Below are 67,426 nucleotides of genomic sequence, written 5' to 3' on the forward strand. Positions count from 1 at the left end.
TGCAGTTACTATGAAGAAGGGATGGTGTTGAGAAATACACACATATGAATACAGACACCTAACAATCTACATGTATTCCTGATGTAGTCTCAATAAAACGATTCGAGTGTGTAAAATCCCTTGTTTCACTAAACAAATCTGGTTTTGTTGTTTCTTAAAGTAAAAGTAGTTTATGCACTTATGTCCCCTAACTTGACTCAACACAAAACATTGTGTAGACATGTATGTGTGACATTACCATCAAGCTCCAGTTTTAAAAAGACTTCTCTTAAGGGCGTTGGTCAAATTTCAAGTACATACTATAAAATTGGAGACTTTTTTTTTTTTTTAAATAGCTTTTGGAACTACCAGTCTATGTAAGTGAGTTGCTCCCTGCAAGTTTCCTTGGGAGTCGAGGCAAGTTCACTGTATCTCAGCAATAAAAAACACCCATCAGTTTCTCCATCCATTCAGCCTAATATGAAGCTGTGCTGATGTGGAAACCTCTGAAAAATAAATCGAAATTGTCCTAAAGCTCTCTTCCTGCTCTATTTTATCCCAGGGCCAGCTGTTACTTCTGGCAAAATGCAATACACAGTCCCCGTGGTCCAGACATTATATCCGCCAGCCAAAGTCCGTGGAAGAATGAGGAATCCAGCCCTAACTCCTCAGGGTCCTGCACCCGCTCTGCTTAGGGAAGGCCTCCAGTGGGTGCTCAATTGGATAAAGCCATGGCGGCTGAGGGTCATGGGAGGAGCTACGGCCGACCAGAAGTTTCGACCACGACTTCTCAGGTTCACAAAGCGAGCATTCGACTTCTCTCAGCAAGGGGCGAAGGCAGTTCCTGCACTTCCTTCCGCCGACTGGGTGGAGCCCTACCGCCTCAGACACCTGCAATTTCCGCCTTTGTCACCCCTCCTCCCGCCTCCCCCACTCCGAGCTCACAGCCTACCTCCTCTTCCTAGCCCAGCCTAGAGCCCCTCCTACTCCCTGCTGTGTCCACCAGGGCCCCCCCACCGCGCGCTAGAACTTTCCTTCGATGCTGCCCCCGAAGGCAAAATGGTTACAATCTTTACGTTCTATAGCAAAGTTTTATTTGAACCAGAAAAAAAAAAACCGCAGCCAGGGCGTTGAGGCCCGTATCTTCACCTTGTTTCCTGTGAAGGCGACCCTCCCCCCTCCCGCCTGGGTAACCGGCCGCTGCCCCCTCGGGAAAGCGAGGCTGTCTTTTGTGAAGGTGGCCGCGACTTTTCCAGGCTTTTCCTCTGGTCCGGCCGGCTGGCCATCTCGCCCCCGCTTCGGCGCCCACCCATTGTCCTCTCGCGGTTGTCCCTGCGCGAGGATCCCAAGCTCCCGATTGGAAAATGTCCCCATCACTCAGTCACATTAAGAGGGCTGGCCGCTTGGTCCTCTTTTCCAAGCCTTAAAAGGCCTAAGGCCGCTTCCCCCGCCCCCCTCCACCCTGAGCCCGCAGGTAAAGCCGCGGCGTCGGGGGCGACCGCGCCCCGGCCCCCTCCCTACACTCCGCTCACGATGCCCGGCCGCCCAGCCTCCCGCGTCCGCTCGCCCTCGGTCCGCCCCGGGGCAGCCATCACCCACGGAGCCCGGGGCGGGCCAGGCCGCAGGGAGGGGGTGAGAGTGAGTGGAGGGGAAAGGAGGCATGTGGAAGTTCCTGGATGCTGCTGAACCCCCTTTCTAGGGGGAGCGCTGGGCGCAGGACCGCATGCAGGCTGCAGGGGGTGGGGGCGGGGGCGCACTTTCTTCCCCGAGGATTAGCGGAAGAGGGAGCCAGCGGAGGCTGGGGGGCAGGGGGGCGTCCGAGAGGAAAGGCGAGGAAGTAGGGTGGTGGTGCTTTGAGGACGAAAATCAAGCAACTTCCTGCCCGGAAAAAAAAAAAAAGAGAAGGTGGAGGCCGAGAGCGGGGCGGGAAGAAGGCGCGCTCCTTCGCTCGCCCTCGAGCGCGGGCGGGCGCGCGCCGGGGAGCGGCGGTTGCGCTAGGCCCCCGGAGCTGTGGGCACCAATCACCGGTTGCCATAGCAGCGTTTGACGTCACCGTGCGTGTGGTGCCCCTGCTGCCGGAGCTGGTGATTGGAGGAAACCCCGTGTCTGCGGAGCGGCTGTAGCCTGTGAGCAGCGAGACTGAGGGACAGAGTCTCAGCCTCGCCGCCGCCGCCCAGAGTCTGGGAAGCCGCCGTCCGTCCGTCCGTCCGTCCGCCGCCGACTCCGGACACAGGTAAGGGGCCCGGCCGCAGCCGCCTCGCCCCGCTTGCTTCCTGGCCGCTCCTGGAGGAAGAGGAAGCCGAGCCGGCTTCGCAGGGCCCTCTCTCCGCCCGCCGGCCGTCGGGCGCTGGGCTGGCCGTGAGGCGGGGTCTCGTCCGGTGGACACGGGCGGCGGCCTCTCCTCCGCGGGGATTCGGGCGGCCACCTCCCGCCGCAGGTCTACGCGCTCCCACGCCGCGGTCCCCTCTCTCTGCCGACCTGCCCGAGGGCGGGGGAGGGGGCCCGGGGATGGGGAAGGCGCCCCAAGGCGCGATCCCCCCTGGGGATTCCCTCCCTCCCGCCGCCACCCCCCGCACCCCGGTCGCCGCTCCCCGGCCGTGGCCGCGCGGCGTGGCCGAGGCGCCCGGTCCCCACCCTTGCCGGCGCGTCCCCGCTTCCGCCCGAGATAATGAGCCGGCGGCGGGTGCGGGCACGGCCGTGGCGCAGGTGAGGCCGCCCCCTGCCCGCGCCCCGAGGCTCGCCCCCTCCCTCCGCTCCCTCCTCCCCTCCTTCCTCCTCCGCGCCCCGTGCTGCGGCGCCCGGACCCAGCCCGCCCTCCCCCACCCCGGCCGGGAGGGGCTGGGCCGGCGGGACCGGGCGGCGGGGCGAGGCCGTCGGGGGCGAGCGCGGGCCCGCGCCGCGTGGGAATCAGATTCGGGCGAGGGGCTTGGCCTGGGACCCAATGCTGAGTTCGCTGCTTCTCGGCGGCGCGGGAGACCGAGGACTTGAATTTTCCCGGTGGGGGTGGGGAACGGGGCCGGTTCTGTTCTACTCGGGGACGGGCTGCTGCCGGGGCGTGGAGGCGGGGGCGGGGGAGTGTGCTCCGAGCCCAGTTTTGGGGGGGATCGAGAGGGTGGTGATGGGAGAGACGGCGCCCGGAGGTTCTCCCGCTCTCCCAGTCTGCCCGGGCTGGAACCCCAGGGGCGCAGATCCTACTGTGCCGGCCCCCGGCGTAACAGCCGGTGGTGGCCCCGCCGGGCTGGGTGTGGCCCTGCACCCCTCCCCCGCCTTCTGCAGCTGTTAGGTCCTTGGAGACTCCGGATGGGCACCGGGAGCCCGGGAGCCGGGGACGCGGCCGGGTGGGAGAGCGGGGAGTGTCCAGGCTGGTGGTGGTTCCGCTTCTGCGGGCGGTGCTGGCGTCTCTATCCGCCCCCCCACACTCACACACCAGGGCGGGGGCGCGGGCCGCTCCGCCCTCCGGCTCCGGTTAGGGGAGGGTTAACCCTGGTAGGCTGGGCTCCTTGACACAGATCCGCCATGACAAAGAGCGAGAGTCGGCGACTGGTTCGGTGGAGGCACTAGCTTGGGCGGGGCCGAGGAGGCGGGAGGTGGCGGATTGCGGGACCGCGGATTTGCACTTGAAAGTCACGGTCTGCGGGTTTACGTTGCCCCACGTCCTACGTCTTCAGCCTCGCAAGGGTTAAATGGGTGCGGCAGGTCATCTCCGTGTAGGGGCGAGGCCTGTAGCTCTAATTTAACTCTGAGAAACCTGATCCACTCCCCCTTGTCCAAAAGGAATGGTTGAGAGACCTTTGTGTTGGTTTTATTTAAGCCATTTTTTCTTTAGACGCAGTTATTAACCAGGAAAGCCTTTTTTTTTCCTTTGAGTTTGTAAGGGAAGGGTTATTTTGAAGAATCGAGAGGAAATTCCATCACAAATGTTAAGTAGTTGGGCACTTCGAGGCAATCCTCTCATTTATTCTGATTACTTGTTTCAATAGTGGAGTCAGTTTCCATTTGAGTTTTTTTTTTTAAGTCTTGTGGGGTGTGCCTGGGAAGGTAAAAGGGGTAAGAAATTGTCATTTCAGTTCCTCTGGTTGGTGCTGGGGGCTCTTTCCTTTAATTGAATAGTTCAGTGCAGGCTGTGAGTGTGTGTGTGTGTGTCCTTTAATCCTTTGTTCTGTGTGGTATCACAGTATAGTGCTTTTCTCTGCTGTTCAACACCTTGTGAAAGGATATCTTTAAAAAATGTAGTGGAGGTGAACTGAAAAGGATGGGGAGCTTTAAGTGAGGGACTGAGATTAGTCCTGAGAAGTCGTGGGAGAGGGTAGCTGGAGTGCTAATGTTCCATGAAATTGTAAGTACTGGAACAATGCAGCAATTCTACGTCGAAACTAGAGCAGAGACATTGAAACACGGATGCTTCCCATGTGATGGGTTTCAGTGCTCACAGATAGAACTGAACTAAAAAGGACTCTTGGACCACCTTTTAAAGTGTGCATGCACATAAGAAGGTATAAATGAGGCCTTGGAGCCCTATAGTGATCCTTGGTGGTGGCTTTATATTCACAATATTTAAGAGCAAGCAATTTGTGCCTTGCAGAAAATTAAGCTGTGATCAGTTGGCAAATGTTACTACATTGGATGGGCGGAGGGGTGACACCAACTAAAATTTAATCACTGCTGAGCAGAGCTAAGTGTCAGGAATGAAAAAAGGGGAGGGTCACATCACACCACACTGACATGAACCGTGCAGTCTGGAGATGGTAATGGAAGTGATCTATGTCATAAAGGAAGAGAACTGTTTAATTTTGGATCACTTAGAAATAGTGGAAATTTGGGTCAAGTGAAATATCAGAGATGATTTTTTTTTTTAAAGGTGGCCTTTGAACAATTGTGGCTTGACCTTAACAGAGACATGGTAATACTTCAGCTTGGCTAAACCAGTGTTCCTGGGTGTAAATGGACCTCTCCATTGTGCTTGGTGGGGGCCATCCTTTTGTGAAGTACAACTGTACTTCAGTTCTTGCAGGGAATCGTCTTCCACAGGCATGATTTTTAATCTTTATTTTCACGGGGCAGGGGGAAATGTCTAACACATTGCTTTTTTTTCTTTCTTTCTTTTTTCTTTTTCTCCTGCAGACCATCCAGTCATGGATAAAAATGAGCTGGTGCAGAAGGCCAAACTGGCCGAGCAGGCGGAGCGATACGACGACATGGCAGCCTGCATGAAGTCTGTAACTGAGCAAGGAGCCGAGTTATCTAATGAGGAGAGGAACCTCCTCTCTGTTGCCTATAAAAATGTCGTAGGAGCCCGTAGATCATCATGGAGGGTCGTCTCAAGTATTGAGCAGAAGACCGAAGGTGCTGAGAAGAAGCAGCAGATGGCTCGTGAATACAGGGAGAAAATTGAGACCGAGCTCAGAGATATCTGCAACGATGTACTGGTGAGACTGGTCGTTCAGTCTAGCTTCTTTATGACAGAATTGCCGCGTGTGTGATTAGTTAGGCTACTGCCCACTTTCTTTGGTTTTACTTTCCTTTTTAACAAATTAAAAACAACTGTAGTGAATTCTATGTCAAATATGCAATAATGAAAAATTTTTAACTCGGTTTTACTACAAATGAATAAGCCTTAGGTAGTTCATTGAACTAATTAACACGGGCTGATAGTATTATTGCCTTTCCACTATGGTTGGGGAATCTGCAGTTCTAGAACTGATTATCTTAATACATACACATGGACACTGGAAGTTTTGCCTGTTTCATCTAAGAGCTGTAGCAGGGGACTCGATTCGCCATGGTGATGTTAATGTGATGAGTCATCTACACACTAGAGTAGGTTGCTTTTGTCTCTTCCTGCGTTTAGGTTTTAGGCATTGGAACATTGGTACCAGGAAGAAAGATTATGAACCACTCAGACTTTATTTTGTAAGTTCAAGTAGTGTTTTAGATGTTTAAAAAAAAAAAAAAGTTCAGCATCTGTATTGAAGACACTGCAGTTCTAAGCATGACCTTTTGTTTAATTTTATGGTTTACACATTTAATGTCTTACACATGGCTTTCTATTCAGATTTGCTTGGTTAAAACTAGAAGATTGAACCAGTTAGCCTAAGAATGCTTTTTACTAATCCAGAAGTGTTAGAAATACTTCAAGTTTAAATGACTGCACTTAGATTGAGTCTTAGTATGGTGGGGCATGGGTATATAGACAAAGGGACAATATCTGTGTCTCTGAACAGGTTATTGGATCTGCGACTTGTTATGGAAAGCTTAGTACAAGATTTTTTGAGCCTTATCTGCAGAGGAACTACTAAAATGAGCAATACAGGGTTTATTTCTGATATGGCCATAGTATATGATCTGGGTTGAAATTGTGATGACAGGATCCCTTTACAGAAGTCTTTACTAACAGTGTCAGTTCGTAAACTGAGTATTTTCAAATGGTATTTTTTCCAAATTGTCTTTCAAAAGAATAGCATAGCCTAATTAGTGTGAGCTCACAATCATGATGTTTCATGTGGTGTTTGTCTTGGGTGCATTTTTGTTTGCTTATTTGAAATTTCAATAATAACTGCTATCATTTTAATATGAAACAAATGACTTGCTTTTATTGAGACTAAATGGCATATATCTATTTTCCAATTTGCTTAGGTAATATGTGTAACTGCCACTTAATAATAAAAGTATTTTTTGCTTTTCTTAGTAGCTGCTGTCCTGTACTTGTTACTGAATCTTGTTTAGTCTGATGTTTTTCACTCATTTAACTCCACTTACAGAATTTATAGTAATTTTTGTTTTGGTTTCAAAGGGTGTATTACAAGTTCTAATTTGCTTTAAGAAAAGAGTAAATTTCAGGAATAGAGGGGGCTTGGTAGCATTCACCTTCTACCAACAAGCTTATTTGCAAATCCCAGGTAGGTATCTGCATGCTTTGCACACGGAAAATACTGATTGGGAGGTGCTCCCAGGGAAGCTGCTGCCTTTGTTTTCCCTACTAAGGCAAAAAACAAAACCAAAAAAAAGCAAAACTGCAGGGAGCCAGTGCACAGGAATGACTTACTGTAGTTGTTGAGGGGTTGATTGGTGCTCATGGCTGTCTGTGGGGCCTCTGTGCTTCAGGGTAACACTGGCTCCTTGCAGCCTACCTGAGACTTTCACTTTGGTGCTTTAGGTAGTGAGTTTTCCGTTGCTTTACCATAGATGGATTTGGAGAAAGAAGCTTCTGCTTCCGTCCTTGCTGCTTTTAGGGCCCTCTCCAGGATGTGTCTGTGTTTCAGAACATGCTAGATGCTCAAAGTATTTATTGAATGAGCACAGGGTCTTCCCGGGAAGAGGGTAGTAGATTCAAGTTAGCAGTGTTGCTAATTTTTCAAGATTTTTTTAGTTTGAATTTTCAAAAACTTAGTATTTATAGCAGCCTTGGTTCTTTGCCTGTGGGCTTTCTTAATAAGCCAAATTAAACAAGAAGCTTTTAAAGTTGAGTGTGACAGTGGGGGTGGAGAGGTGGGCAGAAAGTCCACCCATCATATTTTCAAAGGTTTCATTTAAAAATGTGAAAGCCACTTCTGTAAGACAGAGAATCTTATGTCTCTCTTTTTCTCTGCCTAGGTGACCAGTTATGTGCTTAAGATTTTATTCATTTGAAAAGCAGAGTTTTCATAGAGAGAGAGAGGTTCCATCCTCTGGTTTACTCCACAAATGATTGTAGCAGCCAGATTCTTTGCCAAGCAGAAGCCAGGAGCCTTGACTTTTCTCTAGGTCTCTACGTGAGTGTCGGCACCCAAGGACCTAGGCCATCTGGCTGCTTCTCCGCCTGCATTAGTGGGGAGCTGGACAGGACGTGGAGTGGCTGGCTGCCTGGGGAACTGGTGTCCATCGAGGATGTTAGCATTGCAGGCTTAACGCACTGCACACTGGCTCCCCATCTAGCATTTCTAACAGTTGGCAGCCCACCTGAGTGATCTGCGACTGTAATAGTGACTCAGTTAACCTAAGTTGCATTTTATTATGCTGCTCTGCATTTTATTTGCCTAGGGCGGTTTTAAGGTGTGGCTCCTTGGTACTGTTTTTTATCTCTTACTCACAAAACTGCCATTAAGCAAGAGCAAGAGAGGAAGCCAGGCAGCTTTGGGTCCTTCCTGACTTAAATATATTAATATACACTTTGGGCTTTTAAAAACTGCTACCTGAAATTTTTTAAAACTAAAAATCACTGGTTATTAGAACCAGGGCTTCTTAAGAATTTTGCAAGCTGAAAACCATTAATTTATTCTTCACTAATTTATTTTCATATTTACTTATGCTTATCAGATTTGGCTTTTTGTGTGTTTCCAAGTGTAAAGAACTTATTTGACATTGTGGGAAGGCATAAATTGGAGAGTGTCTTTATGACGTGTTGGCATCCACTGAGATATATAGTTACATGATAGAATACATGAAGTAGAAATGATTTTTTAAGACAAGGAAGATGAACAGAAATTTGCTTAAGATCAATGAGTTATTTACCCATTTTCTGTAAACAAGGCTTAAATATGGGGTCTTACCTATCAGAGATAAACATGATCTATAGCTTTGAGCTAAAAAAAATATGGAATTTGATTGACTTACAGAAACCAGAGAGAAATCTCAAACTAGCATATACATTTCATTTAGAAAGGGGGGAGTAAGTCACTTCAGGGTAATCACACCTTACAGTGACTACTTCTGTTTTAATTTTTTTGTCTTTTTGAGGAACAGCTAAGTTATCTTTGAAGCAACTGGTGACACCTCAAGTGGTTCAGTAGAAGTTTTGTTAATGGTTAATTTAAAAATAGTTTCACTTATGTGGTGGTATGATAAGTCTTCGAAAAGTTTATAGGAAATGCATATTCACGAGGAAACCATAAATTTCAACTTTTTATGCCATATTACATTTAATTTTAATTTCCATGGTCTTTTTGAAGTATCCTTGTACTTGGCCGTGTTTTAAGTTGAAGCATAAATGTGTCTGCTTAATTGCTGAATTTTTTGTGTGTAGCTGAGACACAGTTTTGAATAAGTATAGATTCATTGTTTGAAAATAATTGGCTGTTTTCTTGGAATCACTTAAGTTCTAGATCATAAGCTTTCCCTAGTTTTAGTTTGTCTTGATTATTCATTAATGTAACAAAGCTGAAATAAGGATAGTTTTGGAAATGTAGAATCTTGGTAAATACATATTTGCTGGTAGAAGGTGGAGGGCATTCTGATATTTAGTCGGTGTTAGGTGCCTGAGGAAGAAGAACATAATGTCCTCTTAGTGATTAAATGGAATCTGCTTCATTCAGCAGATTAAGGTTCTGTAATGGTTGTTACATTCTAGATCATTCTATCAGAACATGGGTTGGGACAGGAAGCATTGCTACATTGAAGAGCGATTTTTCAGTTCTTTGTAGCTAGGAAGGGATGGCATTGGGTCAGCTCACAGGTTCACTGTAATGTTACTGGCTGATTTAGGGGCGACATTTAAAGGTTACAGAAAACAAGCAAAGAAATGACATCAAATTTTGCCTCTTAAAAGGTAGGTTGGTAGCCTTACAAAAATAGTTCTGTTTTTATTTTTTAAAAATTTATAATTGGTTTTTTAGACTGATTCTTTTTGTTAGTGACAAATTCGTGGCATTCTGTTATTTCTTCCTAGTTCACGTGTCTTGCCTTACTTCACCATGACAGCCTTACATTTAGAATACACAGGAGTCAGATTTGGGGTGTCCTCGGCACTGCCAGCAAGAGCCACAGGAGTCCTCATGTTGAAATTGCCTATCTTAATTTCTTGTGGTCACAAACTTTTACTGTTGCATTGCCTGTTCGTTCTCATTCTTTTGTGGATTCGTATTGATCATTTTATGATATGCAATTTTGAAATCGTAAGTCATTTTCAAGAGTAGACAATTAGCTACATTCTTTAATCTCCTTGAGAATAGACCCATTAGTATCTGGTACTGTAAAGTGTACTGAAGGAATTTCTTATACTTAATATTTTGCATGAGAAGAACAACCTGCTTGTGAACCATGATGCAGGTATTGTATTATTAGGTGTATTTCTGTGTGCTTTGGTCAGTAATTCCCTGTGTCCTGTTGAACTTAATTTGTAGTAGTGTCCTTGTTTGCTGTATTGGATTTATGTTTGAGTTATCAGAGCAATTACCTGTTTGTACAGTCCCCACATTTCTTGAAATTTCACTGAGCAGGAATCTCCCAGAGGACATTGTCATTGGAGAAGCATTCCATAAATATATTAATTAAAGGACACCCCAAAGACCCTTCTCCCAAGGTATTGGTTGGGGAAGGGGGGAAATCAGTGAAGATTAATCCCAAACTTGTGAATTGATTTGGGAATCTTACATTTTTCAAAGGAGTTGTACTACTCATGAGTTAAGTAGTTTTTATTAATTGCAGATGCTTTTCGAAGAGAGATGTATTTATTGACCCAAGTACATGTTAGCTCATAGATTTTTTTGCTTCTCAAAACAAGCACCATTGTCCAGAGTTTATAATGATGTACTTGAGGCGCAGATTAAACTTCTGCCTGTAATGCCATGTAGTGCCAGTATCCCATATAGACTCCAGTTTGAGTTACTGCTGCTGTTCTGCTTCTCATCCTGCTCCCTGCTAATGTGCCTGGGAAAACAGCAGAGGATGACCCCTGCACCCACGTGGAAAACCCAGAAGAATCTCCTGGCTCCCAGCTTTGGGCCACATCACCTCTGGTCATTGCAGTCATTGGGGGAGTGAGACAGCGGATGGAAGATCTTGATTCTCTTTTTCTCCTTCTCTCTAAAACTTTCATTTGAAAAATCTTTCTTTAAAAAAAAAAAAAAAGACATACCTGTATCTCATTCATCCTGATAGTAGTGGAATTCCTACCTCCAAAATCTACTTAAAATTTGAATCTGCCTGTAGAATTGAAACTTGAGAACAGTATCTGATAGGAAGCAGCCAAGTTCCCAACGGAAAATTATGATGAATATTTATTGGTGGCCTGGGTAGAAGATGTTCAAAAATTGCATTCTAAGGTGATTACATTAAGATTGGCTTTTGCTTCCACCTTTCTTATTGTTTGTTCTGAACGGATAGAGGAGACTTGTCAAGAATGTCTAATTGGATTACAAGGATGTTCCTGTGTCATTTCTAAAAATAAGGGAAAAAAGGAAAGTGTGCTACCTTTAGGTAGATAGATTTCTTAGAGTTTGGATTTGGATCTCATTGCCTTTGGGCAGGTCGTATTACATTTCTCTGAATCTGTGTCTTTCAAAATGATAATAACTGCCTATTGGGTATTTGGGAAAATTGTTGCCATACCCCCACAGTGGTATTTAATGTCAGATGTTACTGCTTACCTTTTTGGTACCTCCACGACATTACCTCACTGTGGATTAATTTAAGACTTGGGTGTGTTTTGTTGTTGTTGTTGTTTGTTTTTAAAGATTATTTTTATTGTAAAGTCAGATATACAGAGAGGAGAGACAGAGAGGAAGATCTTCCATCCTCTGGGTCACTCCCCAAGTGGCTGCAACAGCCAGAGCTGAGCCAGTCTGAAGCCAGGAGCCAGAGGCTTCTCCTGGGTCTCCTGTGTGGCTGTAAGGTCCCAAAACTTTGGGCTGTCCTCGACTGCTTTCCCAGGCCACAAGCAGGGAGCTGGATGGGAAGTAAGGCTGCCAGGACCCCAGCTGTTCGGCCATCACACCGGGCCCTAAGACTTAAATAACAAACTGCAAAATGCTGTATGTGTTTATGGACTGCCTGCTATTTTATAAGCCCTCGCTATAAAAAAAAAATAAGTGTTGAAAGTTCCTACTTTTTTTTTCCTTCCAGTCATAACAACTTACTGATAGAAATAGGCCCAAATAATGGAAGAGAGTATGAGAGGTGGGGAAATCCCCTACGTTTTGGGTGGATGTGGAAGAGCTGTGTTCAGCCCTACTATACAACCCTATAGTAGGGCACTTACATACACAAGAACCATATACAAGTTATTTAAAAACTTCAGCCAAAGCCACAACTGGTGTCAACTTGTAAAATGAACGCTGTAGGAGGGAGGAAACAGGAGACTCCTCACAAGGTCAGGGTACCTATCCTTAGGGGCTACTTTTTTGCTCTTTTTTTTTTTAAGAATTTCCTGGATGACAGCTTTAATCTGATTTGACTCCCTAGATAACTTGAAACAGCTGGTCCTGGGCAGAGGTAGGGGGTGGGGAGAGGGAGTCAGGAGCTGGGAACCTGGTCCCAGCCTTCTGCATGGACAACAGGAACCCCACTCCTTGAGACATCATTGCTACCTCGGTGTCCACATTTACAAGAAAGTAGAGGGGATGGTGCTGTAGCACAGAGTGGGTTAAGCTACTGGCTGCTCTACCTACAGTCCAGCTCCCGGCTGACGTGCACAGGAAAGTAATGGAAGGTGGCCCAGGTGAATGGACTTGCCAACCACATGGTAGACATGATGGAATTCCAGTCTTGACCCATGTTTAGGGAGTGAACCAGCAGGTGAAGATCACTCTTTCACTAACTATCTTTCTGATAATAAATCTTCAGTTTAAAACATTTGGAATCTGGACCAGGAATTGAGCACACATCCTTCTACGGGATATAGGTGACCTATGAAACGTAGGTTTACCTGCTGAGTGTTTACGCTTACTCCATATTTGTAAATGTTTCTGATCTTTGATTGCCTGCTAAAATTTTTCTGGTACCATTAGTGAGCCAAACTCATATGATTCTGCAAACTAGATTTAATTCTGCTTTGTATTCGTTTCCTTGTTCAAGTTGATTTTTTCTTAAGATTGATTTATTTTGGGCGCGGCACGATAGTGTAATGGTTGAAGTCCTCACCTTGAACGCACCAGGATCCCATATGAGCGCCGGTTCTAATCCCAGTGGCCCTGCTTCCCATCCAGCTCCCCGCCTGTGGTCTGGAAATGCAGTAGAGGATGGCCCAAGACTTTGGGACCCTGCACCCACGTGGGAGACCTGGAAGAACTCCTGGCTTCTGGCTCCTGGCTTTGGATTGGCTCAGCTCCAGCCGTTGCAGTCACTTGAGGAGTGACCCAGAGGATGGAAGATCTTCCTCTCTGTCTCTCCTCTTCTCTGTATATCCGCCTTTCCAATTAAAAAAAATGAATCTTTAAAAAAAAAAAAGATTGATTTATTTTTGTTGGAAAGGCGGATTTGTAGAGATAGGGATTCTGTTGGTTCACTCCCCAAATGGTCACAGTGACCCTGGGCTGAGCCAATCCAGACCCGAGGCACCTTTTATACTTTTCATTTTTCTTCTTTCTCCATGTAGACTTTGTGTGCATATATTCTATCCATAGAAAAAAGAATCTAGGGGTTTTCGCTCTGTGTGGTTTCATCTTCCCTTTATGGTCCGTAATGGCAACTTAGGTGGTCAGTGCAGTGGCACCAGTCTGGTGGAATTGGAGCAAATTATTCTGCTGTTTGTCCAGAGCTTTCAGTTGCAAGTCGGACTGACTGCACGACGGCTTAGGGAGCTTCTTAGTTTTCCCAGCTCTGTGCTCATCACTGATGGGGTTTACAGGGGTAACCATGCCTTGTCGTCATATTTAGCAACCTGACAGTGTGATGATGAAAGGAACCTGGAGTTTGCCTTTTCTTTTCTGCATTGTCCGTGCTCTTGAGTGCATCAGCCAGCTCACCATTACGGTGACATGGGAAGGCGACAAAGCTTTAGGTTTTGCTTTATCATATTTTTTGGTTACGGGAGGTTGAATGGTGAAGATTCACCATCCACATCTGAAAAATTTATTCGGTTGAGTGATGGGTCCAATCCTAACATTGGTCTGTAATTCATTTACCTTTTTTTTTTTCCCAAGTACTTGGGGGTACTTTTTTTTTTTTTTAACATTTATTTGAAAGGCAGAGTCACACACACACACACACACACACACACACACACACACACACACACACACACACACACACACACACACACACACACACATCCTACTACTTTTCATCTGCTGCCTTGTTCTCCAAGTGGGTGTTTTGACTGGCTGAGCCTCGCCAAAACCAGGAGCCAGAAATTCCACTCTGGTCTCCCCTGTGGATGACCGGGACCTCACACTGTAGGACTGTAGACCCTTCTGGTACTTTTCCAGGTACAGTAGCAAGGAGCTGCCAGGAAATAGGCGGGACTGAGTGCTGACATCACAGAAAGCTGCCCCCACTTATCTGGGAAATGAGCTGTGTTTCTTTGTATTATGTGTTACCTTTCTCATATTTGCAGCTTAAAATTTTACTCTGGATCAAACACTGCATAGAAAGGTAAGGGTCTAAAGTCAATGTCAGTAAATACCTACTAAATTATTAGTTCACTTCTAGTTGATTGGATGAAAGCAACTCAAGAAGTTGAGATTCAGAAGGATGGGCTTGGAAACCTCTAGCCGCAAGGGGGCATGAGAGACTGTTCTCCATTTGATGAACTCTTACTGTAGCCCATAAATGTGGTAGGGATCTGGGAATGATAAAAAAGCTCAGTGGTTCTATAGAATAAAGTAGACACTCCAGGGAGGGGAATGACTTCTGGTTTTTAAAAGACTAGAAATCTTAACTATGTTGTGCTGGAGGATTACAATTACTTTAGGTTGAAAATTACTTCTGAATAATTAAGAGTTGCATTTTATGGCATCGTTAAATTGTCAGGGCTAAGGAACATTGAACCTCGCTAGCCTTCACTCCCCAGCTGCCTACAGTAGTCTATCTAGGTCTTCCAAATGGTTGCATGTCTTGTGTTGCACCTTAGGATACACACATGCAGGAAGCTGGAGTCGGAAGCGGCTGAGCACTGTGACCCTCTGAACTGCAGTGCCAAATGCCTACTGCTAGCCTTTTTATCAGAGAAAAACTCAGGTTCAGTGACTTACAGGTCATAGAACATACATTAATGTTTCTATTGCCTTATGTAATATCAGTCTGTTAGATTGAAAGCTAATTTAAAAAAATTTATTTATTTTTGAAAGGTAGAGTTAGATAAATTCTCCATTAACTGGTTCATATCCCAGATGGCCAGGACTGGGTCAAGCTGAAGCCAGGAGCCAAGAACTGTATTTGGGTCTCTCGTGGGTGACGGACCCAGACATCTTCTGGACCATCTTCCACTGCTTTTCCTGGGCCGTTGGCAGGGAGCTAGATGGGAAATGAAGCAGCCAGGGCCCATATGGGATAGCAGTGTTGCAGGCAGCTACTTAAACTTGCTGTACTGCAATGGCAGCCCCACAGCTAAGCTTTTAAATTTCAGTGTATAAATGTATCAAAGATGGATGGCTTTTGCTAACGTCACTTTATATACAGTTGTCTTCATGGACATAGATTTACCTGTGACCATTTGGTAAAATGCCTTACAAGACATGAGAATTGTTTCTCACCATCCATATTGTTTGCAAACATGGTAATTTTTGTCCCATTTCTCATAAATACAAAGTACTCCCAGTCTAGCAAGGGCGCTTCAAAAGCACATGAGCACAAAGTATGTTAGGGTGAACAGTAACTCCATCAGCAATTCTGTCTTCCAGAAATAGTCACTCTTTTGAAAGTTCTCTCATTTAGGTTTTAGATAATAATTGTAGTGTTAAAATTATCTTTTCTACATGCAATGATTCTTCTGACTATTTTTAAACTTTTCTTATTTTTAAACTTATTTTGAAATGATTTGAGATTTATAAAAAAGTTGGAAAGACTGTAAATTTTCCTATACAAAAGATCTTTTTTAGAAAGTTCTTGGAAGGCTCATTACAAAAAATTTCTGCATGGATTTCAGTTTTCCCCAGCAAAATAAACATTTGTAGACTCTGTTGAAGTGCTGTCATATATCCTTTGCCTAATACCCCAAATGTTTAGCATTTTACCCACAGTGTAATAGTTGAAATCAGGAAGCTCATCAAAGTTGATATATTACTTAACCTGTAGGTTTTATTTAACTATCACAAATTGTGCCATTAATGTCCTTTTGTTATGTGTCTGCTTTAATGTAGGTTGGTTTTGCAATGTTTTTGTTTTCAGGAGTACTGGTCAGTTATTTTCTAAATTGCTTATTTGTATATTTACTTATTTGAAAGGCAGAATAACAGAGCAAGGTCTCCATCCATCCACTGATTCACTCCCTGATTGACATAACAGAAGTTAAAAACTCTTAACTGGTTAGCCTGCTGGTGCCACTATGCCTGCCCCATTAGTTACTTTAATTTGGTAATGAGCTCTTAATGGTGAAAACTATCTGAAAAAAACCTTTAGGATGTCAAGATAATAAAATCAATTCTCTCTCATTTGTTTTATTTTAAATGAACTGTTTGGCTCTAACAGTGGCATAACAGACTAATCTGCCTATGGTGCCAGCATACAAGTTCAAACCCCAGCTGCTAAGCTTCCATTCCAACTTCTGTTTAGGGTCTGGGAAAGCAAAGGATGGCTCAAAGGAGACTGCGCCACCACCCAGAGGACTGGCAAGAAGCTCCTGGCTTAGGACTAGCCCAGCTCCGGCCATTGCAGCCGTTTGGGGAGTGAAATACGATTAGCTGTCCCCTGTATACCACAGCAGGCCCTCTGATAGGAATTCAGGGTATCCCAAATGGTGTCCACTGTAGCACCACAAACCTGTTCCATCCAATTCTGTGAATTTAAAAGAAAGCTTTTTTTTTTTTTTTTTTTTTTTCCCACCATCACTTCCTTGCTATACAAATTATAGGTTAAGGAGCCTAAAATGAAGTAGTAAAATTGTGAGTTAGAAGAGGATTAAAGCAGATTTTTTATTTCTCTGCCTTTTACGCATATACCCAAACAGTGAGTTTAATTGCTATTCTCTTAAGGGCTGTGGTTAGTATCTTCCTGCTTATTGTCTAACTTTGACTTCTAACCAGTCTTTTGAAGTAGATTTTTATTTAAATGAGAATACTAATGACTTTACTTGATTATTGATTTTATAGTATGAATGAATGTTTCCTCGGTCTTGGCCGTCGTTCAGGTTGGGGCTCCCTGTACTCCTACCTCATGTAATGCTTCACCTATTACCCTCTTCGCTTTCTGATTCACATTCTTAGTCTCAGTCATCAGTGCTCATTGCATTGCTGTAAATTAACCACATTCAGAATGTTGCATTATAGGTTTAGCAAAATAGTTTTAAATTTTTGGTACGTTTTGAAAGATTATTTTCATTTTCTCCAACCCCCCAAATTTTCTGTTTGGTAGCTTTTTCTTTTAAGATTTGTTTGTTTGTTTTGAAAGGAAGAGTTGCAGAAATGGAGAAAGAGACAGGGATCTTCCATCTGCTGATTTACTCCCCAAATAAGCACACTGGCCAGGGGTACACAGGGCTGAAGCCAGGAGCTTCTTCCAGGTCTTCCATGTGCGAGCAAGGGTCCAACTCCTTGGACCATTTTCTGTTGCTTTTTCTGAGGGCATTAGCAGGAGACTGGATCAGAAGTGGAGCAGCTGGGACTCAAACCCAGCGCCCATATGGGAAACCAGAGCCACAGTACTGGCTCTGACCCCATGTCTGTTTTTTGATGTTTGTATTTATTGTTTTCATTTTTCAGATGTAGAAAATTAGTCTTCATTACTGCTTACCTACTTAAATCACTTCATTATATTGCAAATAACCTTATCCTGTCAACTATTTTTCCATTGGACATGAAAAAGACCACATACAAGTGATGCTTGCTTCTCTTTATAGGCCTTTGAAAAGACTATTCTCATTAGTTGGTTGACTAATTCCAATTGTGGACCATATTAAATTTTTTGTCTTACTGAATTTGACTGTTGTTGTCTTGAATCCCTCGTGCTACATTTTTCTCATTTCATTAAGGAAGCTTCATGCTCTCACCACTGCAACCTATTGTGGGTGGTGTTGAGTTTGTTATTGCCTGTCCTGATAGCTTGCTCCTGAATGAGTTAGTTGGCTTGCATACTATTTAAATGCAACTGTTTTCCATTGTTGGAGGTGTATCTTCAAAAAGCAACCATAGATGATATAAAAACCATGGGCAAAAGACTTTCACAGATGTTTCCACTCGTCTGAAAGGATGAGTGTGGTGTAAAAGATTTTGCTGCTAATTACAGAAAGCATCGTTTCAGGATTGCTACACCTCCAGCTGCTTCCCAAACAGTGTAACTTGGCCCTACTGCTACTTCGTATGGGTATCCAGCTGGAAGTGTGAAAGTGCAGAGACTGGGTTAAAGTTGGTTTACCACTCACCCTATCACCTTTGGAGCAAAGTCATAGTTATTATTTGATAGCATTTCACACATTATTTCACTTGTTAAGTAGATGCTCTGTGGGTCTGGTGTGGTAGATCAACAGGTTACTCTTCTACCTACAGTGCCAACATCCCTTATGGTCATCGGTTCTAGTCTCAGCTGCTCCACTTCTGATCCAGTTTATGGTCCTAGAAAACAGTGGAGCATGGCCCAAATGCTAGGGCCCTTGCACCCACCTGGGAGACCTGGAAGAAGTAGCATCCTGGCTTTGGATTGCTTTGCAGCCACCTAGGGAATGAACCAGTGAATGAGAGATGAACCCTCTCCTCTCTATAAATCTGCCTTTCCAATAAAAAATACTTTTTAGAAAGAAGTAGATACTCTGTTGAATTGCTCCGTTACTACCTCCTAGATTAGAAACCAAAAGCTGTAGAGCTTCTTTCCTTGTAAGAACTCATTTATTGGGGGCTTAGCCTAGCTGAAATTTGGCCTCATAGTGATCCCCGAAGTATACCTTAGTATTAACAGGACAAAGTGGGATAGTTGACAGTATTAGTTTAAATGATCAGTTTTCAAGTAAGGATGATTTTGTTTTGCTTATTTGTAATGATCCATAAACATGTCCTAATATCTAAAAATCACTTTTGTGAAACTAAAGGTCTACTCGTTAGGTCTGTAAATCTCATAATTCTACCAATCGGAATTCAGTGAGCGAAGGAACAGCTTTGAATAAGGACTTTAGGCTTTTCCTTTTTATTGCTGTCAGAAGGTGAATTGATGACAGTGTTGGAATGATATTTCCATTGGATCATCTGTAAATGACACCAGATTAACCAAGTACTCATTTTGAGTTTTAGGTATTATTGCCTCTTCCTTTACCACAAATTCAGGAGCTTACTGCATTCCTGATTGTATTATTGGCAGTGACTAGGATTTAAGTTTCATATTTTAAGATAGGTTCTTTTTAAAAAGCTGCTGGTTTTATAAATGTCTCATTCTTATCTGTTTGCTTTCTTCCTCAGTCTCTTTTGGAAAAGTTCTTGATCCCCAATGCTTCACAAGCAGAGAGCAAGGTCTTCTATTTGAAAATGAAAGGAGACTACTACCGTTACCTGGCCGAGGTCGCTGCTGGTGATGACAAGAAGGGTATGCTGTTTTTCAGGCCTGTTATTTGAATTTGTGTAAAGTAAAACAGTGTGAAAGCTATCTCTTGGAGGTGCAAATTTTTCTTTTTTAATTGACTAGTGGTACTAATAAGTTATAAATGCTGTCAGGCTTTTTGGAGCTCTAAAGAGCTGTATTTATTGCTTAATATTGGTGTTCTAAAATATGTATCTGCTGGGAAGTCAGTTTTGTGTACACTTGTTGCCCCCACAGTTTAAAAAATAGTGGCCATGGCAAAACTGCTCACTAAAACAATTTAGCTGTGATGAGATGATTTTGTTGTTGCTCCTGGAATTAACCAGTGGCTAATTTTGAATAAGGAGTAGTCCATGCGAGTGTTGATCTAAGGGGCGAGTATGAAGTGCAGAGTTTATTGGTGTATTTTCGTGTGTTTTGTGTTATTCAGGGATTGTGGATCAGTCACAACAGGCATACCAAGAAGCTTTTGAAATCAGCAAAAAGGAGATGCAGCCCACGCATCCCATCAGATTGGGTCTGGCCCTTAACTTCTCTGTGTTCTATTATGAGATTCTGAATTCCCCAGAAAAAGCCTGCTCTCTGGCGAAGACGGTATATATTTTGCCCATTATGTGGAAAACTAGCAGACTTTATTATTAAACTGTACTACTTGAGCACTGAAACACTTTTTTTTTAATCATAGGCTTTTGATGAAGCCATTGCTGAACTTGATACGTTAAGTGAAGAGTCATACAAAGACAGCACGCTAATAATGCAATTACTGAGAGACAACTTGACAGTAAGTATGGCATATCATTAGTGATCCATGTTGAAAGATTGTTAATTTACTAAAAGGAGCATTTCTGAATTTTTTACTAGACACAGTATCTTGTCTACTATTAAAACCATAACCAAAAAAGCCTGTCTTACATTAAGTAAAATATTAGATGAAGGAATAAAAATCTGTTGCATGCTTTGATTAGTTACAAGTCTGTTATGAAAATTTTAATTCCCCAAATTTTGTGATTCATGCTTTTGGATTGTTAATCAAATACATTTACTTTTCATCTCAAGTTTTCATTCTTTCCATTTAGACACAAGAGTGCTTTTTTAAAAAAAAAATATTTATCATTTTTGTAGTTTATTTTTGGTGATGTTTACATAGTTAAGGATACATGCCCATGTGGACTACTGGTTAGGGTGGGGAGGATGGAGGAGTGGAGAAAAGTGGGTGAGACAACTGTCTTCAGTCTCCTTTTGTTTGTGTTTCTGGGGAAAATGGGGAGAGGGCTGCTGTCAGGAGCCCAACCACATCACTGCCTTGGGATTGGGAGAGCCAATTGACATCGCAGGGTCCCCAATGTGGATCCTATTCTGAGGACACTGTGAAGGTGGTCTTTTTAGTTCTGAGATGCTGTTGACTTTTTTGCTGCAAGGATGAGGAAATCCTAAGGTCCACTGGCTGACACAGTCAACTAGAGTCAGTTCGCGCAGATACTTGCTGTCAAAGCTTAGCCGGGAAAGCTGTGCAGTTTATTCTGTACTCCATGGTACTGGATGTCCTCCATAGGCCTCAGTGAACTGCTTGTCATGTCCCTCAAGTTCATCTGGGCATGCTGTCCACTGCACAGGCTTCAACAACTGAGGAGATCCAGTTCTGCCATATGCACTCCATGGTCAGACCAAGAGCCTGTAATTTCCCTAATAGATTAGAGTTTTGAGTTCAGTGGTTCAGACTGTCTGTTGGAGTGCCAAAGTCTGCCACCCACATATCTTAAAATAAAGGGGGGGCAACTATAGATTGACACACTGATGTTGTTAACAGAAATTTGGCATTAACCAGATCCAAAATGCCTGCCCAGCTGTTAGCTGCTTTTCTCTCAGCAGTGTGATACTTGCCTAGGTACAGTCAACCTAGACAGTTGCCTACAGCTGGGGTGACAAACAAGAGTTTTTAATATCAGTTTACTGACACTCCCTTAGGTTTAAAATTCCTTGAGAAAAAATATTTTTATTGAAGTCTGTCAAGATCCCTGCCATATATATGTTAGGGCATTAGTAAGTTATAAGATCTCAGAATAACTCTTGGGTAGAAATTATTTTTGCCTGGTTTCTGGTTTTATAACTGGCTAGTTTATGGTAGATCATTATTTTGTTACATTTCAGATTTTATAAAAACCATAATGCTGCTATCACTCAAAAGCAATGTTAAATATTTTGAATGCAATTATATATATGTGTAAAGATTCATTGATTTATTTGGAAGGCAGTGGGAAATCTTCATTCACTGGAGCAGTCCCCACAAGTTGATAACAACTCCAGTTGGGTTAGGCCTGCATCGGAAGCTTGATCCACAACTCCCGTGGGGATGCCCAGAGACATTAGCATAAAGCTAGATTGGAAGTAGAGCAGACGGGACTTAAACCAGTTCTTGTACGGGCATTTAGAGGCACTAGTTAAGCCTCTGTGCCACAATGCCAACCCTTAAACTCCAATCTTTTTTGAAGCAGTTTGAAATCCAGCGTAATAGTTGTTTCATGTGCATCCTTGATTTCTTAGGTTTTCTTATTCTTCAGATAAATACTAAGTTAAAAGTTTTGAGACTCAGGTGAAAAATTGCCAAGCATCTGCTGTTTGTCAGTTGAAGAGGTTGAGGGATTGGCTGTTAAGGAGCTTTTTATGGATCTCTCATAGATGGCATTAGCAAAAGTGGAGCTGGTGCCATATAGGGTACTGGCATCTTAGGTGGCAGCCTTTCCTGCTGTGTCACAGCCCCAGTTCCAGGGTTGTTTAGACTTTCAAAGTTTTTTCAACGTTATTCTAGTTCACTACCAATAACCTGCAAAAAGATGTTATTTTTTTTTTAATCTGAAAAGTACAATGACAGAAGGAGAGGAAGATCTTCCATCCACTATCACTCTAAATGACTGCAATAGCCTGAGCTGATCTGGGCCAAAGCCAAGAGCCAGTAATTCTGGGTTGGAAGTGAAGTAGCTAGGATTCCAATTTGGGCACAAGTATGGGATACCAGCAATGTGCAAACTGTTGCTTAACTCATTGCACCACAGTGCCTGCCTTTTGAGATGCCTGGAAAGGGTGGAGCCTGAAAATTCTTACTGTGCTGTGTACTTGCTAATTTTTGAGAGTGTTCCCAAGTTTGAATGTACTGTATATACATTACCAGCTGAATGTTGGTATTCATAAACCATGAAGGGCAACAACTGAGTAGAAACCCAAGATTCTAATTAAGGTTTTTCTTTCCCCCAACCCTGTCACTTGTTGCTGTGTCTTTGAGCTGCCTTACTGTCAACAACCGTATCATTACAGGTTGAAAAAATTTTGCTAAAGCCTAACCTAGTTTTTTAAATCTGAATCTGGTTGGTTATCACCACATTACCTGAGAAAGAGAAATGCTTATAAAGAGAATGTTTAAATCCTTTGAGATTAGAACTAGAAGGACAACATTATGTTGGCTCATAAAGCTTGTTTAAGAGGAAAGTACAGGTTTCAACAGTTCATTTGGGGAGTTGTAAACTTGGATATAGTCTTCTTTTCATGTTATATCTACATTTGGTTAGTAAACAAATGAAGATACAGGTAATTTGGGAAAAGAAAAATACTTTTGAGATTTTCTCCCCCTTTTTTTGGTGTGTAGATTAAATGAAATTTAAGATTACCTTGTGTTAATTGTTTAGCCATTTCTGGTAACCACCATAAACTGCTTCTTTGAAAATGATTTGTATATTTATTAGAAAGGCAGAACGAAAGAGTACTTCCATCCACTGGTTGATTCCAAAAATGACCATAATAGCCAGTTTTTGGACATCCTGAAGCCAGGAACTAGAAATTCCACCTTGGTCTCCCAGATGACAGGGGCCCAAGTGCTTAGGCCATCTTCCACTGCCTTGCCAGACACTTTAGCAGGAAATTAGATCGGAAGCTGGGACTCAAACTGGCTCACATTGTGATGGGTACCAGTTGCAGGTGAAAGCTTGATCCACTGTGCCACAAAGCTAGTTCCTGTGTGATGCCATTGATGCATCTGGAATAATTTAAAAATTGTTAGCCTATAACTGTTTAATTAATGAAAAAATTGAATCCATAATCCTGCCACTATTAGGCACCTTTGCTTTTACCTGTTGGAAGGATTAATGTTCTAATCATGTTATTTTGTACAGCATTTAAGTTATACAGATAGACAAAGATGTGTTTTTCAAAACCAAAGTTGGAAGAAATGGTCTGATGACTTGAATTTCATATCATACTTCTCTTTGGAGCAAGAGTCAGTTTGAGCTCTACCTGGGGAGACTGGTCAACCTTTTAGTTCCTTAAGCTTGGATCAAGTTGGGTAGTTCTCATTCAGTTGTTTCACTGGGGCTCTTCAGAGTTATTTATAATTCTGGTAGTTATAAATTTATTTTTAGTGGCATGGTTTCTTATACTTCTGTAATTAACCAGCTTCCCATGTCTGACTTTACGTAAAGATAAGCCTGTTTTTTATGTTGAGGTATTTTGAAGCTTTCTATGCCTTTACTATGATCTTTATCAGAGAAATCTCCCACTAAAGTTTCCCTGGTGTGTAAGAGTGAGGTGGCAAGTAGAGCTGCTGCCTGCCATGCCAGCATGGCTGCCAGTTCAAGTTCTGGTCTACTTTGAGCCACCTCCCTGCTAATGGCATGGGAAAGGCAGCAAAAGATGACCTAAGAGCTTGGATCCCTGTCATCCACATGGGAAACCCATAAGAAACTCTTGGCTTCAGATTGGCCCAGTCCTGGCCACTGTGGCCATTTTGGGGAGTGAATCAGCTGATGCAAGATCTTTGCTTCTCCCTCTAGTACTGTGACTTTGAAAGTAAATTAGTCTTTTAAAAAAAAAAAAAAAAAGAAGGGATGTCTCCCAGCGAAAACACATGGTTGCACTCTGGTACCTTGTTTTTCTGTTTGTATGTTTGGTGTTTTGTTGTTGTTACTTGTATTCCAAACTGAAAATCTTTTCTTTCTTTTTACCAGTTGTGGACATCTGATACCCAAGGAGATGAAGCTGAAGCAGGAGAAGGAGGGGAAAATTAACCAGCCTTCTGGCATTTGTCTGCCTCATGCTAAAATTTACACAGTAGACCATTTGTCATCCATGCTGTCCCACAAATAGTTTTTTTGTTTACGATTTATGACAGGTTTATGTTACTTCTATTTGAATTTCTATATTTCCCATGTGGTTTTTATGTTTAATATTAGGGGAGTAGAGCCAGTTAACGTTTAGGGAGTTATCTGTTTTCATCTTGAGGTGGCCAATATGGGGATGTGGAATTTTTATACAAGTTATAAATGTTTGGCATAGTACTTTTGGTACATTGTGGCTTCACAAGGGCCAGTGTTGAAACTGCTTCCATGTCTAAGCAAACTGCCTACATATGGGTTTGTCCTGGTGGGAAATAAAAGGGAGATATTGTCTCAGTCCCAGGTGTAGTTCTTGTGGCTACTGGAAGGTTTGAAGCACTTAGCCCGGCTGTGGGAGAGCAGGTGCCTCAGGGGGGTTGCGTGTTGAGCCAGGTGGATGTGTGGGATGCTCGGTCGCAATGTGCACACCTTGGACTACAGCTGTAGGCGTGTTCCTTTATAAAAGGTTGGGACCCAAGTTACTCTGGATAAGGGCAGAAACGGTTCACATTCCATTATTTGTAAAGTTACCTGCTGTTTGCTTTCATTATTTTTTGCTACACTCATTTTATTTGTATTTAAATGTTTTAGGCAACCTAAGAACAAATGTAAAAGTAAAGTTGCAGTAAAAATGAATCGCTTGATATCCATTACTTCATGTATGTATATCAAGCACAGCAGTAAAACAAAAACCCATGTATTTAACTTTTTTAGGTTTTTTTTTTTTTTTTTTTTTTTGCTTTTGTGATTTTTTTTTTGATACTTGCCTAACATGCATGTGCTGTAAAAATAGTTAACAGGGAAATAACTTGAGATGATGGCTAGCTTTGTTTAATGTCTTATGAAATTTTCATGAACAATCCAAGCATAATTGTTAAGAACACGTGTATTAAGTTCATGTAAGTGGAATAAAAGTTTTATGAATGGACTTTTCAACTACTTTCTCTACAGCTTTTCATGTAAATTAGTCTTTTGGTTCTGAAACTTGGCTAGAGAAAATTGTACATTTTTTGGAAATTTATTCCTTATTCCCTCTTGGCAGCTAATGGGCTTTAACCAAGTTTTAAATACGGAGTTTATCGTAGTAGCAAAAGTACTATTAATGACTACCATTCCCAACTCTTATGTTGCCCTCTCTTCTCCCACCGAAAAGAAAAAGAAAAAGGAAAAAAAAATTGGGGGCCGGGGGTAGGTTAATTTGAAAAGTATATGTGTTCCATTTAAGATTTTGGTATATGGCATTTTCTAACTTAGGAAGCCACAAATGTTCTTGGCCCAGCATGACACTGGGTAACATTGACTGTAAGTTTTGTGCTTCCAAATGACTTGGTTTTTAAGAATTTCTTGTTAACTCTGAAAGCTTGCCTTTGATTTTGATCCTTTATTCTTTCAATGTGTCAGGTGTACAGGATTACCTTCCTTTTGAAGCTGTCTGTCTTGTCCCTAACCCTTCCTATTGAGTGGCCATGGACAAGGAAAAGGCCGCATGCTCTCTCTGGCTCCCCTCAGTGTCAGAGCCTGTGCTTCCTTTGCTCGCGTCCCACACTCCTCCCCGCATCCTTTTGACTGCAGCCAATCCTTCCTCAGTTGATGAGATCGTGTTTATCTCCCTATAGACACTGCCTATCCCAAATGGTCTATCACTGTCTGCCTTTAAAATCCTTTCTTCCTCTCTTCAAATAATGATGGGGCTAAATTATACCCAAAGCTCACCCTGTCAGACATTTTCTCAGTACTTTGCAGAAAACACCAAACAGCAATGCCATTTTAAAAGAGGTGTACTTTTTTTTTCTTTTAGAATGTAAGCTCCTCAAGAGCAGGGACAATGTTTTCTGTATGTTCTATTGTGCCTAGTACACTGTAAATGCTCAATAAATATTGATGACGGGAGGCAGTGAGTGTTGATGATAAGGGTGAGAAATGGAAATCCCAAACACTGTTTTGTTGCTTGTTTTATTTTGACCTCATTAAATTGGGAAATACCGGCCCTTTTGGATAATTGTCCCAAATATCACATCAAATAAAAGTGCAATGGAGGTCTTGGGGTCTTTTATTTCTAAGAGAAAAGATCTCTTATATATTTGGGACAGTGGCACAACGCACACTCATGCACAGCTCACTCTGACCTTGCTTGTTGATTTCTCCTGATCCTCCCAGACCAAGGAACTGGTAGTCATTTTCAGAGTTAAGGAGAATTAAGCTAACTGGAATGAACAGGTGGAATGTCATTCATGGAAACTAGATAGAAAATTGGAAACTCATATTCATATTTGCTGTTTATGTACATTAGTCTCTAGCTTGATTGTGAAATAAACTGTCACTAATATTAGTACCCAAAAAATGAAGGAAGATTTCCAACCCGAGATTTATTTTCTCTTGGAAGTTGAATAACAAGTTTGATTATGCTTCCTTTAATTGTCCCAAATCGAAGCTTAAATCTGTTTTTTGTCCATTAAGTCCAATAGTGCCAGGTAATTGAAAGATCAGGGACATTGTGTGGTGGAGTGTTGGAATTGTTTGTAAAGATGTTTGTGTTTTGGAGAGTTGAGCAATCTTGTCTGGCCTGTGGTTCTGGTTTTCCAGTTAGTAGTTCTTAGTTACTTGGAAAGCCAAAATGAAGGGTGAGCTTTGCCGTGTATTAAGCCACCACTAATGACCTTTACTTGACATGTCAGTGCCAGTTTTTGAGTTCTGGCTCCTGTGTGTCTGATCTGATCCACCTCCCTGTTAATGGGCTGTGAGCCTGCTGATCTAGGTTCCTGCTGCCCATGTGGGGGAGCTAGGTGCAATTCCAGATGACCTGTGGTGACCCTGGCTGTTGTGGGCACTTGAGTAGACTAGCAGATGGCAGATCTATGTGCCTCCCTGTCATTCTGCTTCTCCTTTGTGTTTTTGTTTTGAAGTCACGGAAGTGGGACTCCATTTTTGTTTTGTGTCTGCAAAATCAGTAATAATTGCCATGGCCCCAGTGAAACGTTAAAATTAGGATCAGTTTGGAGGCAATAATCCAGTTTGTAGTCATACCTCAGTTTATAATGACTTGTATTATGTTTTAAAATCTTACATTATGGATGTGGGTCCATGGATCAGCAATGGCAGCATCTGTTTACAGCTCAAGAATTAACAGCCTGGGTTCAAGTTCATCATTGTGTAGGTGTCTATGTGATGGTATTTTGCTCAGATATACATTTCTGTAGGGAAGATTAAGAAACAGATTGCTCTGTTGTGTTTTGTCCTATATACCTCTTGGGGAAGCAGTAAGGATAGGTGTGATACAAGCTGATGGTTGGGCTGAGCACGTAGAAAATGGATAGACATGGGACCTTTCCTAAGTGTGCATCTACAACGTAAGGAGATAATTTTAATGTAACTTAGTAGGCACAATCTCAAAAGGTTAAAGCTCAGCTCCTTTTAAAAATTGAAATTAAAAACTTGTAGGTTTTCTTGAATTTCACAGGAGACCTCTGAGAAATCATTGGTTGAGTGACAAGATAGTTTTCATGGACCTACAAGTAAAATTTTTAAAATACATTGTTTGGAAAGGCGGATTTCCAGAGGAGAATTGGTGAAATCATACATCTGGTCGTTCACACTTAATGGTTGCAACAGCCAGAACTGATCTAGTCCAAAGCCAAGAGCTTCTACCAAATTTCCCACGTGGGTACAGGAGTCCAAAGACTTGGGCTGTCTTCCTCTACTTTCCCAAGTACACTTGGGAGCTGGATCAGAAGTGGGGCAGATGGAACTTGAATCGGCACCTGTACTGGATGCGAGTACCACAGGCAGAAGTATTTCAGGAGTCAGCAATAACTGGGGAAGGAGGATATGCAGTCGCAAGTCCACAGCTTCAGAATGCCAGAAACAAGGAATGAGAGTGTTTCAGGCAGTTACCATTAGGTGATAGTAGAGACCTACGTGTTTGGTAATATTTCAGTCCTGTATTTTTGCCAAATCCGAATTTAACCAGCCTGGTTGTAGTTGAAAGTTGTTTTAAAATCTCAGTACCTTACCCAGCATGAGTAGGTGTCAATCAAGTCTTGAAAACTGGGATCGAGAGGTTATAGCAGCGTCAGACAATTTTAAGGATTTCTATATGCTCAGCCATGGTGGGAAGAGGGTATCCAGTCAGAGTGTAAAAAGTGTATGGGGCCTACATGTTGGCTCAACTGGCTAATTCTGCAAGCACTGGTGTCCCATATCAACGTGGGTTCATGTTCCAGCTGCTCCACCTTGCTGCAACCTCCCTGACCGTGGCCTGGGAAAGCAATGGAGGATAGCCAATGCCTTGGGACCCTGTACCCATGTGGGAGACGTGGAGGAAACGCCTGGCTCCTGGCTTTGGATTGGCTCCAACCATTTGCGACCATTTAGGGAGTGAATCAGCAGATGGAAGATCATTCTGTCTCTGGAAATGGAATAATAATAAAATAATAAAAATGACCAAATCTTTTAAAAGTACTGATCCTAAATACAGCTCATATCCTTCATTTCTGGTACTTTGAATCACCTAAGGAATTTGTTTTAAATGTCTTCCCAGCATCCAGTTTTACAACTTCTAGGTTATTTTGTTTTCTTTTGGATTGGAACCCAGAAACATTTTTTTTTTTAATTGCAAAGAAAGATACATATGGAGAGGAGGAGAGACAGTTCTATATTCCATCTGATGATTCACTCCCCAAGTGACTGCAACGGTCAGTGCTGCACCAATCTGAAGCCAGGAGCCAGAAACTTCCTCCAGGTCTCCCCGTGGTTGCTTTCCCAGGCCACAAGCCAGGAGCTGGATGGGAAGCTGGGCTGCCAGGATTAGAACCGACACCCATATGGATCCTGGTGCATTCAAGGCAAGGATGTTAGTCGCTAGATCATGTTGCCGGCCCCCAAAACATGTTTTACAAGCAAAACTCTTCAGTTGTTAGTGTGCAGTGTATATGACTGAAGTCAGGGAAGAAGAACCCAGTATTGGAGAGAATGTTTTGAGCCCCTCAAAAAGCTTTTGTTGTGTTCACATTATTTGAAAGGCAGGTACAGGTGGCTGGCTGCTGTCCACTGGTTAGTTTCTCAAATGCCAGCTATACCCAGGGCTGGGGAGGTGGAGTCCAGGAGCCAGGAATTCCATCCTGGTGTTCCGTGAGGGTGTCGGGTGCTTTGTCTTGCTGCCTCGAATGCATTGGCAGGAAGCTGGGGCAGAAGTTCAGAGTGGATTAGATCTAGAATCAAGCACTCTGATACAGACTATGGCCACCCAAGCAGTAAATTAACTGCATCAAATGGTGCCCCCAAAAGCTATTTTGAAACTGGAAAGTATGTGAAGCATATGTGGATTTGCTCAGCAATTTTCTAAAGAAGGATGAAAACTGATCCAAACAGGATTGTCTCAGTAATGAGCTAGTTTGGGAGCACATACCACTTGTTAAACTTGTGCTAGTTGAGTTTAATACAGAACTTAAGTTTTTTTTTTTTAAATGAATGTCATTGTATGATTTACTTATCCCATACCTTATACAAAAGTTGTGAACTCCAAAAGACAAGACACAACTTAATTGTTCATGGTGTACAAAACTTGCTGGCTGAAGTGCAAGGGAAGTGCTAATAAAATGGACAGGGAAAACATGAAAACTCAGGGGAAGTTGTGTAGCAGTTGAGCCACCAGTGGGGATCCCAGCATCCCCTCTTAGTGTATAGATTTGGAGTTCTGCCCATATTTATCCAGATTCTTGCTAATGCATGCTCTAGGGAAGCAGCAGGTCATAATTAAACTGCTTGAGTCCCCACCACTCTTGGGAAACCCACATAGAGTTCTGGGCTCTTGACTTCAACATGGCCAAACTTATTACAAGCATTTGGAGAGTGAACCAGTGGATAGAAGGCAACCTTCTTTTTGTAGCTCTGCATTCAAATACACATACAAAAAATACACATGAAACAATCTTATCATTTGCTATAGAAGTAAGGAACCTTAGATGAGACAGCCACCATTTAATAGGTTGACTCCCAAATTCCTGCCATGGCTGAGGCCAGGAACCAGGAACTCAATCCAGGTTCCTGTGAGTAGCAGGGCCTAGCTGCCTGAGCCCAGTCACCTGTTGCACACTGGGGTGCATATGAGCAGGAAGCTGGAACTGCAGCCCAGGCACTCCAGTGGGCAATGTGGAAATCTTAAAATGTGTTTTACTTTCTGAAGTAGCCCTGCCTTGTGTGTGTTCCTGTATGATGAAACTTCTCTTCACCAGAGAAACGCAATACAAGTTTCAGGATAGAGGTTGCCAACCAGAGGAAGATCTGTAGAGTTACCCACCCTGGTAGCATCATCAGGTTGTGGTGGAATGGTGGAGTCACCAAAACTCATTAGAAAGGTGTATGCAAAGGAATACATCACCCAGAATCAGAAATCACCTGCTGGACACCAGAGTTCACTGGAAAACTAAAAAACTACAGAGTGAGTGAAAAAATAAAACTAGCCAAAGGTTTGCTTGAACGATAAAGAATCTGAGAAAGTTGCCAAATTGTTTAAACAGAAACCTGGAACTTTCTCCAACAGACTGGGACACTATACCCTGAAGGATCCTCGCTTCATGTGCATTGACGTGAAGGAGCAGGGAGTAGGAGCTGGGGATGCCATCAGAGGCTAGGCTGAATGGGGAGAGTGAGTGAGAAGTGCCCATCCATCAATGAAGGAGCCGGGAAGTCAGTAAGGACTGTTTGTCCACATGGTTCTCCTTGAGGGGCCTGAAGACTTTCAGGTGTTAAACTGCTAAGTGGAGCTGTGCTAAGGGTCCCACTGAAGCTTTAAAGGAAGTGAGTTGTTCTCAGCACAAATCACTGGGGCATCTGTCACCCCTCTGAATGATCATATCTTGGGATTTTTCAAGATTTTCATATTCTTCTGGGATTCCTTGAGAGTTTGGTATTTAATTGAAATTATAACAGAAGTCCAGACTTGAGAATGGGAACTACAGAATCTACCTCAAATCCTTCAGCACTAAGGATCAAATAAATATTTTTCTTTTTTTTCCCCTGAGATTTGCATGACAAGCATCCAGAAAGTCATTTGGAGACCTTGGTTCCTCTTACGAAGTCAAAGTTGGAGATTCCCTGGAAATGAGTGGCTTTGTCTTTCCAGAATGCTTAACATTCTAGGCACCGCTTTCCAATAACAGCCACCAAAACAAGCTGTCCTGAAATGTGTTAGAGGGAACACCAGGCCCTGGGAAGCTCTCAGGACACAAGGGCTGGCTGCCATGCTGAGACTAGAGTGAGTTGTCATGGCATCAGAGATGGCCTGCTCTCCAGGTTTGCTCAGACCCAGAGCATGGACCTGTTTCTAGTTCCCCAGGAAAGAAACAGACTCTGTCTTAAAAGGGGTCAGCTATGAAAGGGCTGCCTGGGTTAGAAGCCATACAGCTGAGTCTGTGTGGGCTAGCTGTCAGTGCTAGTGATGGTCTCCAGAGGATTGATGGGGGACTAAGAACATGTGTCCGAGTTAGAGCGGAAACTAATGCTTTATTTCCTTCAGTTCATGTCAAATAAGGCCTTTCCTGATCTGACTTGAGTGTAACCTCGGTGCAGCCAGAGTGGCCAGGGGATGAGGAAGGAGTGGCCAGGAGAGAACATGGACATGAAACTGCCCTACCCTCTGATGGATCACAAAGGGGAAGAAGGGAACCCTTAGCAGGAGGGCAGTTTGGGGACTGGATTATTGCCATTATTACCACATGGGACTGGATACCTCCATCCTCACAAAGCAACCTCAGCTCCCAGTTTAAAAAGAAAATTGTAAACAACATAACCAGAATTTATGTTGAAAGCCACCAGAAAGAAGGTGAGTTGGGTAGGACTACAAAGATGGTAGAAGGGTTAGAAACCAAACTCAAAAAAACTTTACAATGAAAGCATTTGCTTGGTGACTGGTGATGTCACAGGTCAGACCTAAAACCCAATTCAAACTAAGAACCATTCCCCTCCCTAGTTTTTCTTTCATTTCCCCCACGCCCCCATGGGAAATAAAAGCTAAGAACTAACCATGAAGGATTATACTTCCAGGAAATGAATGCTTTCTTGCTAATGACACAAAACAACAGCTTCCTTCTTGAGTATAAAGTCTTTTTACTTTTATGGAAAGAAAATCACTGTTTTGATTGTCATTTGGTTCATACAAGAGAGTGGCTTCACTCAAGAGAAATATGAGGGTTAACTATGAAAAATGTTGTGATGCCAACATTTTGAAACCCATGCAATTTTTTCATACAGTGCATTTTCTGCAAACTTTTGAAGACCTTTTTTATGTGCAGCACTATGTAATATCAGATGATTTAGAGTTCAAAACCTTTTTGTTCTTATTGGTTACATATTCCTAATAGGAACCAAAATTGGCTATTCTTTTATATTTTAAAAAATTAATTTTGTAAGTTGCAAAAAAGAGTACAAAGAATGTCTATACCCTAATGTAGGTATACCCAGATACCCAAATGTCATTTTTTTACTACTTTTCAAAAAAGTTTTCTCCATATATAAATTTTTCTGAAATATTTTGAAAGTTGCAGATACAATGCCTGTTCATAGGCATCAGTGTTATTGTTTTGGTTTGTTTATTTGTTGTTTTTTAAGGTATTCATTCGTTTGCAAGACAGATCTTCATCCATTGGTTGACTTCAAATGGGTGAGACTGGCCAAAGCCAGGAGCCTGGAACTCCATCTCAGTTTTTCATGTGAGTAGCAGAGCCAAAGCACGCAGTCCACTTTCCACTGCTTTCCTAGGTGCCTTAGCAAGGAGCTGGATTGGAAGCCAAGCATCTGGGATTCTTGGTGCTCCACTTTGGGATGGTAGTGTCACAAACTTACTGGCTGTGTCATAATATTCAGTGTTTATGTCTTACAAGCAGTTTTATCTAAAATTATGAAACTACCAAAAAATTTTAACCAGTGAAATACTGTTATCTACAGCTCTTATTCAAATGTATGGGGTAAAAATGTTGAAGCTAAAGGGAAAATGTTTTTCTGGGTCCCTGTCTAATCCTGCAGCTTAAGTTATATTTAGCTGTCCTTTTAGTATCCTTTAATGTGGAACTTCTTTTTTTGAAGGGCCAGTTGATTGTAGGTTGCCAGTCTCTACACCAGCCCCCCCACGTGTGCGTGCATGCGCGTGCGCGCGCGCACGCACACACACACACACACACACCCCTACATTCTGTCTTCTTATTAATTTCGAACTGTGCTACTTGTTTCAGGACTCAAGTGATGCTGAGTCCTTATGCATCATAACCTTTTTGTCTCTCTTAATGCTGTTAAAGGAAAACAAGAAAGTAGAAGACATCTTATTGACATTTTTTAAATAGTTCATTTAAAACAGAGCAAGAGGAGAGAATATGCTTCCATCCAATGGTTCAATCCCCAAATGCTCTCAGTAGTCAGGCTGGGCCCAGACTGATATCAGGAGCCCTGAACTCTATTGGGATCTTCTGCATGGATGGTAGCTACTCAAGTACTTGAGCCACATCTGCTATGCCTCCCTGTATGCATTAACAGGAAGCTGGATTGTAATTGGAGGTGGGTTTCAAAACCAGGCGCTCTGATATGGCATGTAGTATTGCAAACAGCAGCTTAAGGTGCAGAACCAAATTGCTTGCCCTTAACATTTTTATTGCCTTAAAATATTAGCAAGAAAACTGGAATACTGGGGCAACAGTGTGGTCACCAGCATCCCATACCAATGTGCCTAAGGAGTCTCAACTGCTCTACTTCTGACTCCTTGCTGCGTTCTGACTCCTTGCTAGCTAGCATTCCTGAGAAAGCATAGGAAGACGATCCAAGTGCTTGGTCCCCTGTGACTCCTGTGGAAGATGGAATTTTGGCCTAGCTCCTGATCATGGTCATGGCAGCCATTTGGGGATTGAGCCAGGAAATGGAAGATAACTCTTCCTTCTCTTTTCTCTGCCTTTCAAATGAATGGAGTCATTTTAGAATTAATTTTACCTGTTTCGTTTTAGTTTCCCAGAAAATGTAAAATACATATGTGGTTTGCATCATATTTCTGTTCTACAGTGCTGCTCCAGAAATTCAAATGATCAGTGGACACATCACTCCTAATCAAAGAAACCCTCTGTATTATTTAGGTTCATGGTCAGTTGCATGTACCAAAACCCAACTTCAATGGCTTAACCAAATACAGAAATCTGGGGGTGGGGAGTTCAGGGCTTGAATAGTGGCACCTTGGATCTCTAGCAACCCAGGCTCCTGTCTGCCCTTCTCCAGGTGCCATGTGGCCCCCAAGTGATTGTCTCACCTCTGTCTAAATTTCTGGACCCCAACCAAGGATTCTGATAGCATACAGTTGGATGGAGTTCCAGGGAACTGCAGGGTTTTATTGTTGTTGTTTTTTAAGATTGATTTATTTTTATTGGAAAGTCAAATTTACAGCGAGATGGAAAGACAGGAGAGAAAGCTCTTCCACCCACTGGTTCAATCCTCAAATGGCCACAACGGCCAGAGCTGAGCCGACTTGAAACCAAGAGCCAGGAGTTTCTTCTGGGTCTCCCATGTGGGGGCAGGGTCCCAAGGCTTCAGCCTATCATCTACTGCTTTGCGAGGCCAACAAGCAGAGAGTTGGATAGGAAAGGAGTAGCTGGGACATGATCCGGCACCCATAAGATGTGAGCACTTGCCGGGGGAAGATTAGCCAATTGAGCCATTGTGCTGGGCCTGGAATGGTGTTTTATTGGAGTCATCCTGCTGATGCTGTGAAAAACAACTGCAGAGCAGCCTGTCTGGGGTTACATCCTGCCTCGACCACACACCATTACAATCTTGGAAAAGTTGCTTGACCAATCTGGGCTTTCGTCTCCTCCTGACATTGGGAGTGCTATGATGCGGGCAGGCACTGAGCATCTTTGCCTGTCCTCCAAGGGTTCCTGTGTCGATGTTTCATCCCCATTTGTGCAGTGTTAAAAGGATGGAAACATAAGCACACTGTGGTACTGAGTAGTCAGGGGAAGTGAGTAAGGTTAGACAAAGACATGAGTGTGTAGACTCACATGCTGCATTGTGGTGGCTTCATGAGCTGAGGGAATAAGGCCAAGCCTTCTCTCCTGTACGCTCTTGGTCTCCTGCCATGTGGTGCCCCATACTGCATTGGGACTCTGCTGGCCAGATGAGCATCACCAGCAGTGACCCCTTGACTTTGGACCTCCAGAGCCATGGACCAAAGTAAACTCACCCTCTCTATACACCGTGGAATTAGCAGCAGAAATGGATTAGTGTGGAGATAATCTCCATAGGAATGCTGTATTAAGTGGAATGTCTTCCACAGGAAGGGATACTTTTTTATTTTCATTTAATTTGAATGGCAAGGAGACCAAAAGAGATCTTCTACCTGCTGGTTCACTCTCCCAAGTACCCAGTTGACTGTGTCAGGCCAAAACCAGGAGCCAGGAACATCACCTGACAGTGGGTGTGAGGTGGGAGACTTGGGGGGAGTGCCTCCCACCTGGAAGGCAGAGACCTAAGTGCTTGGATCATCACTGCTCCTCCCAGGGTACCCAGGAGCAGGAAGCTGACAGTGAGAGGAGCCACAGCCTGGATGCAGGCGCACTGGTTTGATTTGAGTAGCAGACATCTCAAGGAGTAACTTAACTGCTCAGCCAGAAGTCCGTCCCTTGGGCCCGGCGGCGTGGCCTAGTGGCTAAAGTCCTCCCCTTGAACTTGCCGGGATCCCATATGGGTGCTGGTTCTAATCCCGGCAGCTCCACTTCCCATCCAGCTCCCAGCTTGTGGCCTGGGAAAGCAGTCGAGGACAGCCCAAAGCCTTGGGACCCTACACCTGTGTGGGAAACCTAGAGAAAGTTCCTGGCTCCTGGTTTTGGATCGACACAGCACCGGCCATTGCGGTCACTTGGGGAGTGAATCATCGGACGGAAGATCTTCCTCTCTGTCTCTCCTCTCTGTGTATCTGACTTCGCAACAAAAATAAATAAATCTTAAAAAAGAAAAAAGAAGCCTGTCCCTTAACATTGCAGATTTTTGTCTCATGTTTGCCAATTATCAATGCAAATGAATAAGTCTTTGAGAAGATGTTTTATATATAATTATTTTTTAAAATCTATTTTTTATTGGAAAGTCAGATTTACAGAAAGATCTTCCATCCTCTGGTTCACTCCCCAAGTGACTACAACGGCCAGAGTTGAGCCAACCCAAAGTCAGGAGCTTCTTCTGGGTCTTCCAGGTGAGTGCAGGGTCCCAAGGCTTCAGGCCATCCTCTACTGCTTTCTTAGGCCACAAGCAGGGAGCTGGATGGGAAGTGGGGCAGCCGGGATGCAAATTGGCACTCATATGGGATGCTGGCACGTGTAAGGCAAGGACTTTAGCCACTAGGCTATTGTGCCAAGCCAGAGAGGAATTTTTTAATGATTTATTTTAAAGATCTTTTACGGGGGCAGTGCTTGGCTCAATTTGCTAATCCTCTTCTTCCAAGTGCCAGCAAAGAGTCGCCGCTCCTCCAGGTCATCTCTGTGTAATAAAAGCAGGATGTGTGAGCCTTCCTGCATTTCTATGACACCTGTTATGTCACGGATCCTTGAGTGCATCCAACAGATTTCAGCCAAGACCCTCTTACACCCCAGACAGAGTAATGCTCCCTGAGTCACTCTGGGGATTTTCCAAAAGCAATGCATCCTATTGCAATACTTTCTGTTCCATTTCTCCCTGCCCATCTTGCCCCAGAGAACCAAAAATGCACAGGTACACCTCATCCAGAGGCCTGCATTGTGACACAGTGGGTGAGGCTGTCACCTGTGTCACTGGCATCCCATATGGGCTCTGGTTTGTGTCCTGGCTACTCTACTTTCCATCTAACCCCTATTACTAATGCATCTTGGAAAGTGGCAGAAGACAGCCTAAGTGCTTGGACCCCTGCACCCAGATGGGAGACCCAGAAGAGACCTGAAATATCCTCCCCTTTCCCTCCCCCCTCTGTCCTCACCCCCAGGTCACATGCAAATAACATATGGTTGGGTCAGCTCACTGCCTGGGTCAGGGTCCTCTGCTGCTTGTAGGTCTGTTTAGAAAGAGCCAGGATCCCTCAGAGGCCCCAACGTCCTCAGCCTCCACTCCTACAGAGGTCTTTCATGCATCTCCGAAGAATCCAAGAGTGGCCTCCATTTGGCTGGGGGCAGCATACGTTTGAATTGCTGTCAGCCTGTCTTGCACCTGTCAATGCTGGCCATCACATCATACATTTCCCCATTGATAATTGAACCATCTCAGAGAGGAACCCTGGGGAGCCCTGCCTAGGCTTTGGGGGATCCCCCACTTCTCCTTCCCCTCTCTGCCCTTCACCTCCATTTTTTCTTTCTATGCGACCAACACTGCCATCAGCAATGCATGTGTCTGGGTCTCTCCAAAACAAGTAGACATACAGAAATCTAAGAGGAGAAAGAACCTAAGCACATGTTGAGTTCTCTGCCATGCTTAGAAAGGTTCTGTTTAGATACAGGGTCATTGATACATTTTGATTGTTTGTTGATGGCTGCTTTTTAAAATTCCAAGATCCTGGCAAATTCTTTCTTAAAATTTTATTTTATTTGAAAGGCAGGCTCACAGAGAGAGAGAGAGAGAGAGAGAGAGAGAGAGAGAGAGAGAGAGAGAATGGAGAGATGGAGAGAGATATTCCATCTGCTGGGTCATTCCCCAGATACCAACGCAGGTCACCAGGGATGGACTGGATCTAAGTTAGGAGTCTGGAACTCAATTCAGGTATCCCATGTTTATGGCAGGGGCACAAGTACTTGGACCATCATCTGTTGCCTGCCTCGATGGTTATGCATAACAGGAAATTGGACTGGAAGTGGAGTAATTGGACTTGAAGCAAGCCTTCCAGTAAGAATAGCGAGCGTCCCTCGTGGTGACTCCTTTCTATTACAGCTTTACCTTGCTGGTCTGTAAGTGGTATTAGCAGGTGCTGTATGGTGACTACAGAGAGGACCACGGCTGGGAGTCTGGGCTGAAGCATGAGGGGATTAGGGTGGGCTGGCTGGTCCCTATGTGGTGCCTTGAACTGGACAACGCTGTTTGTGAGGAGCCAAGGCCAGAGCTGAAGGGACCGGTCCCACCAGAAACTTCGGGAGAGTCTGAGCTCTTCTCACACTGCCCTAACAGGCCCAAGACAGGTGACAGAAGCTGTGGCAACATCTGGGTCAGGACCCAGCAGTGGCAATGATGGCACCCCAGACAGCGGACGAAAGTGCATGGGATTTGGACCAGAAGTGGGTTAATGCGGGGCACTGTGTGGGGAACAGCGGCTAATAGAAGGGAGTGGGGACACATGGGCTCCTGGGAGGAATGAGCAGTGGTGATGGTGACAGGGTTTATGAGACTGCACTCAGAGAGATGGGATCAGAATCACTGAGTGTGGGGCACTCCTGGTGCTTTGACCTTTTTGGAATTCATAGCTTTTGAAAATATGTAACATATGGCTTATCTCCAACATCCATATCCAAGGTGGTTGTTAAAATAAGCTGTTGGGCACTTTCAAATTTTTACTTTGCAGCTTTTGGGTTTTTTGTAAAATACTCAGAATTTAGGGCCCAATGTGATAGCTTAGTGGCTAAATCCTCGCCTTGAAGTGCCGGGATCCCATGAGTGCCAGTTTATGTCCTGGCTGCTCCACTTCCCATCCTGCTCCCTGCTTGTGACCCAAAGCAGTAAACGATGGCCCAAAGCCTTGGGACCCTGCACCTGTCTGAGAGACCTAGAAGAAGCTCCTGGCTTCAGATCAGCTCAGCTCCAGGGACATGCCAACAGATGAAAGATCTTTCTTTCTGTCTCTTCTATGCAAATCTGCCTTACAAATGAATGAATGGACGGATGAATAAATAAATAAATAAATCTTTTTTAAAAACAACACCCAGCACTTAATAATGGCTTCAAGTAACTACTGATTTGTTCATGATCCTGTAGGTCAGGCTCTTGGGAGGGACTCTGCAGAATGGCCTACATGGGCTCTCTGTGGTGCTGTCTGGGAGAGCTGGAAAAGAACCTTCCACATTTGTGTCTGGCTGTTGGTGCTACTTGGTCTCTGCATCTCCCTGTAACCCTTTGTCCTCCTGGGCCTTTGCATGCGGCTGGACCTTCTTACTGGATGGTAGCCTCTGGTACTTGTTACATGGCAGCTGGCTCCCAAAAGCCATGCCAGCTATAGGCCATGACAGGAAGTGGGACTGGATTATTTCTGCCACATGATGGGAATGAAAGCAGTCATGGCATCCTCCTGGTCTGAAGGGGTAGAGAAATAGGCTCCTCACTTGATAGCAAGAGGGGAAGTGCCACAGGAGAAGGCCACGTGGGACAGGAGGGCCAATAGCACAGTATCTGGCATTCAATCCATGCTTGCTAATAATAATAATAACATATTTAAGTATATATTAATTATGTTCTTTCTCAAAATGTTTGATTCCTCAACTTTGAAAAATCACCACAGAATAGATTGTTCTGTGTCTCAAAAATAATGTAAGAATGACATTATCGGAAGTGACTCTGATGAGCTAAGATCCATTGATCTCTAGCTGCTGTGTGCACAGCCCTTCATGGTACAATCTCTGCCCTCATCCTAGTTACATGGTGACCAGCAGGAGGAGGAAACAGTGTTGTGGCTCCATTTTGGAGAGGGAATGTTGAGAAGGTTCAAAGAAATTGAAGGAGATAGAAATCAATTGTGGGAGAAAGACATAAAATGCTGTGAAAGTCTTTTCACTGTCGTGTATCAATTCTATGGTTTCCTTGTTTGGAATCAGGGTGATATCTACTTGTATTACCTAGGTAGTCCTGGTTACTTAATTCCATTGTAGTGTATCCATCCCTCATGCACGCTGTCTGCTGTTGGTCTACTCATCTCTCCAGGATACCCCTTCTCCGTGGGTTGACTCAGCTTTCCACAGGGCTCTGGGCTCAAAGCTCCTTCCTATTGACCGTGGCTTCCATGTGACTCCAGTGGGAGCAGACAAAGCCTCAACACTCCCATGAAGCTTGTGAAGTGTCTTTTCTACTCACTGCATCGGCTCGAGCCAGTTAGGAGGATGGGTCTAACTTCCCACCTGCAAAAAAAACATACTGAAATCCTGGAGTCACCCTCCTTGCTACTCGGGGGAGGGGAGATGGTGGTGGTGTTGAATGTGATTATCAAATGAGATCAAGCACAGCAGGGAGCCACGGGGCCACAGCCCAAATGGACAGTTGGGAGGCTAGTTGGCTCCACCCAAACCAAGGGTCGAGCTCCCGCAGGTCAGCCTCAGGGACACAATTGTAACTGTTACGTCATTCGGTACTGCAGTCTGGAAATCACATCATTCTTTGGGAGTTGAGATTCTTGTGCACATTGGGAATGCAGGACTTCTATGTGTGTGTGCTATGAGCCAGTGATGGCTTCAGACATCTTCCAGAAGCTCTGTGTGCACGTGTTTCTGGTTCCTTGCATTTTGCTTCTCTGTCATGAAACCACCACATACTGGGTTGACTTCTCATAGCTGTCAAGGCAGGAAGTACAAATCACAAAGCCAGCATGTAGGAAGACCCTTGTCCCGGCTGACAGATGGCCAGTCACCTCTTCACTATGCCATTGTGGGGTGAGCACAGATCCCCTCTCTCATGGCTCTTCTTCTAAGGGTTCCAATCCCATTCATTGGGGCCCCAGCAACCTGCAAATACCATTGCATTGCACATTATTCTTCAACTTATGAGCATTTCTGAGACGTTTCAGCTCATGGTACCACTGTCTGCGAACTCCAGCACAAAAGCCAAAACTAAACCCTGGATTTACCTGCTCAAAGCCCCATACACTCTTCGAAGTCTTTTGCTTATGATAATGGCCTTTGCACGGGATGATGGCCTTGCCTCCCTTGTGCCTAGAAAGGATATTGGATGCTAGAATTTCCCACCATCTTCAGCACGTAGGACACCAGAGAGGTTATTTGGGTTCCAGCTGTACATTTTCTCCTCTACCTCTCCTTAGGGGGATTCTTCTGAATGGTTCCCTCTTTTTTCAGACCTACACAATGTAATGTCCAATTTTCAAATGTCTTCAGCATTCTTGGGAAAGGCTGCTTCCTCATGAGCCAACTACTTATTTTCCTCCTGATCTGTAATTACCAGTCTGTTCTAGAACCAGGAGGAGGGCTGGCAGCCAAACCCACCCATCAGGTAAAAGCCACCTTAGGAAGAGAAGAGGGAAATGAGCCAAAGAGAGGGAAGGCTGAGAGGCAACACCCACGCCCGGAGCCGGAGGGGATCTCTGTCTTCTCCTTTGTTGATGATTTTATGCCATGTCGTGTCACCTTGGCTTGACTGGAAGTGGATTTGTCACCACCCCCTTGCCTGGTGACTCCAGCTTTGAAAGATTCATGCAAGTTTTGGAAAGCACATGTAGTGTGGGGGACAGTGTTCTTGGAAAGGCGTTTTGGTTTTAATGCAGACATACTGGAAGGAGCCAGTTCGTCCTTCCTCTCCCTGTGAGGCTCAGTGACAGTCTCTTGCTCCTGTCATCCAGCCCACTCCAGATGCAGAGGCCACAGCATCCTTCTCTGGGTCTCAAATCACACCTGTACCTGAGGCCCAGGTCCCTGTGTAAGCTCTGCCCAGCCCACCTCCACCATTGCCTTCTAATTTTCAACCTTTCTTTTCAGTTTCTCCTACAGTCGTGGGACATCCTGCTTTTCTTGCACACCCCATAGCAAGTGTTCTGCTTCTGCTTTCGGATGGGACCCCAACAGGCAACTGGAGGCTGCTCTCCAGCCATGGCCCTGTGGGGACCCTCAACTCCGAGAAAGTTAATGTCTTGTGAAGTCCCTCTCACCCCCATGGGATCTGGGTGGCCCTTTGATATCATGCTGTTGGAGGGACCTAACACTTAAGAAAGTCAGGTAACTCCCACATTGGTTGCTACCAGGCAAGGATGACCCTGTGGAACAATCTGAGGGGAAGCTCTGAGCCCAAGACTTGACTTTTGAAGCCTCTTCACACTGGCTTTAACTCCTCTTCACACCTCCCATAATTCTCTGAACATCTCCCCCGAACTTCTTAGATCCAAGATGTTCCAGGCCCATCTGGAAATCAATCCTTTCCCACAGCAGTCTGGGATCACTTTTAATGTTGAAGGGTATTTAGTAGCCAAGGTCTGGATGGAACAATCCCTGGGGCGTCATTGCTTTTTGGTTCTCTTAGTGAACAGAGCTGGGACTTGTGCACGTGTGTTATCATGCACACATTCACATCTTCTCTATTTTCACATCCAACTCTTCATAGTAAAGTCATGAGTCCTGTTGATACTTCCAATTCCAATCCAGCACCATAGGCTTTAAGCTGGATCCTTCCATTTCCATTGTTGAAATTTCTTTGTTGCCATGGTGATAAATCTGGCTCTTCTTGTCCATGACATATTGTCTTATTTTCTTTTCCTAGGATATAAGGAGTAGTGAACTAGTCACTTGCAGCTCAACAGTAGACAAAAGCCAAATGAATGTCTTGAGTTCAATGTCAACAGCTAGTTTTCTGTCTCTAGCCTCAGGATAGGTTGTCCAAGTGCTTTCTTAAAATGTTCAAAATATGAAATCTGTTTTAGCTACTGTGTTGTGGGTTGATTCATTTGGTGAGAATATATATATATATATGATTTTGAAAAGTAGCACTCATTTGCATTGGGTCCAAGATGAAAAGGAAATTAGGCAGGATCTAAATGACATCCGGCTGTGGGGAGTTTGTGCAGGCCTAGGCATGCATTATAGCACACTGTTCTTGGGTGAACTTGGAGAACAGCCTGAGCCAGAAGCGTGAATGAGGCTCATCTTAGATATCTCATTTATCGGACCCGGCACGGTAGCCTAGCGGCTAAAGTTCTCTCCTTGCAAGCACTGGGATCCTATATGAGCGCCGGTTCTAAACCCCGTGGCCCTGCTTCCCATCCAGCTCCCTGTTTGTTGGCCTGGGAAAGCAGTCGAGGATGGCCCAAGGCCTTGGGACCTTACACCTGTGTGGGAGACCTGGAAGAGTCTCCTGGTTTTGCTTCGGATTGGCTCAGCTCTGGTCATTGTGGCCACTTGGGGAGTGAAACATTGGATGGAGGATATTCTTCTCTGTCTCTCCTCCTCCCTGTATATCTGACTTTCCAATAAAAAACAAATCTTAAAAAAAAAATCTAATTTCTCTTCGTTTTCCATCTTCCCACCTCTCACTATCCAGATACCCAGTGCTTCCTGGCTTCCAGAACATTCTATTGTGGTTTCCCAGTTGTGCCCCAGTCTTCCTTGCCAACCCTCTGTTAAGCTTCCCAGTCTCTCAGCTGTGAATGTCCCTGAGCCCCCTGAAGGATAACTGTCTGGTTAAACAAATTCACAATCAAGGGTGAGACGCTGAGCTAACTAGTTAGTGATTCTCCCCAGAGGTACTTCTGTGCAGTACTTGTTAAAATAAGCCCTGAGGAGTAGGAAGTGATGTGTTTAGACCAAGCCCTTTCCATCATGGCACCTGATTCCTGCCTGCTTAATCCGTGGGCTAGAATTTTCCTCCTGGGAAAGGAAATGGGCAGTGTCTGTCATATACGCTGGACCATGTCTCAGGGTTGTCAGGAATTATTTCCCGAAGGAGAACCTGACACTTAGGACAGTTTCCAGTATCATAAAAGATGATGCTTGGAGCCAATTAATGTGGATTTCGTAAGTGTTTTCAATCTTCTTATGCACAGTCCTGGTGTACCGGCAGGTTTGCTGAGACATGATGCCTGCCCACTGGAACTGTTCTCTGCCATTCATTTCACAAGGGCCCCAAGGATTGAATCTGACCAGGGTGCCAGACAAATTTCAATATGACACACAGCTTCCGGGGGTGGGGGGACAGGGGAGTGTTGCGAATGACAGACAGAGACAAGATAGAGGGAGGGTAGAGCTTCCCACTCTGGGACTTTGGGCTCAGTTTTGGAGGTTCAGCCCCTCCCACCGCCAAAGTCCTATGAGATTTCATTTAGGGGCATGCTGGTGCGTTGCTAAGCAGAGGCAATCATTTTGTTTAGATCCCTGAGAGAGTTCTGGATGCCAGAAAGATTGAGAGTTTTTCTTGATTCAACCGAATATTTTAGGGACTGTATCTCTTGATCACCATGGCAGGTGGCCTCCACCAGAAGAATGCCCACCCCCATCTCCTTGCCAAACCTTGGCTGGAAAGTGTGATGCCAAGGTAACCCCACATGTGGCTAAAACACTCCTCCGCTCGGTCTTTATGTCCTCCTCTAAGTCCCCATGTTGAAATGTGAGTCTGAATGTGAGATGTGCCAGGAGATGCCCCTCTGGGAGGTGTCTGGAGCTCAGGTGGAGCCCCAGAGAAGGGGGTTGGCTATAAAGGAGGTTCGCTTGCCTTGTCCACCCACGGAAAGGGCCGTCTATGAATCATGCGCACTCATCAAGCACCGAGCCTGCCTGTGCCTTGATCTTGCCAACCTTTAGAACGACCAGCCACGGGTTTCCATTATTTCAACATGACCCGGGCAAAGGGGTCTGGATACAGCAGTCCCCACGGGCAAGAGTGTGACCACAGCAGCTTTGGTGGGAGTCAGTTTCTGCTTCTGAAGCACATCAGGTTGGGTAAAAAAGCTAACTGCTCTAACTCATCTCAAAGAGGACATGAGTTCCAGATGAATCTGTCCTGGCAGATATTGGTTCTAACTGCATCCTCCAGCTCAAGCCTCTTGGCAGGCTACCCCACCTCTCTAGGTCTCGGTTTCCTCATCAGGAAAGGAGGGATGATAATAGCAGCACTGACGTTGTGGCATTATTAGTGAGGATTTAACGAGTGACTACTTTGTAAAGACACAATGCACAGGAATGGATCAGTTGATAGAGATTATTGTCATGTCTACCATCAAATTTTTTTTGCGAATGAAATATTTTAATGTCCACCCCTTGCCATGAACAAGAATCGCCTGGAACAAAGTAAATTGGGGGGGGCAGTATAGCAATTATCTATGTGAAAATCAGTAGCTACATGATATTGGACAAATACATAAAGGGGGATTATTTTGTGACATAGAGCAGAAAGCAGGTAAAAAATTTACAATGTTTCGGATTTTGATCCATTCACTTCAATAAGGTTTTACAATGCAAAGGCTCATGATTCCAATCCTATCACTTCAATGTAGACAGTAAACAGCATGCCTTGAAGGTAAATGTCCAGGAATTCTAAAATCTCCCAAGATCCTTCCTATCTCCTGGTTTTGCTTCCTGGTGTTTCAAGAAGCAGGGTTCCCCCCCACCCCATGAAAGGATGCAGGTGTTTCTTAGGAGATTCTAGACTTCCAAGAATATAGTCACTTTTTACAATTAGCACTTTCACACTTGAGGAGTGAACCAGTGGTTGCAAGATCTTCCTCTCTGTCTCTCCTCCTCTCTATACTATCCTATTTTGCAATTTAAAAAAATGCTGCACCAGTCTCACTGACTTTGTCTTGGTGTGAGCCTCACCGTTTAGGGTCCTGGTTATTTTCCCATTTCCCCAACTGGTCTCCCAGCCTTCAGTCTCTCCCCATTGATGTCTGTCCTCATGTTGTCAAAAACACTTTAAAGATGAACTCAACTTTGTCCTTCTTTTCAGTCCTGCTAATTGTAGGCTAAAGACCAGCCTTCTTAAGATGGTGTTCATAGCTGTGATTAAGCCTTTCTGAACTATCCACCCAGTCTGTGAGTCACACAACCTCCCTTTGCCTGGGAATGGTTCCCTCTTGCATCCAAGGTGGGTGACTAGGTGACTTATTTACAAAAGGTGACCTCACCCTTTCACCATCATTGATTGGAAGTAGTCCTGTAACCAGAGCTGCCCCAGTCACAGCTCCCTCCCCCAGAACTGGAATTGGAACCACATTGTTACTTGCCATACATGTCTGAATCTGTACCATATAAACTCCAGATCCAGGAGCAGGACAGGTTTCTGTCATGTGGCCTGGACTGTGAAGAGGGTCTTTCTGGTGAGGGAGGTGGAAGGGAGAGAGAAAATAGGTACCTGACTGTGGAGCAGATAAAAAGATAGAAGGGTGCACTGCCTATATTGTCCCAGGCTTCTGCTTCCCAGCACCCTGGAGTGTTCCTGTGTTTGGGATCTGAGACATTTCTCATTTTTTTCCTAGTCAACTTGCCTTAGTGAGAGTCAGTGTCATGGAGCTGTGTCGTAACCATCAAAGGTGCAGCTGACCTGACCTGACTGCTCCTGCCTGAACCCCCACTAGCACATCTGCCTTCACTTTGTCCTCTCTGCACCAAACTATGCATTGCGTCTGTCATATTCCTTAGTTGCTCATCACTCTGTGCCTTCGCCCATACTGTGCCTCCTGCCTTGAACCCTTTCCCTCTAAGGATCGTGGAAGATACCCTCTTTGTTATTTGAGGTGCTATTCACTATAACTTTCTTGTTGACCTCAGGGCTTAGCTCATACCTGGTTCTAGGACTTACCCTCATCATTCTGGGTTTGTGGCTGCATCTGTGCTTCTAACAGTTAACACTGTGAGAGAAGAGTCTGCTCCTCATCTTCTCATTTCCACTGTCTGCAGCCCAGCTGGCAGAACTTCTGGAATATCTTGGCCAAACGCACCTTCCTGGTTTAGTCTCTGGCCAGTCTCTCCCTCCATCCCTCCCCTCTCCACCGTGATGCATTTTCCACCTAAATGGGAAGTAGAGGGTTGGAGACACCTTCAGAGGTGGCCCAAGATGCTGCTGCTGCAGAAGGCGAGAAATGGGGGACCTGAAGGAACCTGCACCCCTTCATCCAGGGCATCCCAAGGCACCTCATAAATACCCTGCTTGCCCTTGTCCTTCTGTGTGGTCAGTAATTGGCTGTGGCTCCATAACAGGTGGAGCATATGGCTGACCCAGTAATGAGTGATGTTTGTCATAGTCATTTCCTCCTGCCTCTTGTAACTTTCCTCCCCAGACCCCAGAATAAGCCCACATCATTCAACACTCCCCAGTCTTATCCCTGCTTTCCCTGGCTGCTTCCCCTCATTCTTGAAGTTCTCTGATCTCCACACATGCTGGTCTGTTGAAATTCCCTTCCCAACCACACCTTTTCCAATTCAGAGTTCACTAGCCTTGTGACACACAGGGCAAGGCAACGTGCAAATGGTTATCAAGTGTCTGCATCAGCTAGAATGGCAAGACCTTGCACAAAGTGGTGGAGCCAGGCTATCCGGGCTTGAATCTTGGTATTGCTATAAAAACAAAGCAACAGAATATCCTAAGGGGGCTGTTGGTCCAAGAGCCTTCATTCAGTATCATTATCCAAACTATGCAGAGTGGCAATCCTCAAACTTTGCCATGTACCAAAGTCATCTGGAAGGCTTTTATAAATGGACAGCTGGGTCTGGTGTGATGGCTCAATTGGCTTATCTTCTACCTCCAAGCACTAGGCTCTCATATGGGTGCCATTTTGTATCCCAGTTGCTCCATTTACCATTCAACTCCATGCTTATGGCCTAGGAAAGAGGCGGAGGATGACCCAAAACCTTGGGACCCTGCACCCAAGTGGGAGATCTGGATGAAGTTCCTGGTTTCGGATTGGCTCAGTTCTGGTCATTGTGGCCACTTGGGGAATCAGCCAGCAGATGGAAGATCTTTCTCTGTGTCTTTTCCTTCTCTATGTAGGTCTGCCTTTCCAATAAAAATAAATAAATCTTGGGGGAGAAAAGGATTTTAAAAAGATGAAAAGCTAGGGGATACTGCAGTAGTGTGTCATGCCAAGCCTCTTCTTGTGGTGCTGGTTCAGGTCTCTGCTTCTTCACTTCCAATCCAGCTCCCTACATATGGTCTGGGAAAGCCCATTCCTCACCCTCCCCCCTTGGTCCTGGACAGAGGGTCTCCAATCTAGGCCTCTTTGGCATACCTAATCCCATTTGGAGATCTGCTTCCCAGGTGTGAGCAGATGCCATTTGCTGCCTTGCCCTCTCCCCAAGAGCTGAAGGCCGCTCTGCTCTCCCACTTTGGTCCTCACCCTCTGGCTTGCATCTGGTCTCTATGACAGTTTGCCAGGGATAAAATCTTAACACGAGTGGTAGTGACCAGAAAGCAGCGTCTCCTTGTCCTACCATGCTGTCTGCAGCAGGTTGAGACTATTGGAGTGGATGTCTGTCTCCTGGATCAGCCCAGAACGCTGGCTAGAGGAGTGTGGCCAGGACATCACAGATGTACTCATGTGGGAAGCCCCTTTGCTGGATGTATCACTGTACTTGACCTATAAGAGAAGAGGAATCGGGCAGAGAGGCCTGGCATCAAAGACTCATTTGCCAAGGAGAACTTAATGACAAGAGGCAAGGGAAGGTCGAAGAGGAGGGGCGGCATACATCTAGGTGCTGAGTGCGCCCACCTAACCACCCCTGAAAGTCAGCCAAGTATCATGTGCCCAGGTTTCATGAGCACCAGAGCGCACCAAATGCTGCCTGCAGGGGATGTCAGGAGCAAGAGTCAGGACTCCCCTCCCCCACACAGCATAGAGAGTCAGGACTCCCCTCCCGCACACAGCCCGGAGTAACCCTTTCCCAGCCTACCGTAAAACACCCCCTCCCTGCCCCAAGAGTCTGAAACTACCCATCTGGTCTCATCTTCTGCTTTTTATTTAAAAATTTATTTCCTTTCCAATAAAAGAGAAGAGACAGAGAAAAAGATCTTCCACCTGCTGCTTCATTTTCCCCAAATGGCTGCAATAGTAAGAGGACAAGCTGATCCAAAGCTAGAAACTAGGAGCTTCTTCTGTGTCTTCCACACAAATGCAGGGTTCCAAGGCTTTGGGACATCTTGTACTGCTTTCCCAGGCCACAAGCAGAGAGCTGGATGGGAAGCAGAGCAGCTGGCACATGAACTGGTACCCATATGGGATGCCTGCACTTGGAGGTAGCAGATTAGCCAATTGAACCATCATGCCAGCCCCCCATCTTTTGCTTGTATGCACAGAAGGACAGACTAGAATAGGAGAGAGTAAGATATGACTCGCACAAGGTCATGTGGCAAGGTAAAAGCAGGAGTAGAAGGATTCAAATCCAGACTCCTTACTGCTAGTTCTGTTCCCATTTTTCTTTGCAAAACCACCCTCTCCAGGAACTGACCATTTCTAGGTCATTTTAGCGGCTGTGTCTGAATTCCACATAATCCACTAAGCTGAACTGACAAATTAACAGCCTCCAGCAGATGTCTGGGCTGGGGTTGGGCAGATGTGGCTATTCCCTGATCAGAGAAAGTGGGGGCCAGAGAGAGTGTCCTGATCTCCCTGGCAGGTGTCACGTACACACACAATGCTGGCCTGGACTCCAGCCCACTGAACTCCAGCCTTCCGTGCATGTTCTACCACAGGAACAGGGATTTGAGCAGAAAGCTAGAGGTGGGAGAAGTCTGGCCATGCAGGCCTTGGGAGAGGATTCAGGGAGCGTGGGGAGGGGGCAGCAGGGATACTGAAGAAGCTGGGGAAGCCCTTCCCATGCTCAAGAAGGGAAATCCTCCCGAGCCAACCCAGCCTCTTCCAGGCTTCAGATTCTGGAAAGGATCTGTTGTTCTCTATGCAAACTCAGAACTCATTTAAGAACTCAGGAAGGGAGTATCTCCGGGCTCCCCCATTTTCATCTGACCGGACCTCTTCTTTTTTTTTTTTTAAGATTTATTTATTTTTATTGCAAAGTCAGATATACAGAGAGGAAGATCTTCTGTCTGATGGTTCGCTCCCTAAGTGATCGCAATGGCCGGAGCTACCCCGATCCGAAGCTAGGATCCAGGAACTTCCTCCAGGTCTCCCATGCAGGTGTAGTGTCCCAAGGCTTTGGGCCATCCTTGACTGCTTTCCCAGGCTACAAGCAGGGAGCTGGATGGGAGCAGGGCTGCCAGAATTAGAAACGGCGCCCATATGGGATCTGGACGCATGCAAGGCGAGGACTTTAGCCCCTAGGCCACTGTGCTGGGCCCACTCTACCCCATTTTTAACAGGTAAAGAGGGGTTGACACTGTGGAGCGTCAGATGAAGCCACTGTCTGAAAGGATGCTGCCATCCTTGTATGAGTGCTGGTTCAAGTCCCAGCTGTTCCATTTCCAGTTCAATGTGTTTAGGAAAGCAGTGGAAGCTGGTCCAAGTTCTTGGACTCCTGCCACTCACATGGAAGATCTGGATGGAGTTCCATGTTCCTAGATTCTGGCTTTGGCTGGGCTCAGCACTGGCTATTGCAGCCATTAGGTGGAGTGAACCAGCAAATAGAAACATCTCTGCCCCTCTTGGAAACTCTACCTTTCAAATAGGTAAGTAAACCTGGGACGAGAAAAGAAGAAGGAGAAACTACCAATATGAGTGGTTGCCCTACAGTTGCACAGGTGGGAAGTGGCAGCACTGTCCTTGAAAGCCCAGACTTTTGTGTCCCCTAACCCTTTGCTCTCCATTGCAATGGCTTTGTTTTCTCTAGGGTGCCCACCTCAGGACTGGGCAGGTGGTTCATGATTTGGTAAAGGCAATGAACTTTGACTTCAATTCAAATTGCAAGTGCCATCACAACGATCTTCAATGCTTAGCGCACATTGCAACCTTCTAGGGGGTTTCAAACACAAAAAAAGTTTTGATTACCAGGCTCCAAGGCACCACTGAATCAGTGTCTCATGGGCAGAGCTGGGGTGTCAATGTTTTTAAAATCCCCCAGATGGTTGCCTATGAAGTATCCAACCACAGCGCTGGTCATACCTTAGGTAGCCCCAGAGGTGATACACGCCCCTGGCTGCCTCATCCTAGCAACAGGCAGGGCTCCACCACCTTCCCTGCCCCCGCTGCTTCTTGCTCTGGTCTGCATACTCCCAGTGGGGACTAAGGAATGCTGCTGGAACCATCGGAGGGGACTCAGTGGGTGGAGGGCCATCTGGAGAGCTCTCCTGGTTGACTTGGACCTGGAACAGATAAAGGGAGGAAGTGGGCAGTGACTCACCCTCCAGCTGAAACGCTGACAGTGCAAGAGTCCAAGCAGGGATGCGGCTTCTCCCTTCCCTGTGGTCCCAGATGGCGCATTTTCTTCCTTCACATGTCCACACCTAGCCCTGTATGCAAGGAGACAGAGATACCAGGCTTCTTCTAGGCCTGTTAACAAGTGAATCTTGTAGTTTCAACAGTGTGTAAGATGGTTCACTCACTGTTCACCTTCAGAGATACGGGAGGTGTGGGCAAGCTAAAAGGGACCAATGGATCACCAGGTATTTATTAAACACCTGTTTCCTATAAGGGCATAGTTGTTGTGAGAGTTCTGTCTAGATCCTCCATCTGAGGGTTCGGAATCCCATTCCACAGCTGCTGCCAGTGTGCCTGCAAGTGGCTTGAGCTGGCAATCACCTGTCAGGGTGCCCTTAGCCAGTAGGCACCCGCAACCCAGGGAGTGGGGTCTCTGAGGGAGGCCCACAACCTGGGACTGACTAGCATGGTGTAAGGGGTGCCAACTCTTTGCCTCTAATGGGGTGTGGTTTACCACCTCGCCCTGAATCCCAGCACTGTTCTGGGCCCCTTCTTTGCTCAATGTCACCCTTTGCCCGCTTCTAAGGATTGCCTTAAGAAACTGCCTCAAAGAGCCCTGGGTTCTAAGACCCCGTCTTTCAGAGTCCCCTGAGACAGAGGCTCACTGGGTGACAGGGGACTGGCTGGCGCCTGGCCTCTGGCTTTGAATCGGCTCAGCTCCAGCTGTCATGGCCACTTGGGCAGTGAACCAGCAAATGAAAGATCTTCTGTTTCTTTTTGTCTTTGTGAATTTGCCTTACCAATGACAATAAAAAAGTGTTTCCCAAACTAATACTGTTGTTTTTGTGACTGAGTACTCTCTTTGTGTCAGACACTGTTACACACTCCCCATGTCTTTGTGTTTGCTTCCACATGCCACAGACAGGTAGGTTGTGCATCGCACAGACGCAGAGCTGAGGCCAGCACCCATTAGGAAGCAACATGTGGCTGGTCTTCAGAGGTCAGGGAACAGACAAGATGTCTGGCTGACTGGGTGGGTGTGTCATCACCAGGCTAAAGATCAGGGACTTTCTCCTGCAGGTAACATCAAGCTATGTGAAGTTCTGAGCAAAGGGAGATTACTGATGAAAAGACAGGGAAGGCGGAGTGGAGTGGGTGGAAATTACATTGTGAATTTACCGTCACTGATGGCCAGACCCTGCTTTTAAGCAAAGAACCACTTCTTAATCCTCTATAACCTGTCACTCAGGTTATAGCAGGGTCATGTTCAATTGTGATTGAACATGTTACTCAAACCAGCAGTGGGTACAATATTTCTTTTTAGATTACTTATTTAAAATACAGAATGACGGAGAGTGAGAGAGAGAGAGAGAGATTGGTGAGAGAGGAGCAGCAAGAGTGAGAAAGAGATCTTCTACTTGCTTTTTCACTCTCCAAACACTGGCAATATCTGGGGCTGGGCCAGGCTGAAGGGGCACTCCACCCAGGACTTTTAACATGGATGGTAAGAACCCAAGTACTTGGGCCACCACCTGCTGCTTCCCAGGCCAAGTAGGAAGTAACTGGATTGAAAGTAGAAGTAGGACTCCACCCCAGACACTCCAATACACAATGCAATTGTCCAGTACAGTGGTGTAACATGCTGTGCCTGTTGAGTCATATAAAAAAAAGATCAGTCTAGCAATTAAAAAAAAAATCTCTTGAAGACATGAGATTCATAATCTCTTTATTCCCCCTCTAAAGCTTATTTATTTATTTTTATTATCGGAAAGGCAGAGTGACACAGAGGGAAAGAAGGAGAAAGAAGGGCAGGGAGAGAAAATCTTCCAACTGCTGGTTCTCTCCCCAAATGCTAGCAACATCCAGGGCTGAGTCAGGTGGAAGCTGTGTTGCAGAAACACCAGCTGGGTCCCCCACATTGGTGGCAGGGACCCAAATACTTGGGCCATTATTTACTGCTTCCTAGTTGGTTCAAAAGTGGAGTAACTGGCACTCAAACCAGACACTCAGCTATGGAATATTGGCATCTCAAGTAATGACTTGCCCCTACGTGCCACAACCCCTATCCCAGAATTCCTATGGTTACAAAAATCCTAGGCACAGTCCCTTTCTCCACAATGTTTTTCCTCAAATTCTCCCAAACTTGCTTCAAAACCCAATGCTTACTAGTTTTTCTTTTCTTCTCTATCCACGTTCCTGGTTCTTATTCAGTTCCTTCCAATGTCAATAGCCCGGCCTCTCTAAGCTTGTTGGGTTCTTTTTTTCCAAGTTCTGGTTCTTCTTCTCCTCCTTCTCTTCCTCTTACGCCTCCTTTGCTGTTTTTGTCTCTTCCTCCTCCTTCTCCTTTTTCTCCTTTTCCCTTTGGTCCCTCCAAGGCATCATCCTGGGGCCGAGCACAGAAAGGCAGAATTTCAAAAATTTTCTTCATAAATATACATAGACTTGGAAAGGAAATACTTGGAACCTTAAATGTATGTGTGTTGGGCCTCTGGATAATGACTAAATGGAAGTGTCTGGAAGTAGGCTGGCCAGTTGGAGGTCATTGCAGTCACCCATGTGCAAGCCCACATGGAAGGTTTCGATAACATCTAGAGAAACGAACACCATGAAGTAGGTAGGGTGGGGCTAGGGAGGGAGTATTGAAGAAAAGACCTGAATGAAGGCTGGAACACTGATTGGTTGGAACACTGATTGGTTGGAACACTGATTGGCTGGAATGCTGATCGGCTCTGGAGGAAGAAAAGGGAGTCAAAACTTCCTGACCACACACAGCCAGGACATTAAGCCCCAGCATGCTCAGGGCCAAGGGGATGGCATTGAAGGGCACCCAAGGACAGGGTGTCTGTGTGTGGCTGCACGAAGGAGCTCTTCCCACTGTCAAGGGTTTATGGTGAGAATGGCCTCTACTCGCTTCTGCTGCAAGCAGCCTTTGACAGTGGTCACTTGTAGGCAACAGTCCTGGGTTGCAGGTACACCCCCTAGCAAGGAACAAAACCCTTAAAACCCCTTTCCCAGCCAAGTCTCCCAAGAGAGACCTTGGAGGGGGCAGTAGCCACTGTATGCCTGGGCCCCATGAGCTTTGCAGAAGTTAAGCATGCTGGGTCTGACACAATGGCTCAATTGGCTAATCCTTCACCATATGGGCACCAGTTTGTGTCCTGACTGCTCTACTTCCCATCCAGCTCCCTGCTCATGGCCTGGGAAAGTAGCAGAGAATGGCCCAAGTCCTTCGGATCCTGCACTTGCGTGGGAGATCAGAAAGTGACTCCTAGGTCCTGGCTTCTGGCTTCAACTCAGCTCAGCTTCGACAGTTGCGGTCACTTGGGGAGTGAACCAGAGGATGGAATATCTTTCTCTCTGTCTCTCCTTTTCTCTGTAAATCTGCCTTTTCAATAGAAATAAATTTTAAAAAGAAAAAAGGAAAAGGAAAAGAAAAGAAGCAGATTAAGGGCAAAGTAAGTCAGGGGTCCTCAGGGAAAGAGCCCAAAGGAACTAGACACAGTCAGAAAGACCCTGTCAAGGAGGCTGACCCACTTGATGGTGGGGGCTGGGAAGTCCCACAGAGCCCTGCAGGAGATGCAGAGGCTCTGATGTCTGAAGGCAGAAGATGGATGTCCCAACCAGCCTTCACCTCTCCTCTTCTGTTCACTTCATACCCTTGAGGGTTAGCTGGTGCCCACCCGGGTTGCTGATCTTTACCAACTTAAAACAATCTCATAGGCACACCCAGAAATGACATGTCACCAGTTCTCTGGGCAGTTCGTGGCCCAGGGACACATGGAAACTAACCATCCCAGGGCTTCTGAGATGGAGCTTCTCAAAGGAACACACAGCTGCGGGGTCCTGAGTGTGAAGTTGATACTGGACATAATAAGTCACTGAATCACAGAACCTGTGCAAAAGACCACAGCCCCCATCACAGGCCCATCACTGGAGGGGCAGTATGGTAGGTGGGCCTGGTCCAGTCCTGCTCAGAGGAGATATGAATGGGCAAATCCGGGGACTGTGCATCCTGAGGTGTCAGGCAGGAAGAAACTGCCCTAGTGTTGACCCTGCCACCACGTCAAGGCCAGAACCCCACATTTACATGTGATTGGGTGACATGACTCATCAAGTACCAGAATTATTGTTTGACCAGCTAGTTCAAGTTATTTGTGGAGGCCAAAGTGCTTGAGGGTATGAAAGGCAACCGATCCACACTTTCAGGCTTCTCCAATACAGCTACCGCCTCATCACAGTTGGGCAGCCAAGGCTACCGAAAGACGAATGGACCTTTGTGAAATTCAAGGGAGCGAGAGGAAGCTCATCTCCCTGTCAGCACCAGAATCACGTTAGCATTCTTCCCGCTTACTTTGGGGGTAAACCAAAGTAAACCAAAGCCAAGGGAGTGTCCACTGGGTCTCAGTCACTCTGTTCGCCCATCCTCGAGCCTGATCACATTCCATGATCTTGCCAAGAGCTGGGATTGGCTACAGGTGGATGTCAGCCTGTGAAATGTGTCCTGGTTCTGGAATTTTCTAGCAGTGCAAGTTTGAGATACTATTGAACCCCTCAGAGCTGTGTCTGAAACATGTGGTTCATAGCACACCTGCATCCTGTGGTTGCTAAGAAGCCTACACAGGGTATGTGTGTAATATACCTGGTCTGGTTGTCAGCACATGTTTGGCTATTACCAGAAAGATCACAGCTCAGGATACTGTGTATCCACTTGGTGGCTACAGGGAAAGGCAGGTGGAAGCAGCTGGTTCGGGACAGGCCTCAGCTCTAATGGCTGCTGGTAGGGCACTGAGTGTCAGGGCCCCAGCCCAGCAGGCAGGACTGTAGCCAGGGTGGGGCCCCAGCCCAGCCAGTCCCACATGAGTCAGAGCAAGCAAACACACTCAGTGGGGTTTGCAGGCCTGGTTGGGGAAAGTGAGATCAGAGATGCAGAATTCAGAAAGCGGGGGAGGGATGGTCCAGGTTACGCCGATTTCCCATCTGGTTTGTGGCTTTCACTCCAGTAGCCAGCAACCTCAGGCTGCCCAAGGGTTGTCACACTTCTCAGCTCCAAGTTCCAGGTCATGGCTGCTTGCTGTAGCGTACAGATATTCCAGCTCTGCTATAGTCATCAGAGCCAGCTCCAGGGGTATGGCTTACACAGGCTCTTCAGCTCTCTGTGGACACAAGCCCAGAAGGCCCTGTGCAGGCTGTTCCCTGGACAGCTTTCCCTAATCCTTCCAGGGGAGCACATGTCAGTGGATAGAGGAGGCATCTGCCCTTGCAGGGGGCAGTGCCTGAGTCACAGCCAGGACATCGGAGTCCAGGCAGGGTCATGCTCCAGGCCACCAGAACCCATGTGTATTCCTAGTTCTTGGATTGCTGCTAAGAGAAGCAGGCCTTAAAAAACTTGACAGCTGAGCATCCAGGAAGTTCATGTAAGTTCCAAGCAGGTAGGGCCTGGGCTGGGAAAATGTGGGCATAGAAATTAAATTGTTTCCCACTTCCACCCCATTCCCCTGCCACTCAAGTTTATCTGTTGAAGTTCTGTAACCTCCAGGCTGTCTTTCGGTGACCTTATTTGGAAATAAGGCAGTGGAAGATATGATTAGTTTACATGAAGTCATCAGGATGGGATCCCATCCAACATGAGTGATTGCTCACCAAAAGCAGAATCTTGAGACAAGACCTATAACATGAGAGCAAAAATGCCCTGGGGTGAGGAAGGCACCCTCGGACATTCACAGGCCAAGGATGGGTGCTCAGGAAGCCCACCTGCCCAGCACCCACCCAGATCTTAGCCTTCCTGTCTTGGGGGCCTGGGATGGAGGTGGGGAGGTAGAGGAAAGGCTGGGAAATTGGAAGAAAGGAAGAAATCTACAGGATCCCCAGGGGCAAGTGGGAGCCACATGTCCTCAGCTCTGGCCTCTTGCCCTGGGAGTCAAAAGCCACAGAAAGAGAAGCTGGGTGACTGTCCTGCCAAGCTGCCCAGAGTGGGGACAAGTCCCCAGGAAGGAAGGAAGGCAGGTGCCAATGCTTGTCCTGTGCAGGCATGGACAAGGAAACACAACAGATGTCAGTACTGTGCCATAGTGGATAAAGCTGTTGCTCATAGTGCCTGCAACCCATCTAAGTGCCTGATCCAGCTGCTCCACTTCCAATCGGGCTCCTGGCTAATGTACCTGGGAAAGCAGAGAAGGATGGCCTAAGTCCTTGAGTTCCTGCACCCATGTGGGTGGTTCAGAAGATGCTCCTGGCTTCAGCCTGGCCCAGCTTTGCTTGTTGTGGCCATTTGAAGAGGAAACAGTAGATAGGTCTCTCTCTCACCCCCTCTCTGTCAAAAACAAACCTAAGAAGCAAAGAGAGAGAGAGAGAAGAAAGAAAAGAAAGAAAGAAAAGAAAAGGAAAGAAAAGGAAAGGGAAGGAAAGGAAAGGAAAGGAAAGGAAAGGAAAGGAAAGGAAAGGAAAGAAAAGAAAAGAAAAGAAAAGAAAAGAAAAGAAAAGAAAAGAAAAGAAAAGAAAAGAAAAGAAAAGAAAAGAAAAGAAATCACTACAGATGTGCCCTTGAGTGTCAGGCCTGGGCAGCAGGTGGGCACAGTTGCAGCTCAACCGCCCTGCTCTGAAGCCCACTGGCTAGCTATGTGGCTAGCTGTGTGGAACTAGCTTCCTTCTTGCCTTTTGGGACCAAATGAGTGATTTTACCTTTGGGGACATGAGCTTGGACCCTGGAGGGATGTAGGACCACCAGCATCACACAGCTGCCCATGGCCTGGCCTCTCCTATGCCCCCTACCTTTCCTTCTGTTTAGCATGCTTCTGCTTATGAAGATAGAGATGATAATAAGAAGTGAACTATTAATAAATCCTGGGGTAGGGCTGGCACAATGGCTCAACTTGCTAACCCATTGCCTGGAAGCACTGGCATCCCATATGGGCACCAGTTCAAGTCCCAGAAGCTCCGCTTCCCATCCAGCTCCCTGTTTGAAGTATGGGAAAGCAGCAAAAAATGACCCAAGTACTTGGGACCCTGTCCCCACATGGGAGACCAGAAAGAGGCTCTTGGCTCCTGGCTCCTGGCTTCAGATCAGCTCAGCTCTGGCCGTTGTGGCCATTTTGGGAGTGAACCAGCGGATGGGAGATGTTTTCCCTCTGTCTCTCCTCTACTCTGCCTTTCAATACAAATAAATAAATCTTTTAAATTAAAAGAACAGTGGAATCAAAAGAGAAGCAAGCCAAAACTTTGAAGTCCTTTAGGGACCTGGGAATGTGGATTGTTGGGAAACTGCATTTATAAATTTGTAATTCTTTGCATATCCTTCTTGTAAGCAAGGGGAATTAATTCTGCATTTCCTGCTGGAGGATTTATCTTTTTTTTTTTTTTAAATGCTTTTTAAAAAAGATTTGTTTATTTTTACTGCTTTCCCAGGCCATAAACTGGGAGCTGGATGGAAAGTGTAGCAGCTGGAACACAAAATGGTGTCCACATGGATCCTGGTTCTTGGAGGTGGAAGATTAGCCAATTGAATGATTGTGCCGGGCCCAAAATGCACTTGTTAAAAAAGAAACACAACTAAAAACTTAATTATAGAATCAGTTTCCACACAGGATTTTGAAGGAGAGGGACACATTTAGACAACACAGAGATGGGGGTTCCTTCTGGGGAGCAGGTCCTGTATAACCTTCAGCCAGGCTTCGCCAGGCACGTCCAGCTCCAAGGTGCCTTCCCGCCCCCACCTGACCTGTACCTGGGCATTGAGGAGAATCTCATGGAAGCCACACTCTGGAGAAAGGGGGCAGGTTGCAGGGGACATCCGTGACCAGAAAAGAGGGACCGCCTCTTCCCTGACTGTCCTAGCATGGAAGCCCTGGGCTGCTCTGCTTTTGGCTGTGTGTGGCATGGAGAGACCAAAACGTATACCCTTTGAGAACAACCCAGGCAGCTTGGGCTGGGCCGGCTTGATGTAGGGGGCTCCTGAAGAAATACAGAGGACCCTCTCAACTGAAAAGCCAGGGACAGCAGCTGTGACCTTGCAGGACTGTCACTATGTATTCAAAGCTCATGGGGAGAAGCTGACATTTCCGGCCCGCCTCCCAGGCTAGCTTCCCCAGGAGACAAAGGCTGCCAGACAAAGTCAGGTAAAACCCATCCTGGAAAGGCGCCCAGGGCAGGGGCAGTGCCCAGCTGCAGAATACATTTAAGGGGTGCCACTTCCTTTGGTCTCTGGGGCTGGCGTGACAAGTTCCAGGTAAGGCCAGATGGATTTTCCTTTAATCCTGTTCTTCCTCCAAAGTGGATGCCCAGCAGTCAGCGGGCATCCTGGCGCTGCTGATCACCACCCAGCAGGAGGGGCGCAGATGTCAGCCAGGGGCAGGCCCTGTGCTGGGCTTGGCTGGGCTAACGGCCACTGGTGCTCTGGTAGGGTGAGGCAAGGTAAGCAACTGTTATTTGCCTTGGAAGAAAATGACTCAACAGTAAGATCTGAGCCTTGTGTTCTGAAAGGCCCAATGTATTTAAAAATAAACGTTTGCCTGAGAGAAAAGAAAAGCCAGCAGCTCCTATAACTTGGGGGTTATCCTGTGTTCTAAGGCAGGGCTGGGGACACAGGATGCTGTCAGGGAAGCGTTGAAGCCTCCACCCCTTAGGCTGAATTCTCACCTCTTGTAGGATGACTCAAGCCTCTCTCCGCCTAACGGCAGCACCAGAACTGAATTAACAGGGGAAAGCCAATGGAGCAGATGACACCATTTTGACTGAGAACTTTAAGCCCTTAAAAAATAAAATACTTTTTAAAAAGATTTACTTATTTTTATTACAAAGTCAGATATACAGAGAGGAGGAGAAACAGAGAGGAAGATCTTCCATCTGATGATTCACTCCCCAAATGAGCGCAACGGCCGGTGCTGCACCTGTCTGGAGCCAGGAGCCAGGAACTTCTTCCGGGTCTCCTACATGGGTTCAGGATCCCAAAGCATTGGGCCGTCCTCCACTGCTTTCCCAGGCCACAAGCAGGGAGCTGGATGGGAAGTGGAGCTGCCGGGATTAGAACCGGCACCCATATGGGATCCTGGCATGTTCAAGGCGAGGACTTGAGCCGCTAGGCCATTGCACCGGGCCCTTATTTATTTTTATTATAAAAACAGATTAACAGAGAGAAGGAAGGACTGAGAGAAAGATTTTGCATTTGCTGGTTCACTCCCCAAGTGGCCGCAATAGCTAGCGCTGAGCCAATCCAAAGCCAGGAGCTTCTTCTGGGTCTCCCACAAAGGTGTAGGGTCCCAAGGCCTTGGGCTATCTTCTACTTTTCCAGGCCACAAGCAGGGAGCTGGATGGGAAGTGGAGCAGCTAGGACACAAACCGAAGCCCATATGGGAGCCCAGCTCTTGGAGGTGGAGGATTAGCCAACTGAGCTATCGCACTGGATGCCCCGCACCCCCTGCCACCTCCACTGCCTAAGACTTTTTATTAAAGTCTTAATTCTTTAAGACTTTTTATTCTAAGACTTTTTTTTCTTTTTTTAAAGATTTATTTATTTTGTTGGAAAGGCAAATATACAGAGAGGAGGAGAGACAGAGAGGAAGATCTTACATCCAATGGTTCACTCCCCAAGTGATCACTATGACCAGAGCTGTGCCTATCCAAAGCCAGGAGCCAGGAGCCTCTTCCAAGTCTTCCAAGTGGGTGCAGGGTCCCAAGACCTTGGGCTGTCCTTGACTGCTCTCCCAGGCCTCAAGCAGAGAGCTGGATGGGAAAGTGGGGCTGCTGGGATTAGAACCGGTGCCCACACTGGATCCTGCAGCATGCAAGGCGAGGACCTTAGCCGCTAGGCTACCATGCTGGGCCTAGGAATTAACAATTTTTTTTTTTTATCTTTAACTGTTAGCCTGTCTGTTACTATATTTATTTATTTATTTATTTATTTATTTATTTATTTATTTATTTATTTTAAATTTATAATCTATTTTATTGTGTTGTTGTTGACAATCTTTACATAGTTAATTACAGTTAAAGAAAGAAAAAGAAAAAAAAAGGTTCAGGGGGATAGGGAAGTGGGTAATACTATTATGTCCATATTGTTTCCATCATGTATCTGAGGTAGAGGGGGATATTGAGGGAGAAGCCCCACCCAGTTTCCCGCCCAGCCCTAGTCCCGGATGTGGGGCATGCTCTGAGATATGTGCTCAAGTGGTGTTAATAGTTCTCCAGTTATGAATCGCTGCCAGTTTCGCTCGATGAGGTTGTCCACTGATTGATATGGTCCATCATAAAGTCTCCGTTTGCCCCATATTTCGCTGCCAACATATAGCTGAGATGAATGATTGTCCTGTTCTGTCTTCTGTTTTTTCTTGGTTAGAGTTCTGAGTCCAGCAGTTCGATTGGGGAGATCTCCAAAGAAACTTTGAGGTATTCCCAGATTAGTTTCTTGTATGTTCTAGCAAGCACAGGGCCCAGCACAGTCCATCACCCCGATCAGCTGGTGGTTGCAATTGCTGGGTTGGTTCTGTTTTCAGTCCCGAGTTGCACTGGAACCAATGGGTGTTGCAGTCCAGCCTGGTTCTGCCCAGCACGTACTCGGCCCTCACACAAACCAGTGGGAGCTGCAGCCTAGTCAGGGCGACCCAAAATAACCCCCACCAGGCCCGCCCTCTACCCTGGTTTGCCAGTATGTGTAGCAGAAGACCAGTCTGTCCCCCATCCCATTTGGCTCTGGCACTTGTCAATGGGTATTAAAGCTTAGTTCTATCTAACCAACTCAACCATCCAGCCCTCATGGGTGTTGTTGAGTGCCTCTCTATCTAGCCATCCCAGCCCCCGTCCTAGTTTTCATGCCCTCCCACGGGAATAGTGACCCAAGAAGGGGGAACCCACTTTTTCCCTCCTAGGTCTCTCTGTCCCGGTTTATGCACTCTTTAGGTGGTTCTGTGATTAGACTTGACAGAATTAGTCCCCAGTGCCAGCTTCTGCGGCTATGCCCAAACATCCCTCACCCACTCTAATTTATGCTTGCACCAGCAGGAATAATCAGCCCAGCCTGGCTTTTCCCTGATCTAGTCCACATGCAGCGCACAGGTGTTGTAGCCTTGCATAGTCTAGTCTGTCTCTATCCCAGCCCACGCTCTCCAGTGGGAGTAGTTGTCCGGCAAGGGGACCAGCCCCTTAATCCCCCGGCCAGTTCTGCCCCTCCCTTCCTTCCTGGATCTCACGTGTGCTGGTTGGGTGCTGCATTCATATCCAGTACAGGCAACCACGCCCTGGCATTCCATAATGTGTACTGGTTTTGTCGCGACCAAACCCGGCTCATCCCACACTCTGATCTGGTGATCGGATTTGCCAGTGGGTGATATGGGCTGATTCAGCCTGGTCTGTTCCTGACCCATGCTGAATGTGAACCAGTGGGAAACTTTCCATGGCCTATTCTGGACTGTTTCCTATGATGCTTCTTGCGCTTACCTGCAGGGACTGTGTCCTGCCAGAGGAGTTGCCCAGGCTCCTCCATCAGAACCCCTCCCAATGGCAGATTTTATTAAGCACCACACACCCTCCTGTCGAACTCTGAAAATTATTTCAAGAAGTGGTTTTTCTTATCTTCCAGAAGAAAAAGTGGAGGTGATACCCTCCCATAGCTGAACGGGTGACGTAGTTCAGATTCTCCCTGGGATACCCACATCTCACTTTGAGGTGGGTGTCACAACAACTTCTGTTTCATTCATTGTCCCTTTGGACTCCTATGACATCCTTGACAAGAAGTGTTGCCTAGGGTTCAAGAGGGAAATTCTGGACAGTTTGAAAAGAATGGTGAGGAGGTGAACGAAACCTTTGGCTAAGAGGTCAAGGCATTGCGGGGGACATCTTCATCCCACAGCAGAGAACGTAGGTTCGAGTCCTGGCTCCAGCTGTCCATTCCAGCTCCCTGCTACTGTACACCTGGGCGGCATCAGGGGATGTTGGCTCAAGTGGTTGGATGCTTGCCATGCACATGGGAGACCGGCTCAACTTCCTGACTTCTGACTTTAACTTTGCCAAGTCCTGGCAGCTGTAAGCATTTGTGGAGTGAGCTGGTGAATGGAAGATCTCTTTTCTCCTGCTTTCTCTTTCCAGTAAATCTGAAAAAGAGAGAAGAATGGTGAGGCTTAGGGCAGAGTTTTTCTTGGGAGTCCAGCATCCATATGAGTCCCGCAGTGGGGATGTAGAGCAAGGTGGAGCCCTTGGCATTGACCAGTTGTCTCAGGGATTCTGGGGTGGCTGGACCCCACCACTGGCAGTGGCTCCGTGCTGCTTCTCCTTCGTATCTCTGTTTGCTGGCCTTGCACCGGGGCCCCGTGGGTTCACCCATTTGGTCCTGCATTCAAGAAAACTATACAGACTACTTCTTGAACTCTTTTCTCATCTAAATCTTGCATTTCCTTCCTTGCTCTTTTTGTTTTTTAATTTAAACTTTATTTTAGAATTTATCACAAAGGGTGAGGGGTTACAGACCTATGTGGGTCTCCAGTTAGGATGGAGAAACGCTGGGGGTGCCAGGGAAGTGGGTGAGATAAACATTTCAACTTTCCCTCCTGTGTCAATGGGAAAAGGAAGAGGGAGGGGTGGGACACAGTGCACTCCTCCTTGCTCTCACACCACATCAGCCCCAGGAGTCAGAGATGGCTGTTTGATGTCACTTTAGAAGCTCCAATATGTTCCCCCCACCTCGTTCTTTTAATCTTCCTGGGATTTCTTCCAAAGAAATAAATATAGAGACAACGGCAGCCGAGCAGGGTTGACTGGCATTGAGTGAGCCCTGTTGCTCATATCCTGGCTCTGGGGTGGTGTCTCCCATTGGATTGCTCTACTTCCTTTCCAGTTTGTTCTCCCCCTAGCAGAGGGACTGCCCCAGCTCCTTCCCAGGCCCTTGGCCTTTGCAAGGTACCTCACACATTCAATATTTATTAACCGAGCAACTGCAAAAGAACAGCCGTATCTAGAAAATAGTGTTTCTCAGTATTGACACCAAGGGGTTACCAGCAAGAAAGCTGTGCTGATTCCTCAGAAAAGCTTTGTGGGGCATTGTTAGGGAGGGAAGGATGAACCAGGGAAAGCCACTGGCCACCTGAACACTTGGCAGCTCTTTGGTCTGGTCCCACCTGCCAAGTCTGATGAAATTGAATTGTTGGCCACTCCAGTGCTAAATGGAGTGCTGTCTCCCAGAACCCAGAAAGTGAATGAAAGGGGAAGCCATTCGGGCTGGCACTGTGGCATAGTGCATTCACCTGTCACCTGCAATGCCAGCTACGGGCTTAAGTGCCGATTGCTCCACTTTTGATCCTGTTACTGGTTAATGTACTTGGGGAAGGCCCAAGTTCTTGGGCTCTTGTGCTCACATGGGAGGCTGGAAGAAGCTCCTGACTCCTGGTTTTGGCTTGGCTCAGTCCTGGCTATTGTGGCCATTTGGGAAGTAAACCGGTGAATGAAAAATTTCTTTGTCTAACTCTTTCAAACAAATTAATAAATAAACCTTTTTTTAAAAGGGAACTGCCAAGCAGATGGGCTACATAATTTCATTTGTGGGTTGGTACTTGCTCTGTCTTGCAATTTGGAATGTGTGTCCATGGGCCACTGAGTGACATCCAGGGGTCTGCCTCTTGGAATAGGATCCAAGATGGACAGGAAGCCAGTACAGCCTTCTTGCTGATGTCCCCTAGCTGAGTGATCCTGATGGCTCCAGTGGTCAGGAGAGCTACCCCGGGAGCCCATTACCAGGCTTCCTGCTGGAGCCTTCTTGGCCTTTCTTCATGAAGCCATCCTCCTGACCTACCTGGGCCCACCTTTGGGAAGTCCCTAGCGCCCCTTCTCCGGTACCAACCTCTTCCCTTGAGGGGTGACTGAGCCTCCGTCTGGCATAGCCAGGAGGTTCAGGCTTGTAGGAAGCTCTGGAAGCAGTGCTGTTTTCAAATCCCCTTGGCTCCAATGCTCTGGGTAGCTCTCAGTCTTACATGGAGCTTCCCTTGAAGCAGCAGCCTCTGAGCGGCACAGTCACTGAAAGGAAAGCTGACTTGTCACTGGGTTGTCTCAAAGAATGGCCAGTGGAATCATAAACCTCAGCAACTCCATCCGGATCTGGGTTCAGGGTTCCAAGCACGTGAGCCCTCTGCTGCTTAGGTGCACCAGCAGGGAGCTGGGTCAGAAGCTGAGTAGTTAGAACTCAAACCCAGGTTGTTCCTTTCTCCTCTCCACTTTTAAAACTTAAATTTATTTTTAAAAAAGATTCTAAACCACAGAGATAGAGATCTTGCATGCACTGGTTTGTTTCTCAAATGTCTGCAATGACGAATTAGACCAGTTTGAAGTTAGGAGCCCAGAGTTTCTTCTGGGTCTCCCTTTTGGTGGGGCGCAAGAGACTACACTTTAAAAATGTATTCATTTTGAAAGAGTTATAAAGAGAGAAAGAGAGAGAGACAGAGAGAGGTCTTCCATTTTCTGGTTTACTTCCCAGATTACCACAACGGCCAACGCTGAAGCCAGGATCTTCATCTGTGTCCCCCACATGGTTAAGAGGAAACCAAGCCCTTGGGCCATCTTCTGCTGCTTTCCCCAGGCCATTGGCAGGGAACTAACTGGGAAGTAGACTCAAACTGGTACCCATACAGGAGTTAACATTGCATGCAATGTCTTTACCGAACAAGCCACAATGCTGGCCATGTTCTCCTTACCTTTCTGCTCCTCCTCACTGTGGCTGAAGCCTTTTCCCTAATCTTCCACCTTGCCCTCCCTCTCCTGATTTGTTGTTGTCCAAGATAGCCCTTTTAGTGGACAATAGGGGCTAAAGGAGATAGTAGAGAAATCAAAGTGTGGATAAGCTGCCAAAATTTCCCCCAGCAGTGCCCGGAAGACAAGATGGCATCCAAGGCAGGCTCCCCACTGCCTAGGGCCTCCAAATTCTGAAAAGATAAGTAATCTACTGTTAATTACTCTCAAAGAGAGAAGAGCACGTGGAGAGGACACAGGCGGAGATGGGGCTCGTGGTGTGCCTTGTTGACTGTGTGGCTACCAGCTGTCCCCATTCACCGTGGGGTATGTATTCAAAACCCCCAGTGAATACCCGAAACTATGGCTAGTACCACCCACCACTCCCATGCAAGTACCACACTGCTACACAAGCCATCTGATAGCCAAAATGACTACAAGGCCACCAGCAGGGTGGGCAGGGTGTCCAGCCCAGATATGCTGGACAAAGGGATTCTGATGACTCAGGTAGGATGGAGCTGGAAGGTGCAAGATTTCAAACTGCTACTCAGAATGGTGCACAGTATCAATGCTATAGGTTGTTCATTTCTGGAATTTTCTACTCAATCTTTTCTGGCTGTAGAAAGTGTAAGTTATGGATGAAAGAATACTACAGTATTTATCAGCTGCACTGCCATCTACACAGTCAGGAATCCTGGCCAAGAACTGGAGCCAAGGAAAAAGGCCTGTGAGAGGAAGAGGTGCTGATTCCAAGGATAGGAGCAGGTGCTTCAGGTGGGAAGACAGCTGCCCTGCCCTAGTGCGGGGCAGGTCCAGGATTTCATACCTTGCTCCCCTCTGCATTAAGGGAATCAGAGACAGGGAGGCCCCTGCTGCTGGCCATGGGGCCAAATTTGCAAGTGTTGCCGCCAAGCTCCTAGGTCCCATGGAATACAAAATGGGAGAGGCGTGAGAACCCAGGGCCTGGCTCCTTATCCAGCCCAGCCCAGACAGGCCAACACCTGCCCTAGCTTCGCGAGTGTCCACTGAGTGACAGTACAGATGCCCTGTGCTGTAGTCTGCCTTACCAGCCTCCTCCCACCCCGTGGCTGTGAATGCCCTGCATGGGCATCTGTAGTGGCAGATCCCAGGAGGAGAGGTGCTCAGTGAGGCTAGAGGGTGGCAGATGGCTGTTCCAAATGCACGCACCCCCCTTGCTTCACATCACTGCCCACAAAGGTGTTAAGGCTATTTTCATTTTTTCCAGTCTGGTGGACAGAACGGTATGTTACTTTGCATTTTTCGGACCTCTGGT

At 45.8% G+C, this 67,426-nt stretch overlaps 1 protein-coding gene across 2 annotated transcripts; it reads left to right on the forward strand.

The window, feature by feature from the left end:
* Positions 1 to 1,906: 1,906 nt before the first annotated feature.
* YWHAZ (tyrosine 3-monooxygenase/tryptophan 5-monooxygenase activation protein zeta) lies at positions 1,907 to 26,501 on the forward strand. Of its 2 annotated transcripts, none has more exons than XM_004580640.3 (6): positions 1,907 to 2,212; positions 5,101 to 5,405; positions 19,209 to 19,332; positions 19,757 to 19,920; positions 20,012 to 20,107; positions 24,318 to 26,501. In XM_004580640.3, exons 2-6 carry the CDS (start codon positions 5,112 to 5,114, stop codon positions 24,375 to 24,377), a joined length of 738 nt encoding a protein of 245 aa, XP_004580697.1. In that variant the 5' UTR covers positions 1,907 to 2,212; positions 5,101 to 5,111; the 3' UTR covers positions 24,378 to 26,501. The 2 variants fall into 2 exon arrangements, with proteins under 2 accessions (XP_004580697.1, XP_058524564.1); XM_058668581.1 differs by lacking the exon at positions 1,907 to 2,212 and adding an exon at positions 3,340 to 3,465.
* Positions 26,502 to 67,426: the final 40,925 nt, after the last annotated feature.

Source organism: Ochotona princeps, chromosome 9 (assembly GCF_030435755.1).
Source record: "Ochotona princeps isolate mOchPri1 chromosome 9, mOchPri1.hap1, whole genome shotgun sequence".
Classification (NCBI taxonomy): Eukaryota; Metazoa; Chordata; class Mammalia; order Lagomorpha; family Ochotonidae; genus Ochotona; species Ochotona princeps.

Bases quoted from the DNA above. Each gene is read 5' to 3' on its own strand.
- YWHAZ (XM_004580640.3), top strand. From the start codon at position 5,112: ATGGATAAAAATGAGCTGGTGCAGAAGGCCAAACTGGCCGAGCAGGCG. The intron at 5,406-19,208 runs GTGAGACTGGTC...TTTCTTCCTCAG, and splicing joins ATATCTGCAACGATGTACTG to TCTCTTTTGGAAAAGTTCTT. The intron at 20,108-24,317 runs GTAAGTATGGCA...TCTTTTTACCAG, and splicing joins TACTGAGAGACAACTTGACA to TTGTGGACATCTGATACCCA.